The sequence below is a fragment of the Mchenga conophoros genome, linkage group LG23 (assembly GCF_057382185.1).
Source record: "Mchenga conophoros isolate Kocher_MC1m ecotype Shallow Benthic linkage group LG23, M_conophoros_male_GT1.1, whole genome shotgun sequence".
In the NCBI taxonomy this organism is placed as follows: domain Eukaryota; kingdom Metazoa; phylum Chordata; class Actinopteri; order Cichliformes; family Cichlidae; genus Mchenga; species Mchenga conophoros.
Window position 1 is genome coordinate 7,860,314 of NC_140547.1, and position 71,777 is coordinate 7,932,090.

General features: G+C 40.7%; 3 protein-coding genes across 5 annotated transcripts; 2 read left to right on the top strand and 1 right to left on the bottom strand.

The window, feature by feature from the left end:
* The first annotated feature begins 2,556 nt into the window (after positions 1-2,556).
* LOC146546597 (uncharacterized) lies at positions 2,557-14,741 on the top strand. 2 transcript variants are annotated; one of them, XM_085263735.1, is made up of 20 exons: positions 2,557-2,873; positions 3,231-4,399; positions 4,512-4,681; positions 5,537-5,725; positions 5,823-6,105; positions 6,210-6,328; positions 6,455-6,483; positions 6,598-6,632; positions 6,795-6,963; positions 8,679-8,838; positions 8,971-9,094; positions 9,197-9,231; positions 9,320-9,395; positions 9,515-9,549; positions 10,249-10,318; positions 10,400-10,459; positions 10,567-10,586; positions 10,774-10,819; positions 11,368-11,484; positions 11,560-14,741. In XM_085263735.1, exons 1-19 carry the CDS (start codon positions 2,865-2,867, stop codon positions 11,456-11,458), a joined length of 2,889 nt encoding a protein of 962 aa, XP_085119861.1. In that variant the 5' UTR covers positions 2,557-2,864; the 3' UTR covers positions 11,459-11,484; positions 11,560-14,741. The 2 variants fall into 2 exon arrangements, with proteins under 2 accessions (XP_085119861.1, XP_085119860.1); XM_085263734.1 differs by having other exon boundaries at positions 2,558-2,873; positions 11,368-11,460.
* A 695-nt stretch (positions 14,742-15,436) lies between these two features.
* Positions 15,437-26,160, bottom strand: prkaa2 (protein kinase, AMP-activated, alpha 2 catalytic subunit). The gene is made up of 10 exons (XM_085263736.1): positions 25,993-26,160; positions 24,645-24,786; positions 22,604-22,697; positions 20,288-20,432; positions 18,650-18,737; positions 18,235-18,459; positions 17,678-17,840; positions 17,181-17,519; positions 16,921-17,047; positions 15,437-15,917 (listed from the first exon to the last, which is right to left on the bottom strand). Exons 1-10 carry the CDS (start codon positions 26,090-26,092, stop codon positions 15,667-15,669), a joined length of 1,674 nt encoding a protein of 557 aa, XP_085119862.1. The 5' UTR covers positions 26,093-26,160; the 3' UTR covers positions 15,437-15,666.
* A 2,744-nt stretch (positions 26,161-28,904) lies between these two features.
* On the top strand, positions 28,905-57,106 carry plpp3 (phospholipid phosphatase 3). 2 transcript variants are annotated; one of them, XM_085263747.1, is made up of 7 exons: positions 28,905-29,448; positions 41,306-41,460; positions 44,941-45,033; positions 45,648-45,835; positions 45,934-45,991; positions 49,465-49,641; positions 55,020-57,106. In XM_085263747.1, the coding sequence occupies exons 1-7, from the start codon at positions 29,310-29,312 to the stop codon at positions 55,146-55,148; spliced, it is 939 nt and encodes a 312-aa protein (XP_085119873.1). In that variant the 5' UTR covers positions 28,905-29,309; the 3' UTR covers positions 55,149-57,106. The 2 variants fall into 2 exon arrangements, with proteins under 2 accessions (XP_085119873.1, XP_085119872.1); XM_085263746.1 differs by lacking the exon at positions 41,306-41,460 and adding an exon at positions 41,842-41,999 and having other exon boundaries at positions 28,906-29,448.
* The last annotated feature ends 14,671 nt before the right edge of the window (positions 57,107-71,777 follow it).

Consider the following 71,777-nt stretch of genomic DNA (forward strand, 5'->3'; position numbering starts at 1 on the left):
CTATTGCAAGCTGTCATAAGCTTTATTAGCAAGCAACCGCAAAACAAGAACTCTAACCTTCCTACTCTTGTTCTGTTTCTCACTTTCTACCCACAGAAAGGGTTCAGACACGAGTACACCCTTAATGCACTGTTCTGTAAATTCAATTGAACTAGAACTTTACACATTTTAAATGAACCATTTTACACACAAAATGCTGTCACTGTGCTATTTGGTTGTGGGATTAGTTAGGTATTTGAGATGCTTATCTGTAGGATTTCTGACACCTGTGCAGGTGAATGGAATTGCCTTGTTATTCCTTAAACATTAAAAAATTATATCTGACAGCTTTTGTCTTCCCTCAAACAGTGTCCTGGGTACTCCATAATCTATAAACCCGACTGTGTGCAGCTTATTTGAGAACATTTCAGCTGTGAAAGCTGTCAAAACTGACATCTGCAAATTGTCCAAGATGAGCAGCAGGCTGTGCTGGAAAGATGAGCAGCAGTTTGACCATCTTTATGTATTTTTCAAGAGAGCACCACAGCTATAGTCTTCTCCATAGAAACCAAAAAGTTGCAGACATGTTTAAAGGCAGATGCTACAGGTTAATAATAAACAAAAAACCGAACGCTATCAAGACAACCGTTTTATTATACATGATGAGCCTTATCTTTAACTATCAAATGTATCAGCTATCTAAATATCTTCTAATTTGCCTTTTGAAATTTGTACACTGGATGAAGCCAGTTTAAAGTTTGCATATCAGTGTGAAATGTTTTTACAGATCTGATTTTAAGTAGCTCATTTTTTTTACTTGAGAAAATTTTGTCAACAGATAAGATAAGATTTTCAACATGCTTCTAGGAATAGAATGCACCATGAATCACATACTCAAAGTTTTTTGAATGAAGGATGCGGTAAAAACCTTCCACATACAGATGGGAGTAAAACTTAGATCTTTCCCTGGAAAAAAAAGAAAGAAATGGCGTTAAAAGGTATCCAATGTAAAATTGCAAAAACAAAAATTGTTTTTAGTTTACAAGATTACCTACAATCATTTAATTCTTCTGTAATGCAAATTTTCTGGAATGTTTTATTTAAATATGCAAATACAATCACCTTAAACATGCACCAGTTACAATACATTTCAAAGCACAAGGCCGCAAAATAAAGACTTCATTCTGTTATTTATAGAATGAAGAATATTATTTATCCACTAGACTGAGCAAAGACATGCTATGTACACCAAACAGCTTGAAATCTACACTCATTGACCACTTCTTTAATTAAACCTGTTCAACTAATAGTTAACACACAGAGCTAATCAGGGACATTGTATAAGCTGACTCCTTTTAGACACGTAGACATGATCAAGATGACCTGAAGTTTAAAAAAAGCATCTGAAAGGAAGAAAGATGATTTAAGTGAACGTGGCAAACTGCTGCTCTACGGGGATTTTACCCCCCAAAACGATCTCTAGGGTTTATAGAGCAATGGCCCAAAAAGGAGAAAATATCCAGTAAGCGAAATGCCTTGTTGATCAGAGGAGAATGGCCAGACTGTTTTGAGCTAAAAGGAAAAGAACATAACTCCCTTTACAACCAGGGTATGCAGAGGAGCATCTCTGAACACAGTGCTCCTTGAAACACTACAGCAGTAGTGGCACCACGTGCAGGAAATTTAGGCTACATCACCAAAGTTGGACAATGGATGATTGAAAAAACATTCCCTGGACTGATGAGTCTGGATTTCTGCAACAACAAACAGCATCAAAAATAGATTTCTCCTGCCTTGCAACAACAGTTCGGGGCGGTGTTGGTATAATGGTGTGTGGGATATCTCAAGAACTTTGGGTTCTTTAGTACAAACTCAGTCAGCATTGTTTAAAAACTACAGTACAATCTGAGTACTGTTGTTGTCCATCCCTTTATGACCACAGTGTGCCCACCTTCTGATGGCTGCTCCCATTAGGAATGCACCATGTCACGAACCTCAAATCATCTCAAAGTGGTTTCTTAAATAGCCTCTAAAGTCACCACATCTCAGTCCAATAGAGCAACTGTGTGATGCGGTCATGCTGGTAAGGACCAAAATCTCTGATGAAAGTTTCCCGCACTTTTGTTGAATCTGTGAGAATTAAGACAAAAAGAGATCCTCCTTAGTACGAGTAAAGTGTACCTAATGAAGTGACCGGTGAGTGTACACAACTTGGTAGTGAGTTAAGCGTATGAGAGACTATAGTCTGCTACAGTTACAAAGCTGCCGAATAAAGAGAACGCTTACAGAATGTATTTATGTCACATTATTGACACATTTCTTCGGTCATCTCATTTTCTCTACGTTTAATTTGAATGATTCGTTTAGGCGAGAGTTAATAAATCAAAGATTAAACTTTTATACCACATCCTCTCATAACAGCAAAATACACTGTTCTTATAAGAGAGATTAGCATTCTTAAAAAAATGAGTCACTTTGAAAATAAACACAAAAAAAATCTCCATCCGCTTGGTTTCATGAGAGTGACTCACGTCGTGCCAGCCGGGCGACATTCCTGAAGAAGAGGGAGAAGAATCCAAGAGCTGTTGACAGTCATCGTGCTGTGGCGTAAAATGCTCAGCAGGACTAGTTTGACGAGCCTGGAACTCCTCCTCTGAAACCATCTCGGGTGCGCATGGGACGCAGATTTGTCTCGATCAGAGGTGAAGCACGCAGGAACCTGGAACAGTGAATACACTATTTAAAGTTTCTTTCTTCCTTTTTTATTTTAAATTAATTTCTTTGTTTTTTTCCAACGGACACAGGATGAGAAGCTGAATAAGAGAACGATCTCTATTCGTACAGGAGGTTTTTTTTGGTCGTCTCTGTGGATATTAAAACGCGCAATGGAACAGGTATGTCCCATGACGCTCGTAACATTATGATGATTGGATAATATGCTATTGATATATTTAAAGTTGTGTTAGCAGACATAAATCCTGGCAATACTGTAAACTGACATTTGAAGAAAAAAAAGATCAAAGCTTACAACAACATTAAGTAAAGTGAGACAGAGTTTTAGCTCTGTACGCTGTAACGTTGTTACTACAATGATGACATAGTTTATCTTACCGGATTAAGACCAGAACTAAACTCCTCTTAATAATAAGTGATTTGGGATTTTGTTCTTACTCCAAATATGTTAGAGAAATAAAATTTACCTTATTTAGGTCCTGTATTGAGACTATTGTACTGTGTGATACTTTCATCAGGAGGAACAGATTGACTTTCAGGCCATAAGGGCCAAGTTTCAACAAGAAGAATTCATACTGAAGAAACCCAAGATAAAACCTGTTCTCCCAGAGAAGTCAAAGGTGGTCTCTCCTCCCCAGAGCCCCAGTCATTACCTCCCTTCAGGTGCACGCCCCTCCCTGCTGACCACCATTAATGAGAACTTGGAAAGAAAGGCACTATTTGCCCCAAGAGTGGTCTTCAAAGATGATCCGAAAGAGAGCAAAAAACCTCTCATCGACGATAAAGACAAAAGTGAAGGGAAACGGAAAGGTGGTAAGCACAAAACACTCAAAGGGAGCAGGGAGAATCTTCTTAAAGATTCCGTGGATCAAAAGAAAGTTAATAAGAAAGACAAGACGCTTCCTTTGGTTGTCCCTGTAACTCAGAAAGAGAGTACTGCAGAGCTGGTGCCAGCCGCACCCCCACCTAAAGTCACAACAGAGAAAAAGAAGCCTTTCAGTCTTTTCAAAAAGTCAAAACGAGATTCAGTGTTGATCTCAGCTGATCCAATTCTGGACACCCCAAGCTCAGATATTGCTGGACTAGCTCCACTCCTCCCAGTGCCTTCTGAATCTGGTGGGGAAACAATACCTAATTCAACATCAGAGCCCCATCTACCAGACAACCCCACCTTACCAGATCACAGTGCTGATGTAGAAATGTCCCCAACCTCTACTACTCTTGAATCTTTTGCCTTCAACCTACCTCCTCCTCTCATACCTGAGAGCCCACCACCTGAAATCCCAATCTTGACCAGTGAAATCCCACCTGAAATAGAAAATCCCACTTTTCCTGTTTCTAGCCAAGATGAAGCTATTACCAGTCCACCCAGTGTCTCTCCACCTCTTCCACCCAGCTGTGTCATCTCTGGTTCTCCTTCCCTGGTTTCTTCTCCATCTCCATCACCCGCCGAGCCTGAGATTACATCTGAGATTGGGAAAGATGATATTTCTATAACTGCTGTGGAGAAACTTCCTTCTCTAGCCACAAACCCTCCATCTGTTCCACCATCTCCCAAACCAGAGCGTCCAGTCTCAGCACTCTCTGCCCTGGAGAGGGCAGAGGATATGAGTCCTGGAAAAAGAACACCACCAGGTGACCAGAGGATTTTCAATGCTCTACAGAATGCACGCAAGAAGACCAACAGGTAAAGAACACAAACAGCAGGAACACACACAGTTTCATTCCAGCAGTTACGAAGAAACATCTCTGTTTACAGCTCAGTCACTAACAAGATGTAATTTCTCACCTGCTCTTAGCCCCTTGATATGTGACATCCACTCCTATTCTGTTACCCCTCCACCTGAGGAATCTTCCCAGTGTCAGAGCCCCACTGAAAGTCTCCCAGAACTCCCACCCATTGATTATGAAGATCGAACAGGCAATGCCGTCCCATCGAAACCAGCACAAGTCAATGGCATTGACCACCGTAAGTCTAATTAACATAACCACAGTAGAGCTCCCCTCCCCCCTCTCTCTTCCCCACCTCTTACTTTTCCGTGGATTTACTTCACCTCAAAAGAAGTTGAGAAGAATTTATCTCATCATTATCAGGTATGTGCTGTAGGCCTGCAAAACATAATTTAATAGCTTAGAGTTTTAGCTGCAGAAAATACCTGGCCACAAGGTCGCCTCAGGTGGTGACATTCTTCTTTTGTGCCAGAAACAACTTAGCAGAAGGCAGGGCAGAGCTGCAGAGGTATGTTTGCTATGTCAGAGGTGCAGTGACAAACAGTTCAACGTCTGTTAAGCACAGTGCAGAAAGAGCAGGAAGTCTGCTGCTCTGTTTCATTTGCATTGCATTTTTGAAATTGTGCATACAGGTTTTTATGTCAAGCTCGTTTAATACTGTTACAAATTACAGATGAGTACCTTTGACATGGTTTCTAATCTTTTATTCTGCAACAGCAAACAGTTTTGTACAGCTTCAAAAGGCAGCTAGCGGGCAAGTTTCTAGAGATGTGTTTTTTATTTTAATTAAAGTAGCAAAATTGAATTATACTGCACATTTCTTATAAATGCATTAGCTCTGCTCTACAGAGTTATACAAGAACAACTTCCACAGTGGGTTTGACTGGTTTTGTTTCCTTACATATGCAATTCTTATTCTTTTTCTTGCCCTATCTCTATTTCTGTGTTGGAAAATTCACTTTCAGATGTAGTTTTGATGTTGAATGGTTCTTTTTGACTTAAATGAGATTAAAGTTCAAAATCTTTTAGCAATCATATCTAGTCATAACCTTCTAAACTGTTATATGTTCATATGTAATGTCATTCCTTCCAGGACAGCCCTCTCCATTGTTGCAAGAAATCACTGAGGGACCTGACCCTGTCCCTGAGGCGATTCCCCCGCCTCCACCCAAGATGACTATTTCAGATAATGGGCTTCTGAATTCTTCTGTAGAGGAACCTGCCATACCTAACTCTGCCAACTTGAGTGAATTCATTCCTCCACCTGTCATGGGAGTTAATGGTGTGGTCACCAGTGCTAGACTCACAATTTAGAGAAAAGCTAAACTTCAGTGGCCTGTTCTTGTAATGCGTCATAATCCTTTATGCTTCTTCTGCAGATATCCCTGCTCCACTTGAGTTTTCAGAGACCTACACCCCTGATGTCCCAGAGGTTGACAATGTGGCTTCAGGCATTCCTATTCCCGAGCTGCAGGGATCAGAGTTGGAGTATGAGATGTACCCAGGTGCAGATGTTCCAGACGGTTATGACCCGCCAAAGGCTCACAGTAATGTTCCGCAAACCGAGATCCACACAGAGACACCATATGGAGACATATCCCAAAATAATCCACTACCAGAATCATCTCATGCTCTCGGTCAGGACTTACAACAGGCGTCAGAGTAAGACATGCAAATTTAATCTATTTTATTTCTCATTAAAATGGTTCTTAATCCCTGACAAGTTAGTATTCATTAGTGTTTGTTCAACTTTTTGTCCCACGCAGGCCCCAACCAGAAGACGATGTTTATCAGAACACGGAAAATGCGTACGAGTATATCGCCACACCTGATGGTGACAAGAAAAAAGTCAAGACTAAAGTCAAGAAACGCAAAGAGCCAAAGAGTAAGAAACTATTTATACTAGAAAAATAGGAATTGTGCTCAAATTAATACAGTAATATTAGAAACTGCCTGGAAGGGTTGCATCTTTGGTATTGTACATAACTGTGTCCTTCTTTTTAAACCACAGATCCATATGTTGAGTCAATGCCAGTAACGGTAAGCTGCAGTGTAAAATCAAGACTTTATTTTTCTTCATTCAAAAAGATAAGCTTTCTTTATGCAATTTTAATTCAAAGTTAATTAATCCACATTCTTTATTCTTACTTATAGGTTCAAGAGAAAACCAAGACGTTGAGGTTTGGCAAGTAAGGCCTAATTTTTTTTATCCAGAGATTTTTTAATTTCTCTTATCCCCGGGGAATTAGCGATGAGAGTGTGATTTGCTTTTGTTTCACTCATATTCTCCTCTGCTATTAACCAGTAGTCCTTTTCTAACTGGATGATCCTCTTCATTCTGCCTTCCTCAGGAGTGAAAAGAAAGCAGCTGCAGAGGGGCCTGATGAGAAGGAGCTGAAAAAGAAAGAAAAGCAGCGGCTAGAAAAGGAGAAGAAGGAGCTAAAGGAGAAACAAGAACGGGAAAAGAAAGAACAGAAAGAGAGGGAAAAGAGGGAGAACGAGATGAAGAAGAAATTCAAGGTAAGTGAACACGGAAGGTTAAGAAACATCGGGGGAGGGTGGGGTATATGTTCGGGCATACAAACCTGTCTGGATTCATTCCTGGCAGTGGAAGAGTTGAAGTGAGCAACATGTGCAAGCTCAAACAGAATACGAGCAAACATTTGTTTTGTCTGTGATATTTCTGACAGAACACCTATGGGCCATTCTTTATTTCTGCATGTTCTTCTACAATATTACTGTTCTGAACATGTTCTGATTAATGTTTGTGTTGTAGCAGAAACTGTTGTAATAATTAACATAGGGATGAACCCAAAAAAGATGCAACAACTCTATAAATGCGGTTTTGTGTCTACTTTAGCTCTGTTTTTTTTTTTTTTTTTAACACAACAGGCAGCTGGCTTTACCAGAAACACAAAAAATGGAGTAAATGCCAGCAGCCCAGTTAATATCATTAAGTGTAAAACCCAAGGATTACAAGATTAATGTCACATTTGTCACACGCTGTAAGTACTGTACATGTAAGAAGCACGTCAACATTTATTATGTCATCATGTGCTGCTTCTTTGCTCTATTCCTCTATTGATAAAACACAGACAGTTTTAATAATCATATCAATTCAAAGCCTGGTGCCTCTCCTGCTGATGCTTTGACAGTCTTACAGCTTAGCTGTGGTAAATATCATACATCTGGCAACTAAATGGTTTGATATGTCAAACCTTTTTTTGTGATTAGTGCAAAATGGTTACCTTGCTGAGATTGTGTTCCTATGCAATTCTCAGTGGAACTACTTTGATTTTAAATCTTACCCATATCCCCCCTGGACTTATGTCCCTTTTGAAACAGTGCTTTTTCCTAATAAAGACAGTATTGTTGTACAGTATAAAATCTTTTAATCTACCTTTTGCAGATAGGTCCAAGTCCTATCTGCAAAAGGCAGTCTACCTCTAATTGTACTTGTATCATCAGTAATCATGATTGCTCGTTGACAATCATGACATCATCATCCTTTCATAACGAGACTGTGCACTGTGGAGAAATTGTGATGGGGTTGTTGCCTTTGCAGAAGACATAAAAATATCCTCCGATCAATGAGAGAGAAAGAGAAAGAGAGAAGTTAGAAGAAAACAACAACAACAATAACAACAATCCCCAAATCAGATGATGGAATTCAAGTAAATCATCACTCCATTTCTCATTTCTCCAATTCTTGATCAGATTATATTGGGCATCCACAGGGCAGTTAGATGGCAGTCTTGTCACTCAAATACCTTCAGATCAGCAAATGCAAGCCTGTTGGCTTTGAGAAAGATGCCTTTGTAAAAAATAATACACATTTCTTACTTATCAGGAACAAAATCACGTATCGAGAGTAAGTACTGTGAACATAACAGCAGGTTAAAGATAAACTGCTCCTCCCACTCTGACACTTAAGAAGTCTACTATAGGTCTGTAAATTCTGACTGTTAAAATGAAGAGTAACAGCATGCATCAGGCAAATGGGAGTCATCTCAGTGTTTCTGCACAACAACAAACTATTTGTCAGGAGACTGCTCTTTAATAGAATAAATTACACGATTAGCCCACCATCCAGCTAGTGAACACATGTATTTGTTTTGTGGCATAAAGCCTCTTGTAGTGTTGTTTTCAAAAGTGCTACATGAATATTGTTTATTGAGGTTATTTGAGTGCAAGTGGAGGAATATTCAGTGTTAACATGTAACTGTGTTTGTTAGATCACAGGACAGGAGGATGCCCTTTACCAGGCAAGAGTAGTTGTAACTGCAAAGGGACGAAAGACTGATCTCCCCGTCAAAGCAGGAGACACGATCAGCATTATTCGAACAGCAAACTGCCCCAAAGGAAAGTGGCTGGCCAGAGACAGCACCAACAGCTGTGAGTTAAAAAAATAAACAATCAAGATTAAAAGGATAAAAGGATGCAAGAACCTGTTTTTGAAACATAAGTGCTATAATCTGAAATGACATCTGAAATGACTGAATAACGACCATGTGAATGTGTTTTTAGATGGGTATGTCGCCGTTGACCATGTGGAACTGGACATCAAGGAGATGTTAGAGCTGGGAAGGAAAACTCATCCCGGGTCAAACAATAACTTTATCGAACCAGACGGTGCCCGCATGATTTCACAGTAAGAGTTTCATCCAATAACAAGCTATCATGTGTAACCTTCTACTACTGTTATTACCTTTAAGTTAAAAAGTTATTTACAGATGATTTTTATTTCCCCCAGTGACTCAAACCATTATCAATTACCAGGAGAAAGCTGTAAGTGTTTCCCGTTTCTACCCAAGATAACAAAATACAGTGAAATTATTCAGCAGCAGTTTAATATTTTTGATGTTGACATGCTCAGTCACAGACGACAGTGAGGAGTGGAGCGGTGATGATGATGAACCTCCCTCTGGTTCTCCAAGTACACAGGCTGTACTGTGAGTAAATGCTCAATTATGCTCTACTTTTGGTGTTTACTGCTTGTTTCTATTGAGGACAAGAGTTAAGGTGATCAATCTGCTATTAACAGTTTTTTTGGCACTCTTTTTTCCTGCAGAGGTCATACCCGGACATTCTCCATGCCAGATGTGGGTAAGACATAACAACTTAGGCAGCACCATTCCCCAGTCAGCTCTTGTGAAAAAACAAGTTTGGGAAGATCTTTAATTGTTTACTGGAAACATACATTAAACAAAGCATAATGAATCACTTACTGAATTACTCACTTAAAAGTCACCTTTCAGTACAATACAAAAATAAATGGGACACTTGTGTTTGTCATGTTGATTTCCTCAATTTGTTATCTTGATGTGGGTTAACAGATACAGTAAACAAAGATACTACAGACTTGATATTTTGCAGCAGCTGTTTCAGAGAAACACAGGAAGGCTTATGTGAGGTTGCAACACAACTGCGAGTGTGTGAGCGCCCTCAGTATAAAAAACACTCAATCTGAGTCCATAAACAAGTCCTTGAGGACTTACTGATGTTCTGGATGTTGTATCAAGTTTCTATCCAATTATAATTTCTTCACAACTACCGAAATTACAAAACTGCACCCTTCTAAACTTCTTTAATGAACAATGGACTTTTCATTACGGCATTCTTTAAACGTTAATTCCCTGCAATGTGACTCATTAGACAAGCAGGTGCTTAAACAGGAAGCTGCTAGTAAAATATGTAATGGCTAATCTTAGGTCTGGTAACTTAGGAATTATTTCCTTGGTGTAACTGTTGTATGTTTACTTGTATACAGTTATTTATCTGTCGCTTGTGTGATTTCGTCTTTAGGAAACAAAGACCTTAGCGTGAACCACCAGCACAGTCACAGTGACATGGGTCATGATAGCTCCCACAACCAGTGAGTTCACCTGTTTCACTCTTACAGAAACACATACAGACACGCGCAGACTCATATAATTCTTTTTATTTCTCCTTATAGAGCACTTCAGAGGTTGTCCACATTTTTCCATTCACAAAAAAATGTAGAGCCAGCTGCAAGGTAGGCATGGTGGAGAAAAATGTAACAATGTTGTCCATCCACGAGCGTGCATGTACACACACATCCAGAGCTTCTTTTCAATTTTTGTTTTTTCTTCTTTTTAACAGCACCGATGAACCAGTAATGAGTAAGTAATGCCCTAAAAATCACATTTAAAAAGTCACTAATGTACTACTTTTTCAAACCTAATGCTGATGCACTTTCAGGCAATACACTTATGCTGGAAGAAGCATTTTAAAAAAAAACATTCATAAAGTATTATCATAAAGTTTTTATAAACTGATTTTTAAATTGCAATATCAATACATCTTCAGGTTACACTGCAGGTTCTGTGAATGCGGCACAAGAAGCAAATCACACGTAAGTACAGAAAGAATAACGCACACAGAAAAATGTCAAACATGCTGTCCGACCTGTAGACGGAGAGGGTTCCTTCCTTTTTGCCTGGAACAGCTTGATAAACATGAAAAGAGTAAATGTCTTCCTTTTTTTTAATCTCTGAGAGAAAGAAAGCTTTTAACTCCACCTTAACGCCACCAGGAAGTTAAGCCAGGTTGACTCCTGACAGAACAATGAGTTGTTAATTCTCAAGTAGGTCCCTCCTCTGTGCTTAGTGCAACAGACAGCATTTACATAACAAGAGCACTTAAAGAGAAGAGCACAGAAGAGTATATTGCATATACTCAATATACCCAATATTTCCATGGGTAATATAAAGCTTTTACTACTTTTTACATTTGGTGTGACCTTGACCTTGACCAGAAATTCACCAAAATAAAATCATCTCGAGCTGATTGAAATAGAACCAATTACATACTCCCTCCCTTCGAGGGAAGAATGAGTTACTGGGTTAAGAATATAAGGTGATAGATGAAAGACTGAGTTTTTTTCATGTTTTTTTTCTACAGGCCTGAGGCTGTGTCAGCAGGAGATACAGATTTTGTTCCTGATACACTCATTTTACCTCCTCCTGTCATGTATGCCGATGGAGTGGAGTGAAGGTAAAGTGGCCTTCATACAACAAGGCAAGGATGAATCACTCTTCACTGTCCATCACTGTGCACATGCCATGATGACATGATGTTTTTCTGTCTTAACAGCTGAACAGAAACTCCCCCAGGTGGAACTGCATTTGTCTGCAGCATTACCTGCTGGACTATGATCTTATTTATCCAATGACTGCATTCGTGAAGTAGAATTACATTTAACAACAATGAGAATTATATCATCTGGGCAAACGGAAATCTTTCTTCTGTTCTTTCAAATGCTGCAATGTGGAACCAGCATGGGACAGTTGATCTGCTTGCTTTAAGTGATCACGGTGAACTGCGTTGCACAGACACACACAGTATTTGTGGACAATGTGATCCTGGAAACTCTCGTAGGGACAATGAACTGCTTTCTGTGCAAAAACCAGAATGGAAAATATATTTAAAGTGGAGGAAATAAGGGAAAGAACAACGGAATGGAAACAGCGGTTTTTCTTATCAGATGGAAGTGTGTGTAGCTAAGAAATACTGGAAAAAGCTTCATTTGTTTTAAGATGCATCCATTAGAAACAATTAACCAGCTGTAAGCAGCAAGTAATGTGAGCTAATACCAGTAATATTCCTGGTTTATGTTTATCTACAGTACTCCAGCATTTAAAAACATTGTTTGTATTTTTTGCACATAAGCTTTTGCTAATTTGTAATTTGTACACTCATTATTGTTTTCAGTGTCAACTGTGGTATTTGGAAGGGACTATGTGACTACTCATGCTACAATACATATGACCTTTGAGTTTGACTTCTTTTTCATTGGACCCAAATAACCAGCATGCTGTGTAATATAATAGGTATAAAATATAGCATTTGCTCTGTATTGATCATAGCTGCAACTTCTAGAGGGATATCCATCAACTGAATTTTCTTTACTTTTTATAGAGCTTTTACCTGCCTCTGACACTAACAGTTCCCTATAAACAGATGAATAAGTATTATAGATAAACAACATAATGTGATGATTACTTGAGGTCATTTGCAACCGGCATTTGTAGTGGGTGTGAGTTTGTGTGACTCTATGAAAGCACGTTAAGACGGAATTTTTTTTATGTTTATTTTTTTTCCAATAAATATTCATTAAAGTGCAAATCAATACAGCAATATCATGCAACGCATAACATGAGAAATCCAAACCTCAATCAGACAGAAAGACATATAGAGATAGTATCAACACGCACGCATACAGGCAGTCACAACAACCAGCGTGCACCCACATACCTAACACACACACGCACACACACACACACACACGGTGGTATTTAGGGTTACACTGATCATAAGAACCCCACTACAGAAAATACTCACTTTGGTACAACATGTGAAATTTGTATTTAATTAGGCCCTTTAGCATTTCTTCTGGCACTAAACACAAATTAGCTTACATGACTATCATGCCACTGGTATTTGCATACAGTTGTGATGGTAGACTACACCTGACAGTAAACACTGGTTATGTCAGAGGAGTTTTTAAATCTCACCCATGACTTCTGCTGGATAGTGCACTTCAATCATACATATTTTTGCAAGTGTTTTTTAGGAGCATCAGTACCCGGAATTAAAGCATAAAGGCCCATATATTATATATTGATGTGACTGAAGATGCTTACAATAGAGAAGTAATTTAAGACACAGCAATAGTGTAAAATAGATGGCTGACAAAGGCTGTGGACTAGTGTTTACAAAGGTGTATATGCAGCAGCATATTGGAGCAGGGAACACAATTTCTCCTTGACAAAGAACAATGAGCAGTGTATGAGCTTACAGACAGAACAAATACACAGAACATGTAAATAAAGGGTTTCAGGGTAGCAGAAAGTGGCTTTCACTGGTTCAACCAGACCTCGGTCTACTACTAAGTAGAACCAGGTGAGAAAAGCGACCCGATATTGATCTGGGAAAGCGTGGTGTTTGAATCCAATGTGAAACGAAAAGGCAGCACTTTTTAGACAAATGTGCATTTGTCTGTGCTCATCTCACAGGGTTGACGTGTTGGAGAAGAAGTTCCACAACTTTATTTTGAAAGATTTCTGCAGATTTAATATTTTTCTGTCGTTTCAGTTATTTCGTTTTTTTACTGCACATATTTATATCAGTGTATATTTCTAAGTGCTGTATTTACACTTTTGTAAATCTCTGTGACACCACTCTGCAGAACAGTAACTGCCTCAGTGCCACTGACTTCTACGTCTTACTGCAAACAGTAGAAAGGCAACGGTCCAGTATCCCCACATCAAAACAGCAGGTTTAAAACCAGAAGAACATAGTGAGAGAAAGAGAGAAAAGGGTTTATATTAGCAGCACCAGCATTCAATTTACATTCAGTCATAAATGATTTTGATATAATGTTATGCCTGACTATAGCAATACACAACATCACTATGGAAATCTGACAGGACATTACAGAACGGTGGCGTGCATCAATAGCAACCAGCAACAACAGTTACAGTAAAGTTTGCAGTGCAGTAAACAGTAAGTGTGCAAACTGTCGGCCACAGCAAATGAGTTTTACAGTGCAGACTGGACAGCAATGACTAATTGAAACAGATAACAGCTCAGACAGCTGCACCACGCCGAACCGTCATGGTTTGTCTCTCGCCACTCACTTTTCTGATTCTGTCACCTCTCTGACATCCCAGACATCACAATTATACTGAAGAGCCTTTAAACACACCAGTGTTAAGTACCATACTTATCTGAGCTCACAAACACACACTTGTATGGAAAACTTCCACAACACACTCCATAACAATTAATGCGTTGCATTGTTTAAGGCAACTGTAGAAAAGTTCATGTGGCTTATACACTTGTGCAACAGATACACACCGTCTCACATCTATTTTTTGCCCTCCTCAGTGTCATTCTGTTTTGAAATTTAATGGCTTACTTAAGTATTTTAACAAGTTAGAAAAAAAAAACTGGCCACACCAGCCAATAAAAATAGTTTTAAGATCTCACATTAAGCATCTGTCTCAATTTCTAAGGGGTATCTGCCTAATTTAAAAGCTTAATAATATAATAATAAAACAAAATGTTAGTTTTTACCTAAAAACAGCTATAATGCCTGTCTTTATTCAGCTTACTACATATGTGACTGAACTGAACACCCCTATGATAACTAAGCAAGTGTCTAAGTGTCTTCATTAGGGACTTGCATGTAAAGGGATCTGTTGGGTGTGTTGCATATAAAAGACTGCTTTAAATAGCAGGGTGATTGAATGCTTTGAAATATATCTGGATATCCCCCCGAAAAAAACCCAAACTCTTGTAAGATGGTCTGCATCTGTCTTCAACACCAATGCAACACATACTCGGCGTCATGCAGAGCATCAGTCTACTATCCCGCTGTCTCAAAGAGCTTCGCTACTCATCTACAATCAATTCAAAATCAAGTAAAACTATGTTGAAGTAGTAATTAAATTAAAAAACTATAATGCCTAAAAAACCTCTTAAAAATAAATATGGGTCTGACCGCTAAAATATAAATCTTAAAGATGTATAAAGTAATTTATTTGGTATTTCTCTGTCAAACTTTTCAGCTACATAATGATTGTAATATAAATATAATACAAGGATAACAAAATCTTCCTCATAAACAACATAAATAAAAAAAAATAGAATTTTACATTTTGCGATACTCTCTCTGACACGATTTAATGTCGAGTTTAACAACTTTGCCTCAGTGAAGATTTAAGACCAGATGCAAAACTGACCTTTGATCGGTGGTACAGTGGGTGAAGGAAATTCAGCAACTGATAATCAGCCGAAGATGTTTGTGGGAGAAGTGACAGTGAGCTTGAGCTTTGCTGAACTCTGACCACTCGCTTCTCACTTTACAGGCCTCCACTAGTTCATAGATTCCCCTCAGCTGCAGCCTGATGTGTAAGACATCAAGACTTTGACCCAATGACTGTCAAAACAAGAAATAATAACCCCCACTATTTTACCCCCTCATTCTCTCTCTCTTCATCCGAGGCGAATGCCACACCTGCCTTGCCATTTACATTTCCAATCGCTTCCCCCAATCCAGTAAAACAGAACAGATGGAGAAGAGACAGAAAGAAGAAGTCACTCCAAACATCTACACTCCCTACATCCTCGATCTGTGATTAGCTTAAAAACCCCACTGACATCCAGGTTACAGTGACCTAAGCAAGTCAGCAGGGCTCAGCGTGCTAGCGTAGTGATCAGACTGGCACACATTTCAAAGAAGTCCATGGTGTGTGATCCCTGACGTGGGGTGAGCAGATGGGAGCTACCAGACAGGGATCCCGGGAGAGAGGAGCTGAGCTGGGGCAGATCAATCGCTGGGGTTGCCGAGTCAATGCTCAGTCTGGGCCTGTGGAGACCGGCTGTGGAACCTGACCTCTGAGGAGTGGATGAGCCCGATTTAAAGCCCACTGCCTCGATGATGTCATCTAGAAGCACAGCAACAGCAAATATTAGTAGTCATTCATAAAGTAACTACTACGTTAACTTTTGTTTTATTAAACTTTGTGAGAAATATCTGTGAGACAGTACACAAATCAGTCCAGCTATTTCGAACCAGTGCTAAATGCTAAAAGAGGTCATTTAAAACAAAAGACACAAAGCTAATGGTACATTTTGTCTTAAAAACGATGTCAATGCATTTTTTAATAAGTAGTGGTCCTCTCTTCCTGAAGTGCAATTCTGTGCTAAAGCAAGTACAAGATGACTCATTCACCTGATTTGCATAACCATAAAAATATATATCTGTCATCTAAATAATAATGTCATCTATTGGATGTATGAAGTTTCTTATAGCCTTTTAAAATATTTTAGGCTTCAAATGACGTGATATTAAATCTGTTAAATTTTTTTAAATATAGTTACGTATCCTCAGAAGAAGATTTAATCTCATTATTGACAAAAAGAGTTAATATTATATGCACAATCCAAGACCAGAAATCTCTGCAGTGGATGATTTAAATGGTCTAAATGTAAATAATAGATCACAGACACCCATCTACTGAGCATCAAAGGCACCGGTGAGGTGAGGTGTCTACGCAGAAAGGATACTAAAAGACATCTTGCAAGTAATACATTAGTACCAACACACTTCAAAACGGTTTCTTTCCTCAGGCTGTAGGATTGCTGAACCCACTCTCAACGCTTTAACATGAAAAAGGAGCTTTTTCATAAAACAACTTTTTTCTTTTTTTATGTTTTGTGACTACAGCTGCAATTTTCTTAGACAACCTTGTGAAGTGCAGTTCACGCCTTTATTCATTTCAGCTCAACTTTAGAATGACAAAATTAAGGACAAACATCAGCAGCTTTACACCTGCACAAAGGCCACGCATGTTTTATGATTTGGAAAATGTGTATTTTATTTTGGTTTTAAATTAGTCATGTATTGATTGTGACTAGATTGTGAAACCTGCTTAATGTGTTACTAACCATCAATGCTCTTGAAGTCAAGGAGGTAGGATCTGTTGTCCACTTGATAGAGCTGCAGGCTCATTTTCACCAAGTTGCCTGTCACTGGATTCTTCCTTCGAACTCGCAAATGGTATGGGTTCACCACCTGACACACACACACACACACACACACAAAAGAGTCAATAAATATATAAATAAATATTTTAAAAACAGCCAAAACAGAGACTCTGTTTGTGTGGGGTTCTTTGCAGTGATGTGCTTTATGTATGTATAAGCACCTTCCAGTCAAAGTTTAGCTGCTTCATAGCTCTGTACACCTCAGCCATGATATCATAGGGTCTGCTCTGACTCCTGATACCCAGGTGCCACTTAGCCTTCTTCACTGCCAGTGGTTTAGGCCGAGTGGTGTTGAGAGCATCCAGAGGACAACGCGACTTTGGGCTGTCAGCCAAGAGCGGAGGCATCCTCTCTGGGTGAGGTTTAACTCCAGGGGGCAACGGCATTCCCTCCTCTATAAAGGAGCCCTGTGGAGGACTGGACGCCAAATAGAATTCACTGGCCTGGGTCATGATGCGCCTGTTATCTATGATGAGGTGATAGGCTACGGATAACTGATCCTGCGTAAACAGAAGGATGACGAAAAATAAAGTGAAGACCAATAAGATAATTCACTCCCAACAGACCATTATACTACTGAAACCTACAAACGTTGTTTACAGCTTTCATGATTTCATCAAACATAGAAAACATGTACTAGAACAAAGTCAATGAGCACCTGTGGGTCTCCACTGTACAGGCTGGTCACAACCTCAGATTCAGTGCATTCAAACTTTTCGCACACTTCCCTGACAGCCTCTTCATCAAGAACAGTCGCATCATATGATGGATCCTCTGGGAAAAGGTAGCCTGGTAGGTCCTGCTTAAACCATTCATGTTCCCTATCAAAAAACATTGATCAACTCAAACGCTTCATCCCAAACTCAATACTGACATTATCAGACACGCAAGGTATGACTTTTAGCTTGCTTCAAGCTGGATTATCAAACAGAGGAGTCTGTAATAAAATAATCCTGTGCCACATTACAGAGCTAACAGTTATAAAAGAGTGGACAGGGAACTAAATATTTGACATATTGAGGAAAGAAAATAAAGCTATAACTTGAGTTATAAAGCTATGGCATTTTCTTTTGTGGCAACATTAGTTAAAGAACTCTTTTTTTTTTTAAAGAAAAAAATGATATATGAAGAGAAACATACAGTATAATATTAATAAAAAAGTGTTAACAATATAGCTAAAGGAGGCCTCTGGATTCAAGACAGTGGGGTCAGTACCTGATGTCTTTGATGGTGGCTCTCTTCAAAGGATCCACCTGCAGCATGAGCATCAGCAACGAGGCCACAGAGCGGGTCAGATACTCTGGGATGTAAAAGACACCTCCTCTGATCTTCTTAAACAGTGTGGGGACATGCTCATCATCAAAGGGCAGGGTGCCACACAGCAGGGCATACAGAATCACACCACAGCTCCAGATGTCAACTTCTGGGCCTGCATAGAGTCTAACAGAGAGATGAAAGGATGTGACAGTTAAAAAAAAAAAAAAAAGCCAGATGCTTAACCACCAGAAACGCTTTTTTTCCACAGTGATTTATAGGTTAATGGTTAAACGGTTTGTTTATGACTTATCCCATGAGGCAGTTAAAAAAATAGTTGGTTGTATGATCACACACAAAAAATAGACGTACAAACCTTCCTGAGATGACCTCTGGAGCTGCATAATTGGGTGAGCCACAGCTAGTTCGTAGGAATTCTCCATCTGACATCATGTTTGACAGTCCTGTCGGACAATCCCAGTTAAATGGCAAGAGAACATTAATATCTCTCCGTCTTTATTCTTACAGTAACAAGCATAACAACAACAAAGCATCTTAGTATGGAGATGAGCGACCAGCTGCCACCAGAACAGCTTCAGCTTTAGAACTCTTTTAAGGTGTTCAAGTACCCTCAAAAGATATTTCATCATTTGGTGGAGATGGGGGGTGGAGAGCAGTGAACCTATATCATTCTATCAATTTTCTTAATTTCTAATAATGGACAGATATATTTTCTTCTTTCCATTCAACTTAGGGTTTCAAGGGAGTGAAACCTATCACTGTCTATCTGTCATGTCTGTGACAGAGTGCCAGTCCAGCACAGAGCTGGCACAACGAGAAAGACTAGTCATACTCACCCCTATTGCCAATTTAGAATCACAAATTAACCGACAATCATGTCTCTGGAGGCAAAACTTCACACAGAAAGACCCAAAACAGCACAGTATATGACTATGTTTTCCATCCTCATGAATCCAGTCAGTGACCACTAATGGCCTATAAACAGGGTACTGTAATCCTTAAAGCGACCACTCTAGGAGTCAGGATAGAAATGTTTCATCCCAGGATGAAGTAATAAGGCATTGATTTCTAGTGACCCTTTCCTCTAAAAGGTCAGAACAGAAGGGCTAGTCAAACCCTGCCAGCAAAAAGATCCCAACAACACAACAGATCTCCAGCACCCCTCCTCGCACGGGTCAAGGGTTCAGGTTTTTCCCCTAATCTGTCACCTGTCTGCAGGTTAAATTTGAACATAGCCCAACAGGGAGTTACACACTGCGGACACTACTGAGACCTTTATCCTTCTTTACTCTCCAAGACACTAAGCTCTAAACACACAGCTCGTTTAATTGGATGAGCCTCTCTCTGCCTACCAGGGTCTCTGCCAAACATTAAACGTCAGACCCTTTGTGTTGTGCTGACCTTCCCTTTATCTTTTATCCCTGGTCCCTTAACACTCCCTTGCTCTGCTTGCCAGTATTTTTTGCTCTCAGCCAAAACACTTCTCCTGCTGTACTCCACTGCCACACCCCGCCTTGATTCCTTCCCTATCAGATGACACTGGGCCTCAAGGCTTCCTGCCAGACTTGATATGAAACCTTGCCGTTGCTAAGGGATGTCTCTCCACCCCACACGCCCTGCTGCGCATAAGGGCCCTTGTGTGTTTTTGAAATATTTCTCTTTCATGGTCATATTACATCAGGATTTTTAACTTAAATTGCAAAAATTAAGGCCTTAACTGATAAGAGGCATTCTCAAGTGAAATTTTCCTTATCATTTAATAAAGCTAAAAGGTGCACAATTAGATTTCACATTTTTCTTCAAGTTAACAAAGTTACTGCATGTGTTGAATCATAAACAGCTGTCACTTGGCTTTATTTAAACTATGTAATTTTACTCTGTCACCCTAAACAAACCTCAGTATTTTATCTGTCCTCTTATCATGAATTTACAAAAGATTCTATTGTCAAGCTTGTTTTTATGTCTCCCCCTCTAGCTATAACTGTTTTCTTACCAAAGTCTGCTATCTTGGCATTCTTATTGGCATCCAATAGGACATTCTCAGGTTTGAGGTCTCTGTGAACCACCATGTGCCGGTGACAGTAGTCTACAGCTGAGATAATCTGCTGGAAAAGGCGGCGTGCTTCAGTGTCCTCCACCTGAAAGACACAAAATGAATGGACTTGACTGATCTGAGTGATGATGTTCCCTCTGATCTACAAGTATGCAACTGGGTCAGTTGCAACAGGACCCAACTTTAAAAACATTTCTAGCAGATTTTGTTGAGCCAGTGCAAAAAAAAAAAGCACTAACATTTAGAGTTATTATGGAAAACATTCATTTACTGATTTATTAGAAATGGAAAACATTTCAGACTGTGTTTTCTATGCATGTAATTAATTTAAGATCAATAATAATTAGCCCATTTATCTCTTTTAAGTGCCCTTAATGACCTGAGGGAATAGCTAGCTTTGTGGATGCTAAATGTAAAAAGCTAGTGATTTTAAATAGTCTGGTTTTCTAAACTGTAGAACGCTGCCTACGGACTAGTGGATAATGGGCTTTAACACAAAAGGTAGTGACAACAGAGTTCATGAAAAGAGAAAGAAGCACAAAAAAGATCAAAAGATTAAAAAAAACAGCAATAAAAGCAAAGACAGTGGACAGTTTCATTGCTTTTAACACTAGTTTCACTTCACTATAATGAGTGACTTTGGCTCGCTCTCCTTGGCAGAAGCAGGACTAAAGGACCAACAATAGCACAAACATGTACAAGAGTAGAAGTAGTGCACATTCTGGATGTTTCTGACCCTGGCGACATAACCAGGTAAGACATGCAACGTTCTGCAAAGCTGTGTGTAGGTGCTGTGTAGGACTAATGCATAACCATGCAGTCCATTAAGAGTCACGCTACTTCAATTTCAAAAGGTGAAGTTCATAAACATCAATAGAAAACTATGAATGGCTTTACTAGACTTTACTAGGGCAGCTTTTCGTGACTCGCAGTTCAAAATAAACCATATTTATGTCATACTAGGCCTGTGGAACCTATCAGTTAATATGATGTCTGAAACAAGCCATTTTAGCCATCTTTACCCTCATTTTAAACCAACTTTCTTCTGATTGGTTGCCCCTCAATCAATCAGAAGAAAGTTGCCCCTCGGGCAGCACGGTGGCACGGTGGTTAGCACTGTTGCCGCACAGCAAGAAGGTCCTGAGTTCAATTCCAACACCAGGCCGGGGTCTTTCTGTGTGGAGTTTGCATGTTCTCCCCGTGTTTGCATGGGTTCCCTCCGGGTACTCCGGCTTCCTCCCACCGTCCAAAGACATGCAGCTTGTGGGGATAGGTTAACTGGAAAATCCAAATTGTCACTAGGTGTGAATGTGCGAATGAATGTGAGTGCGAATGGTTGTCTGTCCCTGTGTGTTGGCCCTGCGACAGACTGGCGACCTGTCCAGGGTGTACCCTGCCTCTCGCCCTGTGACAGCTGGGATAGGCTCCCGTGACCCTGGAAAGGATAAGCGGAAGCGAATGGATGGATGGATGGATGGATGGATGGTTGCCCCTCGTAAACAGAAAATCTAAGAAATGTTTTTTATGCTCACAGGTAGAGCTTTGTGCTCTAGAGACATCTGCTTTCATTGACACCCACAGAGCTAAGGGCAGAAAAAACTGCCTGAAATTAAATGTTTAGACGAATCTAAAGCATGAAACTTTGGCTCAAAGGAATTACTTTCACATAAATTGACTTCATCTAAGTTTTTTAAAGTTTGCCCATGTTTAACATGAGCATCCACTATTACAGTGTAATACGATGTAATGTATACATGACAAAACAAGGAGAGACGTTGTAAGTTGCACTTGAAAACAGTGCACATGTTTAGGAACATAGTTTAAATGTACATTATAAGTTAATTAAAATATAGATACCTACTCAAAATGACAGTAGTAAGAAGATATATTTAAAGCTAAAGCAAGACCATACAGTTTATAATATATATAATGTGAAGGATGTGGATTTAAATAATGTGAAAAAATACAGTCAACACAAAGTTAAGTATAAATACACTCAGCTATTTTTAACAGCAAGTCTACTTGGATTACTGCACAACCCCAGGAAACAAACCATCATCAGATTTTTGCTTGATATGTTTACCAAATATATGCAACAATTGCTTTTAAACTGTCAGAACTGTTTAACCAGTCAGGCTTCTGTTTAGTCAGCTAACCATGCCACTGGATAATAAAAGAATTTCTGATGATTCATTGACCACTGTACTCAGCCAGGCTGAAATCTACCAGCAAGATAATAGAAGAATGTCATCTTACCCGTCCATTCTTGCAGATGTAATCAAACAGCTCACCTCCCGACACATACTCCATAACCATGAAAAAATCTGTCGGGGTGCTTATGACCTGGTACCTGACAACAACAACAACAACAAAAACAACAACAAAAAAAAAATGTTGTATTACAATGAACTTTTAATACATTTATTAGTTGATTTCACCTTCTATCTTCTATTTTCACCTTTTATTCTCAAAAATTAAAAAGTGAGATCACTTAGACATGTCCCTTTTTTATAGGTAGATAAATTTTTAATCAAAATAACATTAAAATAATTAAAACTCTTGTACCTGACATAGTCAGTAATGGAATCGTTAATTAGAAATTACATGTTTTTAATTGAATTGCTTGTCCAGTTTTTTGAGTATATCAGGAAAAGATTATGATGGGCAAAAGACATTAGCAGAAGGATATATGGCTTTTTCTTTGCAACTCTGCCTACAAGGGAGGTCTCCGGGAGCTGCTTCTTCACTGCTGATCCCAGAAATAGTATTTTGTGGTTACCAATTAGTGAAGCTGCCAGTTTAGGACCCATGGGGTGTCTGTTTCTCAAAATAGAGTATCTGATGCATTTGTTTCCTTGCTCTGTGTTGCAGGCCTCTGTTACGGCTGTGGCCATAAGAACACTGTGTGGGCTGTTTGTTCTGTGTCTCTTTACTGTGTTTAAGACTCTTTACAGGTCCCTCCCCTAATGAAGAGTAGTGAGCAGCTGATTGGACCATGGAACAGGTGACCACATTCCACTTTCTATTTAGGTTCAAGTTTTTGTGGTTTTATGTAGGGGGTAGGACACACCTTCCTGTGGCATCTTCAGTTATCGAGCAGGCAAGAGTTGATGTTCCAGTAACTCAGCTAACCAAATGAACTGTTTCTTTAATCAACACAGCAGTTATCAGATGTGCTATCATATTTGGAGAGGTTTCTTCTCATGATCATTTTTGTAACTTGTGCAACAGGACACAGGAGTCATTGTTGCTATTAAAAAATCACCAGTCAGTCATATTTGTCATTCATGACATTTCTGATTAATTTACTGGAAATAAGAACAAATGTGCTTTTCTTTCAAAACAAAGACACAGATGGGTGAACCGGAATGTCTAAACCTATATCGTCTACATAAACAATACACAGCATTAGTACACAGAAACAAAGGCACAGCAAGGCTGTGATATTGGGTTGCTTTCATAAAGGTCAGGTATGTTAAATTGCAGGCACAATTTCATGAATGGTTGCCGGTGGTAGAATATAAACTTTATCACAATCTATTTCAATACTGTCAAGCTGGGTGAAGCCTAACACCACAGGGACTATGGGAGGAGAAACATTAAGACAAATAACTTTTTTCTTCTAACAGTTGAGAGTGTGGCAGCTTTTATAGTCATGGTCAGTATGTTAAACTGCTTCCACGTCTGTACAAGAAGTGTACACAGTGTGCATGTGTTTATTACTGTATACGTCTCTGACACTGACTTCCACAGCACTCCAGCTTATGACCTGACAACTCGCATATCTGCCATTGCTTAGAGTTTTACAGTGGACTAACCATAACCCTAGACTAAAAATATCACAAACAATGTTGAGAGGGACGGACAGACATGGACTAACAAGGGGAAAGAGGCCAGGGAGATAGAAGGAAAGAGAAAGAAGGACAACAAAGTCACAGAAAAATCCATGAGGAGAGAGGGATTTAGACATGCTCCTTCATTACAACAATATCCAGCATATTAACTGGAGATTTGTCCTAGCCAGAGCACATTTCTTTATCTAGCTCCAAGCTTGTGTGCATGCACTGGTATGTTTGTGTGTTTTACCTCCTGTGACCCTTGTGGGTATGCTCAGTAGAGTACAGCTCTAGGAAACACATGTAAACAAGCAAAGCATGCCACAACACACAGCAAAGAACCCACGTTACAACAAGCAATAATAAAAGAGAGCCCAGTTATCTCTCTGCAAAGCTTGTCAGTCTTCACTGAGTCTGAGTCTTAAATCTGACAGACGGATGTGTCGTCTGTCTGTACTTACAGCTTGATGATGTGTGGGTGTCTGAACAGCTTAAGATTCTGGATCTCTCGTTTGATCTTCCCCACAACATCGAGACTACGGATCTTCTGTCTGTTCAGGATCTTCACAGCCACTTTATGGCCTGTCAACTGATGCTCGCCAACTAAAAACAACAGAATACAGACATGAAAGAGACAGACCACAGAGGCTAAAAAAATTAATAAAAAATAAATAAATCACATAACCTACTACATAAGCAGCTTGGTGTGGATTAAAAGGGTTACACTTTGATTTGGAGTCCTGTTGCGTAGGAAGCTTGCACAAAGTAGTGAATGAACTGCGTTTGTTATATTGAGCTTTTGCTCTCTTTTGTAACCCCTATTTTCTTTCCATGCGTTTGTTTATAGTGTTGGAGCTATCTGCCTGCTGGAGGCTCTGAAACCAAGCTGTTATTGCAGCTGCCAAACACAGCACACGAAACTCAGAGTCAGATACGAACTGGGGCATGAACTGCTCCACAACTAACACACAAGCAGTAACCTGAAACGAGCAAGCATTACATACACACACACACAGTCATTTTTTATTCTTTCACACATGACTTTACACAGATTTTCTCCTAGTGGTTTGGGAGTGTGAGCAAAATCATTTTCCTTGATGATGATGTTCAGAAATAGCCATGGTAGCAAATGTTTTTAGCAGCACACGCAAGAAACAGGCGGGGTGAGCATAGAGTTAAAGCTCACAAGGTCATGCTGAGTGTCAGAGAACTAGCGAAGGCTACCCTAATAATAATCTGTTATACGCATCCTATTGAAGCTTTAAGATTGTTTAGGGTTTGCTCGACTTGACAAGCACTTAACAAGCTACCACCGGCTAGCAGAGAATAACACATCGGACTAGCTTGCAAAATTAATGTCAGTTCAACGTTAGGTTCCCACGGTGGGTCAAACGGTAAGCTTCAATCGTCCTTTGTCGCCAGACAGGGCAAAGGACAGCCACCACCGCACAGTCCTTATTACTTAACGATATACCATAATAATGCGAGTGTGACTGTGCATCTCTATGCATCCAGGTTTTATCACCTGCCATAGCTGATAACAGCAGCTACTGAAGGGGGCTTCGGTGAAAGAATTTGACTTTGAAGCGGTCAGATTCTCAGACTACAGTACGTTTAAAATCCAGTCTGTTGCCGTGGTTAAACCGCTCAACTACGCCAACTGCTTCACTGACCACCAGCAAGTTGAACACGAAGCGTTAAAGGGGTGGTAGGGGAGTGGGGGCACAGCGACTACTTGGCATTAACTACTCCAACTGAAGGCACAAACGTACACATGAAGCCTGGCATGACACAGAAACAGGACTTAACTCTTCACTTTGCCGAATGTCCCCACTCCGAGCGTGTCGCCGAGGATGTAATGGCCGATCTTTACCCTGCCTTCGTGTTTCTGTTGTTGCCTCTCTGCCATCTTCTCCGTTACCGACGGCTTGGCTCGCTCGGTGAGGTGGGAGAACTGCCTGCCTGGCCTGTGCAGCGCACGGGGGGCGGGGAAGAGGGGGGGGCGGGGCACTTCAGAGTGAAGAACCACCAACGGCGGAAAACGCGCGCACGCACGCACGCGAATTATCCCTCCAAGAACCAGGCGCACTCTCCCACCTACCCTGCACGGAGCAACCAACAGGGTGTTATGTTGAGTTTAGTAGCCCAGTCAAATACTAACCCTCACGGTCTAAATATATAGATGTGTGTATATATATATACAGTGGGGCAAAAAAGTATTTAGTCAGCCACCGATTGTGCAAGTTCCCCCACTTAAAATGATGACAGAGGTCAGTAATTTGCACCAGAGGTACACTTCAACCGTGAGAGACAGAATGTGAAAAAAAATCCATGAATTCACATGGTAGGATTTGTAAAGAATTTATTCGTAAATTAGGGTGGAAAATAAGTATTTGGTCACATCAAACAAGGAAAATCTCTGGCTCTCACAGACCTGTAACGTCTTCTGTAAGAAGCTTTTCTGTCCCCCACTTGTTACCTGTATGAATAGCACCTGTTTGAACTCATCATCTGTATAAAAGACACCTGTCCACAGCCTCAAACAGTCAGACTCCAAACTCCGCCATGGCCAAGACCAAAGAGCTTTCGAAGGACACCAGGAAAAGTATTGTAGACCTGCAGCAGACTGGGAAGAGTGAATCTACAATAGGCAAGCAGCTTGGTGTGAAAAAATCAACTGTGGGAGCAATCATCAGAAAATGGAAGACATACAAGACCACTGATAATCTCCCTCGATCTGGGGCTCCACGCAAGATCTCATCCCGTGGGGTCAAAATGATCATGAGAACGGTGAGCAAAGATCCCAGAACCACACGGGGGGACCTGGTGAATGACCTGCAGAGAGCTGGGACCAAAGTAACAAAGGTCACCATCAGTAACACACTACAACGGCAGGGAATCAAATCCCGCAGTGCCAGACGTGTTCCGCTGCTGAAGCCAGTGCATGTCCAGGCCCGTCTGAAGTTTGCCAGAGAGCACATGGATGATACAGCAGAGGATTGGGAGAATGTCATGTGGTCAGATGAAACCAAAGTAGAACTTTTTGGTATAAACTCAACTCGTCGTGTTTGGAGGAAGAAGAATACTGAGTTGCATCCCAAGAACACCATACCTACTGTGAAGCATGGGGGTGGAAACATCATGCTATGGGGCTGTTTTTCTGCCAAGGGGACAGGACGACTGATCCGTGTTAAGGACAGAATGAATGGGGCCATGTATCGTGAGATTTTGAGCCAAAACCTCCTTCCATCAGTGAGAACTTTGAAGATGAAACGAGGCTGGGTCTTCCAACATGACAATGATCCAAAACACACCGCCCGGGCAACAAAGGAGTGGCTCCGTAAGAAGCATTTGAAAGTCCTGGAGTGGCCTAGCCAGTCTCCAGACCTCAACCCCATAGAAAATCTGTGGCGGGAGTTGAAAGTCTGTGTTGCTCAGTGACAGCCCCAAAACATCACTGCTCTCGAGAAGATCTGCATGGAGGAATGGGCCAAAATACCAGCTACTGTGTGTGCAAACCTGGTAAAGACCTATAGTAAACGTTTGACCTCTGTTATTGCCAACAAAGGTTATGTTACAAAGTATTGAGTTGTATTTTTGTTATTGACCAAATACTTATTTTCCACCCTGATTTACGAATAAATTCTTTACAAATCCTACCATGTGGATTCATGGATTTTTTTTTTTCACATTCTGTCTCTCACAGTTCGAGTGTACCTCTGGTGCAAATTACTGACCTCTGTCATCATTTTAAGTGGGGGAACTTGCACAGTCGGTGGCTGACTAAATACTTTTTTGCCCCACGTGTGTGTATATATATATATATATATATATATATATATATATATATATATATATATTACTCATATTTCGTGAGTAATTACTAGTATGGGTTTTTCTTCTTTATTCCTAAATGCAAAATGTGGAGTTCACCACTAGATGGCAGCATACGTATGATTCATCAATACTCAATACCTGGTATGAGTTTCGGATTTCTTTCTACTCCTATTGTTAAACATACGCAACAAGCAAGCAATATTTATTTATATAGCCATTTGCCCGGACAAGAACGGCATCGAAAGGAATCTAGGACAAAACAACAATGTGAAAAAAGAGGAAACGGGAATACGATGAAAATACACAAAAAAACACAAGGCTCGAGCTTCTCAAATTGGACAACAAATAGTGTTCGCTCACCAACATATTATATTACATTATGTTATATTATAAGATTTTTTTTGTATTAAACATAAAATCGTCTGGAAACAGAAATTTCCTGAAGTTAAAAAGGATTAAAATCACGAATTACAGACTTCCCGTCTTTGTCTCTGTATGGAGACTGGACAAATATATATAAGGTTTCGACACATTTTTCACATGAAAAACAAATATCAATATTTTAATTAACATTTGAACTTTAATTGTTGCAATATTATATTTTTGTTCATCTTTTAAAATAAACACTTTATTGAAAATTAAAAAAAAACTCTAGCACTATATACTGGAACATATTCTCTTTATTTTGTCTGTCCAAGAACAAAGATTTTTAATAGTCTCAACTCAAAAGCGCTTCGGTTGTTTTGCGCCTGTTACCGTGAGTAACCGCTAGGAGCAGTTTATCCGCAACGGTGGTCAGTCCACTGCTGGTCTCCACTCTTCCAAGTTTTTCAAGCAGGGATGGAGACGATTACTCGTTAGCAGAGAGAGGAGGAGGGCTGCTGTGGGAACTAAGAGAGCGGGGGGAGGAGGAGGAGAAGAAGGATTGATATAACAAGAGCGGCTGTCGATGCGCAACGCAAGTCTCACTCCAAGTCTTTGAAACAAGACAGATAAAGGGGAGCGGGCTTTCCATTCAGTACCAGTGCAGGCAATTTTTTAAAACTAAGTTCGTGCCGCGGGTCAGTTCTCCATTTAGCCTACTACTCATCTGACTTTTAATTATTTTGTAAAACTGAAATACGAGAGAGCGAGTCATAAACAGATCAGAAACTCCGAGAGAGCTGCGAGTTGGGAAGTTTGTTTCCCGTTGCTTTGCATGACATTTCTTCCAAGGACTTGAGAGCCTGACACAGTTTCTTCATAGACCGTGCGGTGTGGGATTTTGATCTGAAACGGGGACTCATCAAATGCAAAATTACATGTATGAGAAAGCAATGGCTCAAGAAACAAGGAACGGAGGAACCTCTACGTTAAATAACAACAATGGTGTTGACAACAGTAAGAAGAAGGTGCTAATAGTGCTCGATGTCTTCTGCCTTCTACTTGGTAAGTTCACACAGATATGTTTACACGATGCTTTCCTCTCTGTTACCATTTAAACTGCGTATCTCACATCAGCTTTTGTAGAGTACATGCAAAAAAAAGTGAAGACAGAAACTTCTGCACATTGCACTCACAATAAAAGTCATCTTTAGAATAGATAAACGGTGCCCGCCTTTTCTCAAGTCTGCCAATAAGAGTATTATCATTTTAAAAGTATTGCCCGTTATCTGTAACTGCAAAACAACTTCAGCTGCTACATCCCCTTATCATCCAGTACCAACGCAACACCCCCGGGCAGTGGAAGTGCCGAATAAAAAAAAAATCAAACAACATTTCAGGAGTTCGCACTTTTAATTTTCTTTAATTCACCCCAGAATCACAATCAGTTTGTAAACTGAGAAGAAGAGAAAACTTCTTTTCTTTGTTGTTGTCAAGACAGGTGACTAGCTTCTCTCATCGGAGATAACTGTCACCGGGTAATATACTGATCATTTCAAAGTCCATGGAGTGTCACTGTAATTGATCAGTTGTCAACATGCCTTGGGCATAAATATTTTCAAGTGTTCTAACCTGCCCTTAAAAATAGCCAGACAACACCCACCACTTCCCCCAGTCTGTTCTCTGATAACGATGATCATCTGACCCCAAATCAGATGAACATGTTTATCAGTCCAGCTAAAGCTGGCCATAGGCTGAGTTGCAAGGTGACTGAAGTAAAAATCAAAGTGTAATTAAAATACTGACTAACAGCTCACAAAACATTCCCCAAAGCTAATGTCACATCAGGGTTTTTTTTGCATTAGCTCTCATTTGCTCCCACAGAAATTTTAATGTGTGTTAGTTCTAAGTTCAGTGGGCATCCCATACAGATTCAGTGTGCTGCCTTTGTGTATGTGTGTCTGGTGTCTGTGTGTGTGTTGTTTTGCTGGTTTGTTTTTGGCTGTTGTCACTGTAGCCCAGTCCTTTTAGTGTTGAGCGCCAGTTAACCCCCCCCCCCCCCCCCTTCTTTTCACACTATTTTCATTCCCCCCATCTCCCCTTTCTCTTTTTTGGAAAAGGATTACGGGAGTTCTGCTTAACTTCTACACATTCACTCCTAGAATCTTGCCAATCCCTGGCCAGCTGCCCCTGATCTCTTCACTTCAAATTACTTTCTTTCTTTCTTTCTGGCTCTCTTTCTCCCTCTCTGTCCAGGGGAATGCGTGGAATAATTGCTTAAGCATGTGTTGTGGTAGGGGAAGGCCTCTCCAATTTGAGTGAGGGATCGAAAAGTGGGACCAGTGGCTGACCGGGCTTTAGAGGAGCAGGTGGGAGACACACCAATAGCGCAATATAAAGGAACCAGTAAAGTACCGATGAAGTATGCAACACTACCACACAGGAGCTGGATTGTATCATCCAGTATGTTACAAATGGTGCATATTAACTCCACATAAGTGCTGTGAGGTAGAAGCAAAGCTCGCTGACAGACAAAGTTTTCCATTGGGTTTATACTAGTTTTCTTATTAAAGAACCCCAGACAGAGATACACTGTTTCATCTGCACTCATATAACTGTAGATGAGCTTTGATCACATGTGGACTGAATTTCCTGCACAAACCAACTTCCTTTATTGGTTAAAGCTCTACAGACAGTTCTCCATTGCCTTGTTAGGACACACACACGCACTCACAGACACGCATGTATGCCTGTAAACTCACACAATGCATGTAAGAACACAGTAACAAATGGTTACAAAGATTCTCCTTTGTTATGCTAAACACAATCTGGCTGCTCAGTGATGATTGGTTGGCCCACTTCAGGGGTTTGGGGGGAGTTGCGGGTTTGGTGCGAGGGGGTGACTGGGGAGGGGGTTAAAAGAGAGGGAGAAGAGATCAGTAGAAAGGGAGGGTTATCAGGGCATCCTGAATGAGGAAGGAGGAATGCGGGTGTGTTGTCGAAGAGCTCAGCGGAATGCTTAATGGTTGATAGCTTTTGTTCTGAGCCTGTTTATGGCTAAAAAGTAGTGTACACTACTAAAACTGGGAAATAGATAAGTATCTCATTACCTTTAATTAGTTCCTATTCTGCCAGCTGGGCTCTACACGCAGAGTCTCTGCAGTTACATCTTCCTATAGGATGTTAATGTGCCCAACTGACACACCCTTAGGCGCAGATAATGAGTGTCTGCATAAAAGACATCTGAGACCATCTATAGCTGCACACAAGGACAAAAGAAAACATCTTTAAATGTTTAATGAAGAAGCCATCCCAGTTGGTTTTGCTGAAGAAAACTGATAATGCAAAAGTACAGCAAGATTAGAAAGGCATTGAAAAAGCATACTCACATTCTCTCCAGCACTCAACTACCAAGACCAGGGTTACGGCATATAGTTTTGGCAGCTGAGCGCAACCGTCATCTGCTGATTTCACTCTGGATCAGGTTCCACTCCTACAGAGCAGTCGAGTTGATTTAGCAATGCTATAAGGAGCGTGCACACAAACAGTATACACTCACTATAAATACACAAACTCGACCGCAGAATTTCGTATTCCCTTTTGGCGACTCACTGCCCAATAGTCTTCTCTTGGCTGTTTGAAAAAAAAAAAATGTTTATTGTGAGAACACTTTGCAACGAGACGCAGACTAGAGCCCTCTGGAACCCAAGCATCCAAAAGTAGTCTCACTTAAACCATGATTAAGTTTTACACAATGCACAGGGGATTATACTTTATGTGTTTGCTTCTGCAGAACTGGTTTGGGATGGAGCGGTCTTTTTGTAAAACATAAACATGGATTCATTGACTCTATATATGCTTCTTTTAAAGGATCACGATCTGTCTCCTTATGATGATCTGTGAGGCAAAAAACTATATATATAATGTTTTAAAACGTTTAATTATGTGTTTATTGCAAAATTTGGAGCTCTGATACAGTCAGGTGTTCAGCGGTCTGCTTTTCCACAAATCACAGACAGGTAGCCAAGAAGAGCGTAACCTTTTGGCCTCGAGGAATCAGCTTCATAACTGGCCCCGGAGCGTTAACCCTTCTGTATTCGACTCCTGCGTTCCCATCAGCTGCTATAACATTACAGCAGTCAGTCACACAGCCTCTCATTAAAGTCAGAGAGGTTTAACCTCCACCTCTCCAGGCCTCAGCCACTTCAATCCTGAGCCGCTCTACAAATATTTTTGAGAATTTCACAAATTCTTCATCTGGCTGTAGCTCTGTGCCCAAAGACTCTGGATGGGACATCTGGTGCAATTTTGGGAGTAAGTGAACCAGGGGGCATATAGAGTGTGTGTGTATAGTGGAGCTCAGGAAAGGGTGGGAAACGGAAAGGTAGTGTCGGTCGGAGGTGGGTGTGGTTGTGAAATGAAATCCTGTCTCTTTTTTTTGCCTCCTAGTCCATTTCCACATCTATCTCCATTCCTTCCCCGTGTTCCTTCTCTACCGGAGCCAGTCTTCTGTCTTCATAATAGTCTCAGAATAACAAGGGAAAGAGCAATAATGAACAAAATAATATTAGAAGAATATTGATATGCATGGATTATACAGTCTGTGTCTGTTAGAAAACTACATTGAAGCAGCATGTGAGTCTATCACAGAGAAATTGAAACACAGGCTCCAATCCAAAGATGCTGACCTTAATCCAAGGGTAAATATTCTCAGGGATTCTGCACAAGTCTTTCAGAGGTGGGAGCCATGAACATGTTCTTAGAAATATATTTGGCTGGGATTTATTGGGATCTGTTTAAGACATTAGGTGAAAGGTCAGAAAGAAAAGAGACTCACATATGATCAATATCTGCAATGCTCTTTGTGTGACATTAGTTACACTCATGTGTCACCCACAGCAGACACTTAATAGACATGCACAGAAGAATATGTCTCGGGATTTAGTTTTGACAGTAATCAGATTGAGTGTTTATTGTGAGAACACTTTGCACATCATAACACAACATAGCTTGATTACTCGACTATACTTTTGTCGTTATGATATCTAAATGTTATCTGTGCCCAGCCTGTGATGAGTGTTTGTTGGCGGCTTCAGGACAAGGTGAGGTTATGGCTCTTAAGAAGGTGACGAGGTGACGAGTGTCCTCTGGCAGAAGATAAAGATCAGCAGATGTCCCTGACAACAGAAGCCTAGGGCTACTATCTCTCCTAGATAAGATGCTAATATAAGTGCACATTTTTGGGAAGATCTATGTTTTTCGTGCATGTTGAGATGAAGAGCACCAGTGGCATCAATGCCAGACAGGTCTGCAACATTTTCCGACTGTCATTGTGACATGCGGTGGGTTTCTGTTGGTGCAAGAGTTAACCACCAAACCCCTGGGGTATGTGCCTTAGCAGGGCTGTGATTAGAGGTGCGTGGGTGTGAGCGTGTGCATGTGTGTCCTTTGGGATTCGGGAATAAGAGAGAGGGCACCCAGAGCTGTCATTAAATGGACCATATAGCCTGAAGGGTGAAGCATTTTGTATTCACTCTGTGGGTAGCATGTGTGAGGCATGTGTGGCTCGATTTATAGACCTGTGTCCCATGTGGCTCCCGTGGGCAAGCTGAAGGCATAAGCTTGACCAATTTGCCTGTAGCTGTTCACACTGCTATACAAACCAGACACATTCATCTCCTTTACCTTTTTTTATACTGTCGCCATCCTGGCACACAAATTGCACAATAAAACAAAGACACCAGCTTGTAGTTTACGCTTTGACAACAATAGTGTAGTAATGCCTCTCATTCTCATGTCTCATCTATGATTATATCCCTCTCATATAAACACTTTTCAAACTGCTTATTTAAGTCATTTTGGATTACTGGGCAGGACCTTACAATAAGCTTTTGTTAGCAGTCAATTTTGAATGTGTTTAAACTTGTGTTTTAGCCTTCACCAAGAAATGTAAATGTATATTTCACAGAATTCTGCATGTGGGCAACAAACATCTACTTGCCCATTACACCCATGGAAATATTAACTCTTAGACTTTCTACTTTTTCCACAGTTACTTTTTTGATTTAACCCAGTGTTTTTCTAGACCCTATTTCTACTTCTATTAGTCAACATGTGATGAACAACAATGGCACTAGCCCTTTAATGTAAATTAGAGCGCAAGCGGCAGATGATCTGAAGTTATGGGCCTCATTAAATCTCTTTCCCCCCCCACAATATCCTTTCTTGGGCCTGCTTCCTGCTGTTACACAGGCCCCTCTGTCTGTCACTTTCTCTTACTGCATATACAGTCTTCTGTATTTGTGTGTGTGCTGTGTGCATCCAGGGATGGGGGTCAGGGCGATTTCTCTGTTTCGGAGAGAACAATACCCCTTTTGATGCATCTCAGCGCTCTTTGTTTCGTTAACAGGGACCAACAGACCAGTGGCAGACTGAAGGAGGATGAAATAGAAGGGAGGGGTAATAAGTGAATGAGGGAGAGATGAGAGGGCGTAAGAAGCTTCTTACTGGGTACTCAAGGTCGCTTTATTATCTATCAGTGGTTTATGGCTGTTGCTGCTTCTAGCTTTATTGTTGACTGGATTGTGGGCTGTAGTGCTTATCTGCTCAGAGCTGTGTAGTAATCAGCTCAGCATCTTTAATGGCACAGGCCTTATCTAAGCTGCAGCCACTGAGCTCTATCCTGTTTACATACAGAGCAGCCCCCTGGCTGAAGAGGATCCATGTAACACTAGAAAACATCATGCTTTACATTTGTACTGTAGCAGCAGTTTAACATCTTGTGTACACAGTTATTAAAAAATGGTCTGGGGTATAAGCTGAGGTGAGCTGGAATGAGAAGACAGTCTTGTGTTAAGTTCAGGGGAGCATTACCCAGAGATAGAAGCATCAGGTTTCAGAGAATCCATAGCCCTCCTCTGCACAGCCAGGCTTTTGTCCCAAGGGGTAATAATGCCATTATGGCAATCGTTGAGAAACGCCTAGCCAGCCATCTAACCAACCAGCCAGATAACGTGATCTGGCCCTGGACGGTGCTCATGTTTCTCTTCATTGGAGCAGCTGTGCATTTGTCTTTTTTGCTGACAGTGCAGCCAAGCATTAAATAAGTCTCCATGACTTTTAACTGATCTTTTTAAAACAAATTATGAATATCCTCTCGCATTCCCTAGTTTCTGATGTGGACCAAAGGTGAATTTCTCTTCATCTCTACAAATGCACTTACAAGCCAAAAGCAACACAGGGCCAGCAGCAGCACTCAGAAGTTGCCCACACAGGTGCCTGCTGGTAAAAGACCCTAGAGTGTGTCCCAACAGATGCCTGTGTGTAAAAAGGCATTTATTCCTGTGAATAAAATCTCTCTGAGTAAGCACATGCTTCAGCCAGCGGCCCCCCGGTCGCTACAGCATTCACACAGGGGGGGAAAAAGGGATTCACTCTGCGCACCACTCTGCTGACCTCAGCCACTCCTGTGTATCTATGTGTGCGTCTGTGTTTGTGTAATTGTGAGCTTTGTACATGCGTGAGACACATCAGCAACCTGTGGAAACAAAGAAACTAATATCTCGAGCCAAACATCTGTATCGGTGCATGTTTGTGCACGCGTTTATAAACGTATGTTTCCTAAACAGTGATTATGTGTATGGTAAAAGCACGGGTGGTTTATATGGAGCCGAGTTTGTTTATTTGGATTGCGAGGACATTTTTAAAGCCCTTTGTGGTCGACGGCTTAAAATTTTTTCAGAAAGAAGTTGGCTGAAGTCGCCAGTGAAACCACAGTAATCCACTTTCACACCCACATAGCCACACACACAACCGCACACTCTCGAAGATACAATACACAGCGTCACAGTGACATTTGGATCCTGTAGGCTATAGTATAATCCTAGAGTTATGTCACATCTCTCACCTATGACCTTTTGCTCTTCCGGGATCTGTCTTGAATGTATGCACACTATCTCTAAATATGTGGAAGGCCTCACATAGTCTTGCTCATGGCTTTAGTGACCTTAAGATAGGGCTAACTGGGTGGGCTTGCCTAACTGTAAAGTGTTTGATGTGTGACAAATTTCAAAACATCCGAGGCATCTGCTTGGCATGCCATTTTTAAAACCTCAGGGGTGACAGTACAAATGATAATGAATATGTGTCCTCTGTAAACACTTAGCTTAAGATTGAGACTGGGATTACTATTAAATAAATTAATAGAAACAGTTAAAAATACACTATGTACCACTGTTTTAATAGAAAATTTGCCACTATGACAAACTGTGTGCGTTACAAACACAGTCTCACTACTGACACACACAATTCCCATTTATAGTGCACATGCACACTGTGTAATTGCAATGTCACTTGCAGCTGGATGAGAGCATTCATTCATCAACAATCCCGGACTAAAGGACGCTCATAAAGAAAGACACTCCTTCTCATTCACACACATATCAAATAACCGCAAGATAATATCTCTCCACACTTCTCTTTAGCAATGTAGGGCACTTTAAAACGTCATTTTACAAATGCAGATTATGTCGTTTGGTATTTACAAATCAGAATTATAAAAGTATTAAGAGTTTCTTCAGTAGCCTGAAAAATATAAATGCTTTGACATGTCCACACAGGCAAAGATCATGTTGTTTATAGGTTTTTAAAAAGTTCCACTTAGTTTAACAGAAAAGAAAACATTTTAACCTGTTACTAATTCGCTCAAAATGTCACAGATTGCTTAAATTGTCCAAAATTTGTTATCGCAGAATCCATGTAAATCTAACCACATATTTAGAGACTGCATTTTGCACTTGGCATGTTGCAATAATTGGTGCGACATGCAGATTTCAGCTACGGAAGTGAGCGGAGCTGCTATCTGATCTGCTAAAATAGAGGTGAGAAAAATCAGAGAAGAAGCGACTAAACAGTTTGATTGATTGACTGTTCAGTCTATAGAGTCACAACCCACTATAGACACTATAGACACTATAGACCCGGCCCTCTCTAACCCTCCTCTGAATTGTCCTTGTTCCCACTCCTTCTTAGAACGAGTCACATATTGCTTATTGAGAGACAGGAGGAGGAAATCCTCCATTAGTGCAGACTACAATACCTTTTCCTCTGCCCTGCTCCGCCTCCCATTTACCTCTCACACTCACTGCTGACAATCAGCATCACTCACTAAAATAACGATATCATTCTAATTTTGCTTCTGAAAGCCATGAAAACCTATTACAATATCAATAGAAACCCAGAACGGTGAGAAAGTCATGAGAACCAAAGTGCGGGAACCTCGCTACCATGGACTCGACATACACGCTGGTGTTCTACAGGGATATTAGTGCAATGTCAAAGGGTATTAACCTTTTAAGCAATGTAGAGCTTTAGCTGGCACTGGAATAACAATTGTTTCCTGTTGTGCCAAGTATAGCCAGGCTTAAGGTAAGAAAAGAAAGTGATAGCAAATTCATGATCATTGCCTTGCAGTCTCAAGGAACTTTGAACTGTATAGTAAAGAAGACTGTTTAAAAACCCTAAATTCTTCATTTTAGCTATGTAACATTTTGATAAAGTAAATCCTTTTTTTTCTTACTAAAAAAATCAGTCTTAGCCCTGCTAATCGAAGCTCTCGCTGACTACGCCAAATTTAGCTCCAAAGCCAATCAAACGGACGCCTGAAGGATAATCTCAGTCACATAAACAAATGCGCACACATACACACTCGATCGCATACAAAGAAAACTACATACATACATTTAAAAACCCCAACCCAACCAAAACGCACGTGGACATATTTTTATCATGTGTTTGTCATTTCCAGCAGGCAGCAGAGCGTGAGCATGTGAGTGGATTTACGAATGGAAAATAAGTCCAGTGCCCTTACTCGCTCTCTCACTCACACACACACACACACACACACACACACACACACACACACACACACACACACACACACACACACACAGGCCCTGCCATGACCTCTGCATATAAACACAGATTCAACCAGCCAAAGGAATTCCTCTCTCTCTCTCTCTCTGACCTGCGGTAAGTCTTTAGTGGTCTGCAGCGGTTCTCTGAAGAGAGAAGTGCATGACAGGATCTGATAAGACAAATAGAACTGTTCCCAAACTCACTAAGCCACCCACTTTGGTTATGTGTGTGTGAGTGCATTTATGTTTTTTTCCCCTGTTGAATTCTTCATACTTTCAGACCCTCCCTGTCTTTCTCTAGCTCGCCATTGAGGAAATTTTTAGACCCCAATTATTCTTTACATGCCAGTTTGTGTGCTAAAAACAGCTCCTTGGCTTAATAGTGTGTAAGGCTCATTTCCTATCAAAGCACACACACAACTTCTTCAAATGAATGTTTCCTCTGTTTCGGTAGTTGAAGTATGAACTGCATCGTCGCGTAAAAGCGACCTCTTGACAGAACTTGTAAAGCAGTTGTTTTTTTTAATTCAGTGATGCACCACAGGTCTTTGCTAAAGCCCATCCCACTTCTTTCTGTTTCCTTCCCTTCTGTCTTGGTTTTTCCCTCCTCTGACACTCCTCCACCACTTTTCCTCTCTCTGTGGGTCAGCAGGTCTCCCGAAGGTCATTTGCTCTTGGGGAAAAGGGGTCATATATCTTCACGCCACTGTTTGTAGAGGAGGTTCAGATGTGACATATAGGGTTAACACTGGTGCGCCTTTGAATTTGTGCTGAGAGTTTCATGGACTGACTGTGGTATGAGGAGAATGCCAACATACAGGGTGCTTTAAGGGCGACAGCATGGAGGGGTGGGTGGGCAGCGCAAAAGAGCCTGGCATCTCAAGGCTGTGCAGCGGGCAGACAGAGAGGCTTTCATGACTTCTCAATAGGTAGTGTCGAGGTGTTCAATTGCTCAATCTCGCTTTACTTTTTCAGTCATTCAGCTGGTCAACTCCCGAGTTTCCCATGGTATTCTCCCATCGGTTTAGCCTTTAAGCACTGGTTAGCTTGTGTGTTTTTGTCTGAGTGTGTCTGTTAAGCCCATGAACTTCTTTCATGCCTCCTCATTAGCATGTGAATCCTCCCTCCACAAGCAGGCCAGCATGGAAGGATGGAGAAAGACAGGAAAGAAGGGGGAAGAAAAACGCAAAACCCCAGGAAAAACAGGGAATGCTGTGAGAGAAACCAGAAACTGATTTTTGGAAATGTTTTATTTTCTAGGCTGACTGTTTACCCAACACACCCCAGTTTATGCCTAGAGTTAACATGTGACGGTTCTCACTTTGTTTAAAGTATCTGTAGCCAAGTTCCCAGGCAGATTATGCTGAAAGTCTTGTATGAACAGAAACACGCTGGAATCTCCTCATCTTAAGTTGTGTTGATCGTCCCGCCCTGCCTTGCCTGGGCAATTCTGTGCTCACCCACATCTCCTTCTTCCTGTTTTATGCACAACATGGTTCTCAGACACCACTGTAGCCTGGGCTAGCCTTGTGTGGGCCCACCAGTGCCCTGATGAATTCTGCATGCTGTTTGTGCAGGTGTCTGCTTCAGTGACCATTACATCTGCTGACCTATGTTGACCAGTGGAAAGAGAGTCAATGAGAAAAAGAGCTTAATTCACACTAAAATCAGCTATAATAATACAAAAACGCTTTAAACTCTGCTGGCAAAATTTGTCTTCAGAGGAAGCAAAACAGCATAAAATCAAGAAAAAATGTTTTTTTCTTGACTGTAGCTATATTACATGGCTTAAACATATACACATTGATCTGGCGAGCACCTGAGACAACACTGTCTTCTTTTAGTTTCATTATGCAAGTCTGAAAGCTGAGTGTGCTTCTCTCGGAGGCATGCACAAGAATGTGTGTTTTGAGGTTTGCGTGAAGTTCATCTGAGTGCTGTGCTCCTCAGTACAGACCGGTAACATGATCTTCATCACCCATCACTGGCGAGAAGACAGCTGTGGCTCTCAGCAGCATTCATGAGTAGACCTGGATCTTAAACCAAAACATCAAAGGAAACCATGATGTGAGCTAACCACATGAACCACATGTGGGACTACTTTCTGAGCAGTCTGACATTGAATGTATATGTTGGTGTGTCTGGATGTGGGTCTTCAGGACACCTTCTTGTCTTGACTTCTCTCTATTTATGAGCAACTGTGAACACATAGCTCACATTTTGCATGAGAACATGTTCTTATGCAAAAAATGTTCCAGATTTGGGTGGGCTTTCTTTTGTTTTTCTTGGTATTCACACATTTTTAAATCCCTCAAAGAAGAATTTGAAAGTCCCAGCCAGCGTTTACACGCCTATATTTGTATTGCTTTGATTTGGAGATGTGTATTTCTTTTCCCCCTTGTCAGGAGTATATTAGTCCATGTGTGTGAGACTGGTTAGGAAAGCAGACATCAAAATGAATTTTTACTAATGGCTAATCATGGCCCTGCATTGTTATTAGTTGTGAAATTCTTTAGATTGTTATGGAGTGTTAAAGGAGTAGTACAAGAGGGATGTCCCAGAAATGTTTCTTTTTCTTTACTAGATATTTTGAAACTCTTTTCCCTAAAACTATGCAAACTTTATTGACAATATCCCCCTGTTGATTGGTTTCTTTCTTCTTTAATAATGAACCAATAGCCTTGAGTGTGAGTGTGTGTTTGCTCTGTGAGGAATGAGTGAAGCTACAGGATAAAGCTCAGTTCTCAATGGCCTGTTGTCGCACTGTCAACTAGAGCAGCAGGAGACAGTTTGTCGAGTAAACAGACTGTTTACTGTGAGCACACACACCTGTGAAAGGTTTTTGTCTTCTAATTTGTTTTCTAATGATACTTTCTCTTCAGCTTACAGGTAAGTAAACTGAGCTATGTGACAGTATGATTCCCCGTATTAGATGTGACTGTGAGTCAGCTCATGTATTTGCATAGGTTCATGCAGCTATCCATGTGTTTGTGTATGTCTGTGTGTAGCTATGCTGCCAGCCCTGGTACTCCATCGTACCGCTATTCGTCCTTACCACAGGGGGTTTTACTGCAGCGACTCCAGCCTGTACTACCCCTACAAGAGAAGCACCGTACCTTCCTCAGTCCTCATTTCTGTTGGCTTGACACTGCCTGCGGTGTCCGTAAGTCCATCCGACATAAAAAGCACTTGGCGATGGGAAACTCTGAAGGCGGAAATAGGAAGGGCTCGAGGTTTATGAAGGTGGCTGTGAAGGAGTGACTCTGCTACATAAGCTCTACCAAAGTTTAGATAGGCTTATATAACTTTTTTCTGAAGCTGCAAGTGCATCTGATTTTGGAAAACAGTCACTCCTTTGCTCTAAGCTGTCCATCTGACTTCCTTAAGCCCCAACCACTTCTGCTATCCCATGATCCCCAGTGCCGGCATGCTCCTTGTGCTCCCGCCGTTCTCTCCTGTTTGTGTCTGTGTAACTGACCTGGTGCTTTTATTATTTCTTTCTTCTCTCCCTCTTCCTGTCCTTCTCTCTTTGTGTCTTTTGTAGCTAGCCTGCCTTTCCTGATCATTGAGACTAGCACCATACAGCCGTACCAGCGCGGGTTTTACTGTTCGGACGAGTCCATCCGGTACCCGCGAAAAGAGGGAGAGACCATTAGTGATGCTGTGCTTTGTGGTGTTGGCATTCTTATTGGCATCTTCTCCGTAAGTCGATCTTTACACCTCCCTTGGTTTAATCCTTGTAAAACTCTTAGATACGTCATAGTAGGGTTACTCAATTGTGACAAAAATCATCATTATGGCTATTTTGGTTAACGTCGAGGTCTAAATTATTTAACTTTGGCTCTGGAAACATCATACATTTATTGACATTCCAAAAAGCAAAAGGTCTTATAGCTCAGTGGATTTTTAATCTATGAATATAGTTTAACTGAACTAAGATCTTCACTAAAGATCTTTGAAAGTAAAGAAAAATCAGATCGTCTGGACCGGATTAGCACCTTGGCCCTGTCACAAGTGGCTCTTCACATAGAGCCATAGGCAGCTATCAGAGACCAACGGAAGTTTCGCGCTGCTTCAGTATTGTAAATAGTAAATAGGCGGTATTCTCTTGTTAAGTCATAATCGTGCAGATTGTAGCTTCACAATGTCAACTGGAGAGCTAAGAACATACACCAGATGTCTCAAGGTGTGGATTCCTTCCTATGGAGCAAAATTGATATCCGGTTAATATCCCCAGTAAGTACAGAGATCGGTGGGGCTGCTTATTTATTGCAACAAATAATGCATTTTGGTCAATATTGGAATGAAGATTATATAAAGATGACTCATCAAAATATCTACATCTTTTAACACGGGATCTTCTTGAACTTGGTGGGGAGTGAGTCAGTGTTTTAGGTAGAGCAGACAGAAGCTGGATTTAAAGCATAAGACAAAAGAAAACGATCATTAAGAAACCAAAACGCATAGTCCCAAACCTAACATAGAGCCTTCATCAAATTTTTGTTTTTATCATGCAGTGTTATCTAAAATTCTCCAGTTTTTTCCTTTAAATGTGCTTTTTTGTTTCCCCCTCCATTCTATAATGCTTTCTTCTTAATACTTCATTCTTCAGGAGCTTTTTCCAAGCCATTTATAATGGCCTGCATTTTATTACTTTACTAAGTGAGTGAGTCAGTCGGTAGTGAGAGGCCCCCCAAGCGATATTAGGAAGTGTATGTTGGTGTATATGTGTGTTGATGCCTGCATGCCAAATACCAAAGAGATTTTATGAGCTCTTACTCCATTCTCATGGCTGACTCCGTGCCCTCTGTGCCCTGTACATTACTACTGGTAAATATGTCAGCGCTCTGTTCGCTACCACACTGGTAGCCTCGAGCGTCTCACTAGTTAGCAACAGCATGAAATTCCCATGACTGGAACCGTGCTCCAGAAAACGGGAATGGTTCTGGTGTTGTGCCAGCAGATTAGAGGGGGTCAAGTTTAGTGGAAACATGTTATAATGACTTGTGGTGGGGTGCATGACAATTACTGCCACGTGGTCAAGCTAAATGATCTTTACAGCCCCCAGACTCCTATGTGGCACAGCCCCCTCACAAGTTCCCAGACTGAAACATTGCTTCACTGTCGCCTCGGTGCCATCAACTTAGTGGGCGCCCACGCACGTACACGCTGGACCAGCTCAGCTCTTCTGCTTATTGGATCCAGGACCCTGTTCTTGTGTTAGTTAGCTCCCTCACATGTTCACGTGTGGGCAAAGCTGGCGTGTCTTACACAGCTGTATTCCATTAGTGGCGTCTACTGCCATGCCGACACCATTCCTGTAACACACGCGCTGTCTCCCATGCTGGCACAGGCACATGGATACGCATATATGCACATATATACATGCAGTGGTAGCAGATTCCACTTGGGTCTCTTGTTTATCTCTGTTGAAAGCAAAATCCCAATAGCCCTGCTGGTCAGACAGATTCATGTCTGGCAGACTCTGTTTCCACAGTTAGAAGTTATGAGTTACCATGCATAACGATGATCTAAAAAAAAAAAGATTAGATTCTCTGGGATACTCAGAGATGCTCTATACAAGCAGATATATAAACTAAGACAGGGGGTAGAAACAAGAGAAGAGATTTGAATGCTGGCAACAAAAATAAACAATTGTGGTCTGTATTAGCCTCCTGTGGTTTTAATCTCCACCTCTGATCTGAGTAATTCAATGACAATAGCACAGACAAACATACAGTACACCACCACGTTTATTTTGCCTGGCTGTGAGCTGAGCTGAGCACCTAATACCCAGAATAGATGTGTTTGTCAAGATTAACAGCACACACAAAGAGTACATGTACACAGTAAAAGAAGCTAATAATACGAGGGTACATTGTGTGGAAAGACTGCCATAGGCAGTGTGAATGTGTGCACATTCATCTGTGCACATAGTGCTGTTTACATTCACAATGTCTGCAGGCATAACGATGTGCAGGTAAATACTTTTTAAAGAAATTAATCAGAAGACTAAAGCCTTTTGTGGGAAGAAGAAGGAAAGAGCAACTGGTTTATTAGTCCAGGAACCCAGGTGGTACAGACTTATTGACATCTTTGTGCCTCAAGGCATGACTTGGCGCGCAAGCCCCTTCAGTATAGATGAGGTCTTTTCAATGGGCCTTACCTCTACTCAGCATTTCCTGGTTAGACTACCACAGGACTCACAATTAGCTCACTGGACTAAAGCTCCATAAAAAATTAAATAGATACCTGTTTTCCTTTTTCATTGACGTTCACTTTCTTTTTTTATTCTTTACATCCGACGTGGAAGACCGGATCATATCATTGAACCTTTGCTCACATTCACATCATATTCAAACTGCCTGAGGGAAAGGCAGGCCATGCTCATCTTTTATGTTTGTTTATGTGTGACTTTGCACCATTTATTGTCCTGTCTTTCCTGTCTGTTACATCCTTCATAATCTCTCTGTTACTTCAACCTGGAATTGAGTTAGATTTCCTGCATGATAACTCAAAAGTTACAATTTTATTGCATGGTTTTATGTGTCTGAAACTAATGTAGTGCTGTTTGATTCGGCAACGTCTTAAAAAAATTGTAATGAGTGTTGTGTGCTGTATCTGAAAAAAATGTTCCTTTTAGATTGTGATTGGAGAATGCTACAGGATTCACCAGCTGCACCAAGGAACAAAGTCATTTGTGGGGAATCCCTACGTTGCAGCTCTCTACAAGCAGGTCAGCTCTGCATCTGACTGGCATCATACGTGTTCTAATAATTTCTTACATAGTAAAGCATTTTTTTAAACATCTCAATTTTATTGCCAAACCTAACATTGTATGTATGTAATTTTTATGTAAGGCACATAGTCGACTGTAAATTCTAATAACAGCTATTGAATGTTTTGAAGGAACTAAAACATTATCTCAAAAGTGGGATAGGAAACATGTTTTTTGCATCAACACAAAAAAATATTATAAACCTTCAGTGCAATATAACTGAAGTGATATGAGACCTTTCTGTGGTCTCTGGACCAGCCTCTTGAGGAAGTCAAAAACAGTACTGAGTGTAGTGAATTACTCAGAAGACATAATTAGTAACAGCTGTTAAAATCTGTTAGCGATACAACGTTTACATCAGCCACAAAATTTTTGGTCTTAGAATAGCATGCTACATTTTAAAAACTCATATCCTGTGTACGATAAATCTGCCAGCATTATTGTTTTAGGTACTTGTGCTGTGTAAGTGTAGAAGTCTTAAAACCATAGCAACAGTAATGGAGACAGTTCTTATCTAACAATCAGTTACAGTCATCTGCTTTATCTAATCACTGTTGTGTGTCATCTTGCAGATAGGTGTGTTTCTCTTTGGCTGCGCCATCAGCCAGTCATTCACAGACATTGCCAAGGTGTCTGTAGGTCGGATGAGACCCCACTTCTTAGATGTTTGCAGACCAAATTTCTCCACTATTAACTGTTCATTGGGGTACATCACCAACTATACCTGCACTGGGGAAGAGAGTGAAGTACAGGAAGCTAGGTTTGTGTAAACAACGATGCACACACAGTATGAACAGAATATAATATGTTTATTAATGTACTCCTTCAGAGTTTAAAAGTTACGGTTTCTCTCCACAGGAAATCCTTCTTCTCAGGACATGCCTCGTTTTCGTTATTCACCATGCTCTACCTGTGTGTAAGTAACCATCAAGCTCTGATATTCTAACATTCATGCAGGCACACATATGCTGACAATCAGAGAAACAATGATTTGCACATAGATGGAGTTATGGAAACAAGGCTGGGCTCTGATTAGGGGATTTACTGCTTGAAGAAAGAGAAAAACATTGTTCTTATCCACTGCTCCACCTCCTCTTCTTCATCTCCTCACTCATTTTTATACTCTTTTTTTTAATTCCTTGGGGAGAAGGATGGATGCACTCCACCTGTTTTCTTCAAAACAGTTGCATGCATACTTCCTGTTCTCACTCATCCCTTTCCACATCTTTCTCTCAGTCCACCTGTTGTGGGTGTCTGGTAGGGTTTAGCACCCCAGAGGCATTTCAAGCTACACACACACACGAACACACATCCCAATCATCTCCCTTTCTTCCTTTGTTTACAGACCACAAATTTTAATGTCCCTTGTATGCTACAGGGATTTAAGAATAGAGTCAGTGTTTTGGATTTGGCTGGCCTGGTTACCAGGTGGTCTTGGTTCTCAGAGTGAAGACACTTGAATATCCCATGTATTATAGTGGATTGCAGTGCAGTGCAGTGAGAGGTTGCTGTGGGTATTTCCCAGCCTCTGGGTGAACCTACAGCTGCACTCTGGTCAGACGAAGGAAAAGAACTGCATAAAACGCAGGGGGAAAGTAGCAAGGGAATGGAGATGTGCTGCATCCAGACCACACAGTGACACACTAGTCAAAGACCAATGTTCCAGCTGTGGTAAACTCAGGACTGCCAGCATCAGTCCAAATATGAATGGAGTTGAAAAGAGGCAGAACAGCTTGTAGTTGATGTTTTTGAATACAAAACCGTCCTGAAACAAAGACCACAAAGTAGGCCCACGCAGTGGTAAAAGGAAACTGCTGCTTTTCCACTCAAAGAAGTCCCCTCTTGAAGTCTGCCTAAATATGCATTCTTGTAGACGTCACTAAGAGCCAAACTCTAAATTAAAACCAAAGGAATATGAAGAATATAGAAGTTTGACAGTTGAGGACACGTGGTAGCTAATAAGAATTAATGTCAGGGATTAATACTCAATACTTAAAACAATTAAATAAATAGAATATAAATAGAAGATGGAACAGCTTCATATGCAAATGTTGCTTTTTGCACAACCGTTCTAGTGAAAATAGGTTATCAAGGCTGCCTTTTTCCTCATCAAAGCCTCTAGTGGCATACATATTTCTTTTTTTTGGTGCTTTCGCTCACTCATCGCTTTCCACTTTGAAAGTGTCATTTCCACATTGGGGCTGCCACCTCGTCCTCTTTCTCACAACCTCAATTCATCTGCTAATTGGCATTTAGTGAAGTTGAAGCACTTAATTTCCTGACAAGCATGCCTCAGTGCTGCATCTCTGACTGATGTGGTTTGAGCTGTGCCTTAACAGCATCATAGGCTTCAGAGACAGCACACCCATAACTGGCGCAGACCACATGGCATGCTGTTCAGCAACACCACAGCCACAGAAAACAAGCATATGCGTGCATTTGTGTGTGCCACTGAACTATCTTTTGTTTTGGCTAATGCACACTCAACATCTGCGTATTCTCAGAATGAGAAAACGAAGTGTTTGCGTGAGTTAGTTGTGACTATACGATATCTCACTGTTTCTGGGCCAGAATGCATGTTGGTGGTTAAATAAAAGACAATATTTGTATTCAAGTTAAAAATGGCTCTAACCACAGCTGTGTTAATGTGCCACAACATGGTGTGAACCAAAAGAAAAGAGGAGAATGGGGCACGCATGTAAAGCGAGACCTTGCTTTCTAATTCTTTCTCACTTTGTTGTGTTTGTTCATGTTTTTTTTAATTTAACATTCACTCTGAATTGGTGCAAGAGGGACAAGGCGAGAAGATCTTACTGGATTCCTTTAGAAACCACCAGACTTTGTGTCGCTTTTGGCTCCATCTGTCATGGGAATTTATTCCTTTTGTTGTGTTTTGTTGGTATTTTCCTCATATCTAACTAGTCAAGACAAATTCTGGGAACAAGACTCGGTTAAAAAGGCAGAGGTCATGTTGGATTTAAAGAGGAGACACTGAACTTTATTTTAGATGATCATGAATGCTCTGACATGCTTTGTGTGACTTAGTGTGTTGAACCAGGCTTGGACTGGCTTATTTGGGTTACCTCAGTGTGTTCGAATTAGATATGGGCACACTGACTGGTAGGTTGTAATATCTCATGTTTTGACTAAGTTCAAGTTTTCATTATTGTTCCCACATCCTTCATTAAAACTTTGTTAAACTGAAAAGGTTCACAGGCTGTGCAAAGTTGTTTTTTTTTTTTAGCTAGGTTTCATTCATAGGTGCATTACGTCAGTCAAAAGCTCTTATCAGTAGTTCTAACTCACTACCTGACAACCATTGTATAGGAAGCCTGAAGTCTAAACATCCCTGCCAGCGAGGAGGAGAACAAGAACAGAAGGGATGGGAGGGATCGTTTCCTCAGCTATCGTAAGGATAAGAACAATGATAGGGTGTCGTAGAGGAAATGTGAGAGAGCTTTATGTCCACACCTACCAGGGCTAGTGGTTGGGGGTTGCAGGCCGGCACTGTCTGCAGGAATTGTTAGACTGACTGATTATAGGACACAAGTATGGAGGTCTAGGCTGGGTAGACCTTGGCTGAGGCTCGCCCTCCCAGGCCCTCTGTCTCTGGTTGTGAGAGACAGGAAGTCAGGGGTATGAGTGGTGGAGAAACACAGGATGTCTGAGGAACCTGGGCTGACCTCACCGCTGTGCATGTTAAGTGGATAAAAAAAGAGCAAGAGCGTGTATGACTTTGCTCTTGTGTAAGTGACTGAAAGTGGCCTTGGATTTCGTTTTTCCTGTTTTGGTTCTCCCCTGTCTTCATCATGACCCAGAAAATGGGCTGCAGGCGGAGTGTAAGGGGGTGCATCCGTTTTGTCTTCTGTTTGCACTATAAGAGGGTAAAGAGTTCATCCCAAGTGTTGAAGCATGCATGGCATGGTATGTATATATATATGCGTGTGTGTGTGTGTGTGTATTTGTGTGTGTGTGTGTTCAGTGGCATACTGTGGTTGTATTGTTTTTACAGCTGGGATCTTGAACCATGAATCAGTCATGTCCGGGTCTCATGCAGTCAAGTGTGTGTGTTTCAGAAGACAGTATGTATTTCTCTACGGATCTGGCAAGCGCCTGCCCACTTTGAGTCAGTCTAGACCTCTCAGACAGTAATAATATACACACACAGACACCACAGGTGCAGGGTTATAAAGGCAGCGTTTAGTGTCTTTTATGAAAACTAGTCAGGTGTGTGTGAGGGTTTATTACTGCCTTCTGATAATTTAGGTTATATGTTTTACACCAAATACACAGAACATTTTCTATTTGTCGAAGGGAATTTATGTCAGAGCATGTGCACAGTTTTGCATATTAAATTTGGTTCTTCTCTTCTCTCCTCCTTGCTTCCAGTTCTACATACAGTCCAGGTTTACATGGCGTGGCGCTCGTCTCCTCCGCCCATTGCTCCAGTTCACTTTGCTGATGATGGCTTTCTACACTGGCCTATCACGCGTGTCCGACCACAAGCACCACCCGACCGATGTCCTGGCAGGATTTGTGCAGGGAGCCCTGGTGGCCTACTGCATAGTGAGTTCACACAACACCACACAATACATTCAAACGATTTGAGACATACGAGAAATGCAACATAATTAGAAACAGGGAGAGTGTCTGACATTTACACCTTTTCTATAACTGATCATTGTGGATCCTACAACCAAAGCAGTCTTCAAATAAAGTTTGCCTCAACTTATCTTCCTTATTCCACTTTTTCTTCTCTCTGCTTTTGGTAAAAGGAGAAACGGAGCAGGCAATGAAGTGAGGACAATCTGATTCCCTTTAATGAATAACACATTGCTTGGAGCCAAGCCCTAGTTAAGAAGTGTGTTCGTGAGTGTGTGTGTTGGAGTGAATCTTTGCCTCTTGGTGGTATTCCATACTCTACAGCCATTCTTGCTACTTTAGTGACATATTGTCACAGGAGTTGCCAGATGATTTTCATAACCCTCGTCATTACACTAAGCTAGATGGAGCCAAGGAAAATGGAATTTGGGTCAAGAAGAAAAAAAAAAGGGGGGGGGGGTGTGTAAAAAGAAAAAGAGAGAGAGGGGAGGGGAGAGAGGATTAGCCTTTGAAACAGGAATGAGGCTGTTAATTATTTGGGTTTTTTATTTGGTGGCTCTGGTTCTATCAGCACAGCAGGACTCAGCTAAACTCTGCTGCCTGTGGCAAAAATACAGACGTGAACACACACGCGCACGCACACACTTACCTTTCGACAGGATCCAAATCATCAAAGTGGAAAGTTAGGTTCATAAGATTGAGCAAGACCTCAGTAGTGGCGCCTAGCAGACCTTGGCAGAGCTAAAATGTACAAAGACACTCACACAAACACACACAGAGAATAACACACAGTCCTTCAATACCTGGATTAGAATTCATGAGCAGAAACCAGCAAGTAAAACAATAACTGTAATGGCCTGGTGAAACCAGTTCTCCTCCAGCTGGGAGCAGCCTTCTGACGACATCAGCCTTGACAAGTAAAGAAATTATGTTTTTTAGAAATATACGCATTGAACTCTGAATTGGCAAATTTGGGGGAGGAGTGAAGGGAGGAAAGTGACTAGAGAAGAGCCTTGTCTGACATCTTGGCTTGGGATGAGCATGGGTTTAATCCAACTCAACTATCCTACAAACTTTCTGCTTTTGCATGAAGAGAGACAGCTTAATCCAGACGTACAGACACATTATTCATGTCCATATACTTACAACACATATAATGTACACACACACACACACACACACACATGCGCACACAGTCAAACCCCTGCCGATTAAGGCAGTGAGGTTACTTTTACAATCCGTGACGCCTCTTCTGATTTGCCAGGTTTTAGTAGAAACACACATCTGTGAGTACTTTACTTCAGCGCTTTCTGCCTCTCAGTAAGCAGTGGAGCAGAAAGCGCCTGATAGGAGATGAGTGGAGGCAGGACAGAGAAGATGTAAAGCCTGTGTGGCTTTCAGATGCCAGCAGAAAGTTTTAAGATCTTTAGATTCTAAGTAAGAAACTACACAAGTTTAATCATTTTTTGTAAATGTAAAATGAAGAATAATCATGATGAAGAAGGTAAAAGAATTTAGGAGTTTCATGGTATGCAGTCCATTAATCCAGTCTGAACCTTTCAACATGAAAATGTGATTTTCCAGTCACTTCATGATACGCAAAGGTCTGACTTGATGAAGTGAAGAAAAAATGAGACGAATTAGTGGATTTTCTTGCTAGTCTGTTATACTGTTATACTGTGAAACAGCATCTTCCTTTCCAAATAAATTTAGCTGACTCACTGCAAAGATGTGTGTTGTGCCGGGACGTTATTGTTATGGGCTACAGTTAATTCTTTCATCGCTGTGCACCCCCACTGATTGCCGGTAAATGAACAATTCAAATGTTTATGGACACATTCAGATGTAGTGATGTGTTATACTGTGGCTTTGTAGACTTTACTTTGTGCTTTACTGTAAGTAAAGTGCTGCTTTAAACCCTGTTGTCTGTGCACACAGATAAAGTCTCTGAGTTAAATACACCCATAGTTTTTAAAAATACCACAACAGGAAGTATTACTGTCTCACCTGGTACTTACTATAAGACACAGTGACCCAGTTTTCAATATGAATTGTAATAAAGGTCAAGGTGACTGAATCCAACAAGAACCAGCTGTGATGAGGAAGGAAGAAGGGGGCAGCGTTTATTTGTTTTTCTAAGTTCGTTGTCATTTGCGAAAAGGCGTCAGGTCAGGCATAAAACTCCCCCCGAAAAAACAAACCAAGGCGCTCAGAGAGCGAAGCAGTCTTTGTGTGGTCCCGATGAACTCATATAGAAACAGGAAGTAAACAGATATAACCTAAATGTAAATTTGGAATTCTATTTGTGCCACCAGATAGCCTACACTGTAATTTTTATCTGTTCAGGGACATTTACAGTAAGATACGTGCTTGAAGTGTGAGACGATGCCATTGACTGATAACATTCTTAGAATTATGCAGTTGTATAATAGCTGTAGCTGCTCCTCCGAACTCTTCTGGTGTAAATGGAAAATGTGTGGTTATAATATAATTAAAGTTGATTTCATGTGCATGCAAACTAATAAAAAACATTTTATATATGTCAGGTTCTTCTAAGTAATAGAAGACACTGACTTAGCTAACTTCCTGTGTGACTCTGCTTTTAACTGTGTGTAAAGATATGCGATTAAAAGTACAAAAGTTTTTTTTTTATGCAGTTGTCACGAAAAAACACCAAACTGCTGTGTATGCACTATACAGCACAATGGGGCTAGATGCTTTAGGTGCATTAGTGTATATTATGCAAAGGAAGTGGTGTGGTCATGATAAGCCTTCCAACAGGGTAGGTCAAGGTCAAGTGTGATTGGTCTTGAATCATGTAGCAACAGGGCCTGATGTAGCTGGCCATGAGAAATCCCCATGATAAGTATGGAAAGTTTCCCATATCTCTGAGTCACCTCAGCTGTATGGCCGCATATCCATTAACACTCTATGAGTCATAGCATTTATAATATGGCATTTAAGACACAGTGCCCAAACCAACTGTTGTATACACCAAGGGCCATTTAAAGTCCATGAAAGCACCCATCTGTTATGAAGGTGTCATTCTACATATCGCCCTTCTATCAAATGTCGCTAAGTGTCCTTATAGTCTGGAAATATCAAGCTTAAATAGCGGAGAATGGGACACTTTTTGTTTTATAAATAGATCAGTGACTGCATGTCAAGTATTTTGGGCAGAAAACCCAGATGAACACTAAACTGGCTACTGTTTGTCCCTTGAGACAATTTCCATATGACAGCATCATTTCCAATCCATGTAAAATCCCTGAGGGAAATATTCATTTTATTTCCTTGTACTGCTGGTTCCCAGTAAAGGTTCCCTTTTACATAGTTTAGTGTTGATGGGAGCTTCTCCCCCCTGGACTCCATCGCACAGGCCATTCACTCGGCCCGGACTGGCATCATGGAAGGAAAAGCTGCTGTACCTGCCAATTATGTGTGTGTGCTTTCATGTATTTGTGTGTGTTAGTCCACAGCTGAAGCCAGTTTTGCTCATGACTGACCTCTGCTCCGTGTAAGTGGAAACGGTAATCCACTGATACAGTGGGCTAGAGTTTCCATGGGCCCACTTCCTGTCCACTCTTGCCCCATTTTCCTGTTTGGCATATGATGTCATTGTGATCTTATGTAAAGCTTTTTTTCTTATTTTTTTTCTCCTTTCCTTTATTCACCACCAAATTAGTTTTTTGTTTTTTTGTTTTTTTTTAAATCCCTCCTATATTAGAGTGAGCAATACTAAGATCACTTCCTTCAGTCAGATTACTCAGTGTTGCCAGTCTGGGACTGAACATGGTGGAGGAAATGCAGAAGGGAGTTCCTTGTCACTAAAAAGTATCAAGATTACAGATGCTTTTTAACCACAAAGGGCATTCCTCATCCAACAAAAAAGAAAAAACCTGGGTTTAGGAGCAGATCATCTTCTAGCCGATGCCCACATTGCATTCTGCAGATACCCCTGACTTCTCATTGGGACATCAAGATATAATGCAAAATTCACTTTAACATTTCTCAAGAACATCCCGCCCATAAGAAAATACATGTGCATGTTAATATTCTTGTATCGAGCATAGATTGTATGTAGTCACTGGTTCGAGAACACCTCTTTTGAAGACTTGATTTCAAGAATGAAAGGATGTAGTTCTAAGGTGCATACATAGACTGTATGCGTGCACTGCACAGACATAGATACCTGCTAATTCAGCTAAGTTACATGCAAACTAAATACTAGAATTTCAGTCTCCAAAACTGGAGCCTTGAACTCAAATGAAAATAGAAAGCACCAGAATAACAAACACAGTCAAGAGGTTCAGTTTGGAGGCTTGAATTAGCTGTGATAAAGCTTAAAGACAGCTAGGGACCTGGATAGCACCCTACCTGTCACTCAAATGTCTCAGCACTAGTGGTACACAACTTTAGCACTTAAAATTTTTAAGCTAGTGGGTTATAAAAGCAATTTTTCCTTGTAAAGTTTTGAAAAGCTACAGGTACTTTTTTTGGTAAAAATCTGTCTTTTACCCTGTGGCTGGTTGTTTGACAGTAGCATGATGATGTGTGCGGGGATTGATATGCTTTATTTTTCTACTTGGGATGATGCCACTTGTCACAGAACTAGAACTAGAAGTAACCAGTCCCCACTGAAGCAATTGTTTATGACCAGAATAAACATTTATATTTATATCCAGCTTCCGGTCAGCATGTGATCAGAGTAGATGTAGGAATGAGCTGCTCGCGTGAATTTTAACAGCCTTTTCCTTAATTTCACCCCTCCAACTGCCACTTTAAAGTCGCCCATCTCCACATCTCCATGACTTTTCCCCTCTTAGCCTGTTTGTGTCCATGTCTTTAAACCTTCTATCAGGATAATATATTTATGGAGTGTCACAAAAGTGGAATAGTCAGCCAAACTAGAATAATTTGAACAGCTTTGTAATAAATACAGTCTACCAGCATCACACTTTTTCAGATATCTACAAGCCAGACCGTTTATTCATTCCCATATTTCAAGCTCAGGTCCTGTACCAGAATCTACACTTTTAGAAACTATTCTACAACTTAATCCGACCAATAGAGGGCTGACTTCTCTGCTGTACAATAAAATGTAATACTTCACACATATCTTGGAATCAGACATCCTTGAAATGCCTCTGTAAGACTGACTAAAGCATAGTCAAATCAAATGAGATAAGTTAAACACGGTATATGTAAATTAAAACAGTAACTTGGCTGTCCTTCACTGTGTGCCATTTGCATTAAACCAGCACTGCGAAACTTTTTTTTGCACACAATCCAATCTTTGTTTAGTTCTCTTTTCACATCTTATCTCACTTTGTGTCCACCAGGTGTTCTATGTGTCAGACCTGTTCAAGCCAAGGGTGAAGCCGGCCACACCCCCGCCCTCCCCGATTAAGAAGGAGCTGCTCCCTTCATCTGACATCATTGAGAGAAACAACCACCACAACATGGTGTGAGGGAGCCCACATCGTCTTGTGACTGAGGAGCCAATCGCAGCACTGCTCACCTCCCATCGGACAGTAGAATGTAGCGACAAGAGACAATTGCTGCTTGTTGAATGGCATCCTCCGCCCTTTTGCAGTGCCCCAGCTGGAGGCACTTTGTGGACTAGGGTATCAGATTTGAGATTTGCACTTCAGAGTCCACTCTCACTATCCAGACTTATTATTTACTATAACTACTAATCAGCATTTGAGCCCATCCTTTTGAGCACAAAAAAAAAAAAAGAATTGGAAGCTGAAAGACAAAATTAATTAAGAAGATGATAACTTGATAGACAGAGCTAAGGGTGGAAAAAAAGGCAAACCCCCTGCCTAGGGAGAGAGGGATTTCCAGTGAAGCTTCCTCCCCAAACTCTCTGTGGCCTTGGAACAGCAAAGGAAAACAACTTCCTTACCTAAGGGAAGGAAATTACTGCAATAATTAGCAGCGTAGAAATGATAACAATATAGAAAAATATAACTTATAGCACTGTTTTAACTCCATTGTCCATTATCACCACTTGCTGCCTGAGATGTCTGTCTGAAAAGATCTTGATCATGCTGACATAATGAGACAGAAATATTGACTCCGAGAAGCAAAACAAACCCAGGTTGGTAGTTTCATACTAGACTTCATATGTGGGGGAAACATAGTTTTCATAATAGAAACTCTGTATCTACAGTCCACTGTATGGATCACACACTGATCTTAGTAGGCCTTTATAACAGGCTACAGAGGAGTCCTTTTATTTCAAATCTTAGGCCCTGGAAAGTCAGGCCCTCTGACCTCATTGACCTCTGTCTCCAGATCAGCACATCAAGCTTTTTTTAGTGGATTTCAGAGTGGCCCAAGCCCGGGATGTTGCATTTTTGAGAGTTAGATGAAGTAAAGGGGGTTAAATTCTATGGAAGGATGGGGGCAGACCTCACAGCACCCGCCTGCCTGTACAAAAGGCGTGGCTGTGCCACCACTTCTTGGTGATGGGGCTATTCTCTGTAGCTTCCTAAACCAGAAGGTGATAGGTGGGTGGAATGAAAGGGTGTGGTCTGTTACCATGCACAGAGGGTGATTTACAGCAAAGCTGGCACATTATTTTGGGATGATTTGGGCTCTTTCCGCTGGCAGGGAGGGGCTCTCACCCACTCAATCACTCATTGGCAGTGGATGTCTGTCTCTCAAAGTGTGTGTGCGAGTGTTTGCATGTGCGTGTGCATTCTTATCTTGGTATGCTCGTGCTTGTTGTCAGTGTGATTGCGTGTGTTCGTTTGAATGTGCCCTGTGAAAAGGAGCCCCCTCTTGATAAACTGTGTCAAATGACAAGCGTGAATGTGTTCCACTGTATGTCTGAGAGCAGGTGAGTTATAAAAACTGTGGATCTAATATTTTTATTCTCTGCTAAGAAGCATCTTTAACCTTGTATGTTTATAGCCTGTCCTGTGTAATCACTAACAGTTGTACAGTACAGCATACAGAAGTCCTTTTTATTTACAGCCAACTCAGATATCCTCCAACAACACACTCCGCCATGTTGCACATCTTTCTCATTGTATAGTCCGTCCTATCATTTTACTCTCTCTTTTTTATAAATATATAAATAATGTATAGATCACTAAAATTAACCCTGTAAGATATTGTTTCTTAACATGTTTAGATATATCCACTATACAGACCTGTGTTCTTTACAAAATGCTGCTTAAAAGCATCGATTGACAGATTTTTGTATTTAGATAAATAAACTATTGTAGATTGTAATAGTTACATTTGTAATATGCTAAAAAATACACCCCCTACTTGTATTAAAATTCATAGTATTTTTGTATTGTCTTGTCCTCTTTTGTACAAAATAAATAGCAGTAATGGTGTTTTTTCTGCTATATGTACTTTGCTTTATTACATGTGCTTTTCAATAAAAAAAACAGCTCATATGAACACACTTTTGGAGTTTGGTATGTTTTCCCTGACAGATGGATTTGATGTTTTTTTTTTTTTAATTTGAAATTGGCAGTTCACAAGGCTTGCCATTTAGGATCTGCCCAGACTGAGTCATCTGGCCATCCTCAAGTTCTTACACCTGCCAATTTCTCCTGCATCCATCATAGGCAACTATGTGAGTCAGCTGTTCCATTATTTCCTGATGTATCCCAGAACTGGACATTCACTAGACTATAAACTAAAATTATGTAAAGATTTGGGTCACCATGTGCATTTCAGAGAGGCCAGCCATGAGAAAAGAAGCTGTTGAAGTGTTAATTTGTCAGTGAAAACACATTTAGAGGAAGACTCGTCTCAGGGGGTAGAACAGATTATCTACTAATCAGAAGATTGGTGGTTCGATCCCTGGCCCTCCACTCCATGTACTTAAGTGTACAAGATGCTGAACCCCAAATTACTTCCAAGACATCTATGGGAGTATGAGGCTTGTAGTAGTGGCTGCTTGGTTACAGTATAAAGGTGCTATATAAGTACAAGTCAGGAGCAATTCATGTAATATATAATAATAGTGAATGACACTGATAATGAGTAGTTTAACCAAGAATTAGTTTATTGATTTTGATATGAATTGCCTTAAACTGCAGTCCTGCTACATGAATTATAGCTGATCTCAATGCCAGCACACATAAGCTGATACCCATCTGTCCCTATAATTGGAAAATCTGATATTTAATTGCTTGAATTGCCTCACAATGCTGTGATTGCAGCCATCCCCCAACTCTCTGTGACTTCATAATGTCACTTTTATTTACTGCAAATAGTATTTCACCACCAATTTAGGTATTGCTCATCAATGCTGGTGCACAGTAAGACAGTGACTCACCTTTAAGGTTATACTCAGTATCTTCCATTGGCCCACTTTCTTTTGCCAATAACTCTGCATGAATGCAGGCACAACATAAAAATGCACGCTGAGAAAAGGCCGAAGAAGTGCTTGTGAGTTCATGACCTCAGAGGCTGGCGTCATCAAGTGCGTGTGCGTGTCTGTGTTTATTCCAAAGCAAAAAGAGAAAAGAGTAGAGCAGAACACTGTGTGCTTTTGACAGAAGAAATATGTGTTTAATGCAAAGGCTACAGATTTCTTCATGCACAACATGGCCAACAAACAAAACAAGAAAGAAAGAAAGTGCATAACTGGTGCTTAAATGAGACCAAAGTGTTGAAAAGCAATTATTCAGAGCCATCACTTGACTGATGTCATCATTATTGTGGCATGCATTTCCCCCCCTCAGTGTCTTGTAAAGTATTGTCTTACAGCTGGTCTGAGGTCAGTTGTAAAGAATATAGCACCAAATGGATACTGCTGGTGAACAGCTGGTAGACCTGGGGTCAGCCATGCATGGCTGTAATAGTAGAGCGCCTGCTGCTGAGGCGAAGAGGCCCATGTTGTGGTCGTGTTTGGCAGCAGCAGAGCAGAACTGCAGAACTGGCAGAGGGCTGTCACAGGGAGGCCAAGGCATTACACAGATCTGTACCTCTCTCTCAGTGTGCTGGGTGTGTGTCACCATGGCAAGCTGTAGTACATCCTTCTTGCTCTGTTTACTTTTACTTATTACTCATGTTTTACTCATGTTTTACATGAACAATAAGTAAGTGCTTTTTACTCTTGTTTTACTTGAGTAAGTAATCACTGATACGCCCACTCTCCTCTAAAACGCGAACAATTCTGTATCACTGTTGGAACGTCAAACCCTTTTGGTAATGTTGACATTGTAACTCTTGTTAAATGGATTACGTCTTCCTCTGTGGGCTGAGAAATATCTCCACCCAATGTCTTATAAAAGCTTTTCACAACCTAATTTGGATAAACTCAATAATGTGTGGTGGCTGTATTAAAAACAAGGCTTTTTCCCCCTCCACCGTTTCCAAAAGGTTTATACTTCAATGATGCACAGATTTCAGCATCGATACAGGGAATTATGAAAAATGATGGAATATGAAACCTGTTTGAGTTATAAAGCTAATTAGACTATATTTGGATACACTTGGATGTGGAGAATAAGAGTTATTTGCTTGCCAGGAGCAAGTTAGCTTTGTTCTGCACTGCTGGACCTTGTTAGAAATTCCAGCGTAATTGAAGTGGAGAACCTTTCCTTTATAACAGATTGGTAACATATGCAAGCACATGCAGTATACTGAATGACTAAAAGAAGACATCACGCACTGAAAGCAGTTTACTGGTAGGTAAAGTAAGGCAGCAATGTGAGAGAAATCATTTTCAATTTATAATTGTGAACCAGAATGTGTAAAAGTGGTTATAGTGGCTTTCTACTGGTTATCCAAAGCAGGGCTTACTAACAGACTTCTTTTCTTGCAATCAAGTGGTCACAGTCAAAATGCCCTGAGCAAAATGGCCACTGACACACATGATATAAAAAGCATCACATCACAACAAGAGCGCTACTGTAGGTGGCTTTGGTTTGGTTTGAATGTTTCAAGAGAGTGTGTGAGGGCGATGGAGCAGAGCTGCGGTGAGGGTGGTACCTCCAGGAGTGCCTTGAGCAAGCTTGGAGCTCAGAGGGTCTTTTCTCTGCAGGGAACTGAGTCCGGGGAAACACACGAGCTGACCGGCCAAAGAAGAGCGACCTGGGCAACACTTCCCTGAGGTAAATGTAAAGGACTCCCCGCAGCCAAATGTTTACACTGAGGCAGTGTCTGTTTTGCAGGTTTTAAGCACACGTGAGGCGTGTAGACATAATATAACACACCCATAGGGGAAACTATAAGAAAGAATAAAAAAGAGAAAGGGCTAAGAGTTTTTACTGCACTGAGTTGAAAATGATTATTGGAATACTTACCTGCCTCCAAAAATTCTGAAACATAAGAAAATGAATGACAGTACATTAGCAACAACATTCTTTTTTACCTGCCAGTCCTGCGCTTCAGTGCCAGAGACAGCTTCTCATAACAAATATCTCCTAACCCCCCCCCCCCCCCCCCCCAAAACACTGATAATGGGCAAAATGGAGCAGCCTCTAAATAAATGACAAGAAGAAGCATTAACCCAGTTTTTCATAAATCTACAATATTACATGCATATCACTGATTAAAATAAGGCCACAGTGGAGTGAAGGATGAAGCTATCATTCAATAGGCACATGTGGAGCCAGCATGAGGATTAATATCTAGGATTAATACCCTGTTTTTATGATGATGATCCTAGACTAGAACACTGTGTCTTTGTCTCAGCTGGGGAGATAATTTAACACTTTTTTGATGAAACCTCAATCCAGTGAGTGTTAAATGGAGCTCGATGTGATTCTGGCATTAATTGACACAGACCGGAAGAATGGATTAACCTATTTATTGTGCTCCAGTTTTTAAGGTTTTAGATAAGTGTGCAATATATGGGCAATCAGTGCATAACTCTGCTGAGAAATATTCAGTTTGTTTGTGTTTGACAGGGTTTTAGCCTTGATGAAAACATCCATCTGCCAGTAAAGCCACAACTTTGGTCCAGACTGATAGATCTCAACAGTGATTGAGTTTCCATATTATGTACAGACTGCACACTACTTTGAGACTGTCTGACCTTTATCTCAAATACCTCACTGACACTCAGGCATTCAGACAATGAATCCTAGTGACTTTGGGAGTATTTTCCTCTGAACCCATATTTGTGAGTTTAAGTGTAATATGTCATCACCCTGGTACATTCGGTTTCCTTCAGAATTTTTTTGCTGTACTTTCTCTTAATTGCTAATATTAATGAAAACAGCTATACTTAAGAAAGGGTTTTGGTTTTTCCAGCAGTGTACAGTGGGTGTCACAGCTCTGTTCTGGGACTTCCCCACCCTTTCTCGTGCATACATTCAGGAGGCGGAGAGTCACGACATTATGACGGAAACAGGAAAGCAGAAGCGGGTCTTGAAGGGGGTTGCAAAACCAGTCACAAATGCACAGCTACAGCAGGCAGGCTAAGGTCTCATGGTATGGTTTTTGTTGCTACTACTGTCATTACAGTGATGGGTTTCAGTTTTGCAATCCTGTGTTTTGTGGTTTATACCTTGATTTAGTTTTACTTAAATCGACATCCCTTATCTCATTTTTCTGTTAGTGCCCGTTCCCCCACGTGAGTCATTTTGTCTTTGTGGTTAGTGTTTGTCTTTTGGTTAATTCCTGTTTAATTTCAAGGCTGGTTTTCATTCATGTCTTGCATTAGTGCGACTTCTTCCTCTGTGACTGCCCGCCCTACCCTAATTGTTCTCAGTAGCTTCCACCTGTGTCTCCTTCACCTTCTGTTTGTTAGTATTTAATCAGCCTTTAGCGTGTAGGTCCCTCTTTGTGCTCACGAGATTGTTTCTTCTTGCTTCTCATGTTTTCTGTTTATGTTCCTTGTATTATATTTAATAGTCTCAGGGTGTTAAACATCACCAAGGCTGCTGCTGATGGAACAATCCACTAGATTCTCCTGTATCTAAATGAAATAATAATAAAATAATCCTGATGACTTTTCTAGTCTTACTGACCTAAACACTTACAGCACACACTTTTAGCAGTGCTTTTCCTATAAAACACATTCATAATGCTGAGCGAATCCAGATTAAATACTGTGGGCATGTTTAACTCACTTCACAATACAGTCCTCAGGTATGCTGTGAAGGTGTTAAACATGCTTTAAATGCATGTGGCATTTCAGTCCTAATGGCATTTGGACTGAAAACATGTTAGCCTCCAGGTCTATGGCTGTCAGCTGCAACTGTCAACACACTTGACTATAATAGATTCTAAAACACACATTTGTAATTTTCTGTCTTACTTCTAAAATGTCACTTTTTCATGGACATGAAAGTATCTGCTCTTTTCACGCACACAATAGAATTACCCTTATGTGAGATAGCGTCTGTGCCCGGTTAGGGAGCTGGATGGAAAAAGAGCGTGAGGAGAGGGTAGGATAGAAAGTTAATAAATTTCGCAGATGTCAGCTGTACATGGAGGCAACAGGTGATTATGTCATCTTCACATAAAAGGCCTCTGTGTCTTCCTCCCCCTGTTGCTCCTTGTTTCTCATCCAAAATTCTTCTCAGCATGCGTTAGAAAGCCACATTTCTCATCGTCCTTACAAATCCCAATTTCTAGGTTTGCGCTTAAAAATGTGGCCTTATTTCCTAACCTAAATGCCACTGTCTTAGTACTCTTACTTCCACTTGTGACACACTGTATGGAAAACACATCTTCCCCCTCCCATCTGCCCCCTTTCTTGGCCCATGTGGACAAATAGACAGGTCAAAAAAGGAGCAGCGGGATTTGGTTGCTCTGAACTTTTTTACAAGACATGATCTTTACAGCTGAAAAAGTTTTATTGATCGTTACTTTCATTTTTTTCTCAGTGAGACAGAAATTATTGTACCAAACACTGGTGGAGAAACTTTAAATGGAAAAACATACTGACATCTTGGCCTTTTAAAATGAGCGTGCACGCACACACAAACACGCACACAGGCAAACACTCTCTGATGCAGTCAGACAGCTAGTGTATGCAGAGGCAGGGTTTCTACCAAGAATCAGCTTTCACCTGTCAAGTGTCTTTAGAAGAGAAGAAGGATTGAAGAAATGGAGAAGAATGGAGAGGAGGAAGGCAGACGAGTGAATACTGAGAAGGAAATGGGGTTGGATGACTAAGATGCATGCCTTTATAATCCTTTAAATGCACAAAATAGAATTAGGCTAACAGCCTTTTTCTCTCTTCAAGGTTGCCAGAAAAACAATTTTGTCATACAGCCAAACTTGCTTAAACCCTTACAGTTCACCTGCTCACGCAACACTCTGCTGAAACCCATAAACGCTTCATTGTATGTGTGTGTGCTGCCACATGCACACACAAAAACAGAACCCACAGAGGAATTCTCCTGCGGTGTGGAGCCACGGGGTGCTTATTAGGAATCAGAACATAGCTCAGTACCTCTGGCTGTGATCCAGAGGCTGCTGCCTGATTTACTGGTCATCCGTGTTAGTGTGCGTCTGTGCAGCATTTTTGTATCTGTTGTGTCATCCTGCTAGGAGCCAACTGTGAGGTCAGCGCCCAGGGACCATGCATCTTGCTGACAAAGAGCTGAGTACCTGCTCCAGACATTTGGTCCATCCATCATACTCATAAAGCTGTGATATTCTCTTGCAGGAATTTACAGGAATATGTGTGTCTTTAGGGTGAAATCTGTAATTGACCATTTACCGTAAAGTAGCTTGTGACCCAGTTATAGTATCAATATGTCTTTCTCTGCTACAGACAGAGGGCAACAAAGATGAGTTAAGATTTGGAATGCACTAGACTGGGACAGAATTGGGAAAGCTCCCACAGGTCCTCTAACACTGATGAATATCTGGTCTCACACATGCATGAGTATGTTTGCTTGTATGTATTGTTATTCATAGCTTGGCTAAACAGTCATTTTTGAATTTCTCTGAAAATTGGTGAAGTTTTTTGAGATGACTCTCCCAACATATGTGATTAAGACTGTTTGCTCAAAGGGGTTCCAAATGTTTTTGATGTAAAGTGTTTTTGTTTTTTCATATACACGTATGCCTCGTAGTGACTGCCAGGGTAAAAAATTGCAGGATTGCGGTGGCCAATTGACAGTTTCTTAAATCTTATCAAAATATGCAGATCAAGTGAGGAGTATGGAAGTAGAGAGGAGATTAGGTAGACGTCAGCTTGCATATGTCTCTGCTTGGTTTTTTTCCCCCCGTAACTACTAAACCACAGCTTACGTATCTGAGTTACAAGAAATAGTTCAACCACAAGGACAGGACACTTGCATATGCCCCCTGACGTGTGCAGATGCTACACGTAATAAAACAGAGTGAGTCAAACTGAAAGATAAAAGAGACACCATTTTCACTGCACATTCCCCATCCCTGCTGAAGACTTTAATTGAACACAGCTACAGAAATCCTGAGGTGTGGTACAGGGTTGTAAACTGTCCACAGCCAAATGGGGGTTTGTTGTCTTTCTGAGGCCTCCAGAGCAACAAGATAATGTCTCCTCTGAGAGCCTGAACAATAACTGTCAATGAGTGTTTTATGGCCTCTCTGAGAGACAATGTCATTGATGTCTTTATTGCCTTCACATGTTGAACGACTCGATTTCTAAGTGAGAAAAATAGTCTACTCCTCCGATGCCATGACTGCTGACAGGCTGACATATTATTAAGTAGACATACTTTCCAAATGTGAATTTTATTACCTTCTGTGTTTTGCTGTTAATGCTTACACTGCAACATGTCAGGAGCAGTAGCATGATTGCTGTCAAATTGATAGGCATAATTAAATAGTGGTAATTATTGTAAACAAATGAGAATGTACTTCGAGATAATTGTTATTTCAATTGTTTTCTTTCCCCCTCAAAGTTAAACCGCACTATTTCTTCCTGACACAAACAGAATGTTGTTAATTGCTCTGTTTGTGGCTGGAACAATAGCATGTCTCGTCTCTCTCATGCATTCTTCACACATTCTTCTCTCTGTGTATTTATGTGTGTTTTGTTCTTTTGCAACCAAACCCAGCTACATTTTAAAGCAAAACACGCATGTCTACACGAGACATTTCAGTTGGTTTTAGGAAAAATAAAAAACGGATAGCTCACTGCCTCAATTGGTCATGTGCCATTTAAAAAAATTATTACTTAAAGCAGCGGTCACCAACCTTTCGTGCGCCACGGACCGGTTTATGTCCGCCAATATTGGATTGGCCTCCAAGGTGTCGCGGATAAATACAACAAAATAAAACCAGTACCGGCACCCAAAAAAGACTTATTCATAACGCACGGGAAAAGACCGAAACCGAGTTTACGATAAAAACGATTAAAAAAAATAACGATGAAAACCGATAAAAACCCTGAAGACCATATATTTCACACCCGAGCCTCAACTCTCGCGGCCCGGTACAAAACGACTGAAAAATTTCTCTTCTGTTTTTTTCTTCTCTCAACAGGTGATCCAGGTGATTTTTTTTAAGTGCCCTTTCTAACTGTCCATCCCCTCTGTTTTTCTATTTATTTATTTATTTATTTTCTTTCTTTCTTTCTTTCTTTCTTTCTTTCTTTCTTTCTTTCTTTCTTATCCCCCAGTCATGTCTGTCCCGTCTGAAACAACTGAAAATAAAATAAAAATAAATACATAATAATAATAATAAAGGTCAATCAATTAAATTAAATCAAGAATTTAAGCAACTGGTCAGATTCCATATTATTATTACTCTGAATGTTTCACGAATCTAAAAATCACTGTTCATCGCTTTAAGAAATTCTTACAAATCCAAACTGCCCATGGTTTTAAAAATAAACATTTCTATAGACAGAGTAAAACCCAGCTGTTGCTGACGTCCCTTTACAGATGTGTCTTATCTTTGTTGTTGATGGGAAAATGATTTTTGGCTGTTTAAAAAAAAATACAGAGCTTCAACTTGCTTGCCTATTACCAACTGTGTAATAGGCAAGTAATTTTATGGTAAGCAAGCCTGCAAAATGTTTGATTAATCTTGTCGCTCATCACATAGATAATGAGCAAGTCTGATGTTATTTTATATACACAATGTGTCTTTAGGGACACCAGTAAATAAATTGGTTCTTATATAGCACTGTTCTACTCTACCAGAGCACTCAAAGCATTCGGTACAGCTTGCCTCATTCACTCATTCATACAAGCATTTTTTTTCTATGCTTTTTCTACACAAATGTTTGGTTTTTTTTGTAACATTCACACACATTGAGGCTCCCGTACATGCACTGGAGAGCAACTTGGGCTTAGTATTATTGGCATTTGGCATGCAGATTGGAGCAGCCAGGGATCAAACCACCAACCTTGGGATTAGTAGATGACCTGCTCTGTAGAGAGCTACATCCCACCACTGATGGTTATAAATGTATTGTTCTTGTCTAGAGAAACAGTTGTCATTACTTTAAACAAGGGGATTTAGGCATCAGAACTAAATGACAACTAGCTGATTAAGTTTAGGAAATTATCATGACTTGTAGGGTTATCATGACTAACCCTACATGTTCAAAAATGACACCAAAAGGTATCCAGCATGTCTGAATGTGACCAAACATCCATATTTTGGTAGGCTGAACTGTACTGAGATGATTACTTATCATTCTGTGTTGTATTAGTTATTCACTCGTGTGGATGCCACTTTACTGTGGCATGTCACTTTACTTTTTCAACTAGGAGGGTGGAAACTTTGTTGTCGAGAGACTTATCTTCTTGTTGGACTCACTGAGCATTCTTTGAGGAGGTTCATTTCTTAACACGTATGTTTTTATTTGGGAAAAGGGGAAAAAAAAGGGATTTTCCTGTCATCTTAAGCAGATTAAAAAGCATTCTATTTGAAAAGCAGCTTATCCCACAGGCAGTCTTTTTTACTGGAAGGTCAGTAGTTTGTATGTTTCCATGTAAAACTGTAGTAGTATCCAAAGCCTGACTACCTTATTTATGTCATCATCTAAAAGATTTAGCCATCATTAGGTGGCTTGTTTTCTACAGAAAAAAAATTTAATTCCCAAGAAAATATTCTAGTCCACAGAAGCCAGGAATCACATCTGCAGTGTGTTGTTGTGCTGAACGAGTTACATGAACATCAGCTCTCTTACATGCACGCAGTTGTCTTTGCAGCGAAAAGAAAATAGAAACCAAGCCAAATCAACAAAGTAAAGAAGAGATGGTGTAAACAAGAGGAAGAAGAGCAAAACTAAGGGAGATAATTTGTTAAAACGATGGGATGTGTGGTAACAACTGTTCAAAGGATCTGAAGTTTCATGTTATGAAACTAGAAAATTATTAAAACCTGGAAAATGTGCAGATTTATGAAGTGTGGCAGATTTCTCTCCTTTGATCTCCCGCCCTTGCTTTCTTCAAGGATGCAGATGGTATTCGAGACTGAAAACAGGCCACTCACGGGTTACACATTGTTATTTCTTCCTCCTGCCCTTCATCTACCTTCAGCGCTGGTCCTTTAACTCCTCCTCCTCCTCCTCCTTACTCCCACTTGTCTTCCTGACATCTGGTTTCAATCTCTGTTGAGATTGCGAACGTAAGTGGTGCATCAACAGCAATCCCCTCCGTCTCCCTGTGACGTTGTGTTGCTCATTTCCCAGCAACCTTTAATGAAAGATTTGGTTAAGCAAGAATCTTGGGATGGATTGGGGGTTACAAACGTTTGTATCAGAATGTCATAAATAAAATGATGTTTTATATGAGTCCCCGCGGAGCGTGAAGAAAAGTTAAAGAAATAAAAACAAAATGAGTGGAGACAAACGGCAGGACACTGACCATGACCTTTAAAGAGAAAAGGTCAGAGATCACGATGGAAGACTATATGTTAGAGCTCATGGGTTAACAGGTAGAGCAGAGAGCAGTGGGATAAAAGGTAAAGAGTTGTTTATGGCTGTTGCTGCTGAAGAGGGCAGAGAAAGGGCAGACCTACATTATCTGGTCGAAGTAGTCTGTCTGTCTGTCTTGGCTTCCTGCTGTGACCCAACTCCTCCCCTCAGGTCTCTGTCTATTATCTATTGTCTGTCACTTTGTCTGTCTCTGTCTGTGGCTGCCCTCCACTGTTTGGGTCCTCAACACCCATAAATATTTTTTTTAGCTTAGCATTCATTGTTGCTATGTCAGCAAAATATTCAACAAAACATATAACACAATACAGACGGTGTCTCATCCGGTGATAGAACCTTCTAGTGCTGCCCTTCCCTAAAGTGTTTTTGCAAGCAAGAGGCAGATTCAGAAAAGTAAAAGCAGCAGAGGACAACATAACATAATGAAGTGCCACCAACCTTGGGATTAGTAGATGACCTGCTGCGTCCTGAGCTACATCTCACCACTGATGGTTATAAATGTATTATTCTTGGCTGGAGAAACAGTTGTCATTACTTTAAACAAGGGGATTTAGGCATCAGAACTAAATGACAACTAGCTGATTAAGTTTAGGAAATTATCATGACTTGTAGGGTTAACATGACTAACCCTACATGTTCAAAAATGACACCAAAAGGTATCCAGCATGTCTGAATGTGACTAAACATCCATATTTTGGTAGGCTGAACTGTACTGAGATGATTACTTATCATTCTGTGTTGTCTTTGTTATTCACTCGTGTGGATGCTGCATGGACTTGGCACCCAATTCTTTGTAAGCTATGTCACTTTACTTTTTCAACTTGGATGTCGAGAGACTTATCTTGGTAAATGGCCTGCATTTGTATAGCGCTTTTCTAGTCCATAGGACCCCAAAGCGCTTTACACTACATTCAGTCATTCACCCATTCACACACTGGCGATAGCAAGCTACATTGTAGCCACAGCTGCCCTGGGGCGCGCTGACAGAGGCGAGGCTGCCGGACACAGGCGCCACCGGGCCCTCTGACCACCACCAGTAGGCAAACATGGGGTTAGTATCTTGCCCAAGGATATTTGGCATGCAGCCAGGATGCAGCCTGGGATCGAACCACCGACCTTCTGATTAGTGGCTGACCTGCTCTGCCACCTGAGCTACAGCCACCCCACTTATCTTCTTGTTGGACACAATGAGCATTCTTTGAGGAGGTTCATTTCTGAAAACGTATGTTTTTATTTGGGAAAGGGGGGAAAAGTGATTTTCCTGTCATCTTAAGCACATTAAAACGCATTCTGTTTGAAACGCAGCGGAGCAGCAGCAGGACAATATAACTTAATGAAGCAGCTTTCAAGTTTTGAACAGGCGCCAATGTGTTGAATTTAATTTATTACAATAAATAATCCTCCTTTTAATATGTAGTAATATTCAGGGACACTAAAATTAGGCTAACACAAGTTTATGTCAGACAAAGATTAACATTTTAATTAAGGCAATATATCAGTAAAATCCAATAAAATTATATTTCTCAACTAGCTACATTGCTGTATGTGTCAAGTGGTCCTAATCTGGAGTTTTGTGTTTCATGACACTAGCACAACTTTGAGTAAAGGCCAATTTTTACCAACCATCAGTGTCTGGTGCGAGCTGACATGGCTGGGATGCAAGGCATTATTGTTATTCAAACACTACATCAATGATACTGTATATCAGTATAGGTTCTCAGAGAAGCCCAGATTATACAAACAGAGATGTTGCATTAGCTTGAAAAGATGAGACATTCGGGAAAAAACTTTCAAAAAACCTTGTTTCGATTTCTTTGCTTGACTTCTAGTTTGATACAAACCGTGTCTGAGTGGAGATACCCATTGTTCTGATGTTGTTGTTTCTATACCTGTTGGAGAATGCTGCATCGTTCCCTTGGTGCCAGTGTTAAAATGGTGACTGTGCAGTTGGAGGGTGAGACGACGTATGAGTGACCACAAACGGGGCTGAACTTGTGTCTGAAAAAAACTGAACAGCAGCATTGTTCAGATGAACTTCCTTTGTAAGTCAAAAGTTGGAACTCATTCAGGGACCACAGCATAGAGAAAAAGTTTGAAGCCAAATAAATTGTCTGCGTCTCTCATTTCAACTCAAACTTTGACATGACCAAGCAGATGACTCGTTGAAATGCTGGAGACAAGAAAAACCCTCATTTTTTAACCTCTTATTGTGAACACATGTCTAGCATTTGTCACAAACCAAATCTCTTGAAAATCAGTTGAAAATTTCAACAGTACTGTGTAAAACTCTTGACCCACCTTTCATTTCTTTATATATTTCTTCTAAGCAGCAAGATTTTCTTGGAATATTTTTCTAAGTGGTCTTGAGCAACAGTTCTCCAGGCTTTCTGGAGGTCTTTCAAAGTTTTCTTTGGACATTTTCTGCTTCTTGAAAAAAAAAATTCCAGTGAAGTCCTTGTACCTAACCATTTTCAGATTTTTATTTTTCATTTTTTAGTGGTTAAGGCACTTAACACAGGCGGTTCTTCCCATTTATCTAACATAAATCTTCATTAAATAGAAAAGATTAAACAGTGTAACAGGCATAAAACAGTACTTTTGCACCATCAAGATGATTACCAACGAGATTTAAGCTGAAAGCTTGACATACTTTAGCATGACTTGCAATGTGTCCTTGAAAGTTTTGAGAAAACTTAATGAGTGGAAGAAAAAATAAATAGTTGCAGGCCAAACAAAAAAGAGAAGAAAGTCATGTCCTTAAAAAAGAGTGACTAATCTACCTGACACAGGACCTGACATATGCATCTGGCTCTTCAGCTGATCCATCCATTGCTGAAGTCTCATCATCTCCTTTGAAGGATGGCTGTCAGGAAGCCATTCCTAATGAAGAGAAATGGGAAGAAATGACTGAGGTTGTCAGATTACACAAGAACTGTACTAAAAATTTGAGACAACAGGTCTGATGGAGTGATGAATCTAAACATGAATTTTTTGTCATCAGTATTTACAGAGATTTTTAGAAGAGAGGTACAACAGTGAGCGTCTATCTGCAAAACATAGCCGAGGTTCTGTAATCGTTCAGGGTTTGTGTTTCAGCCAGTGGTGTTGATGGAATTATGAACACAGAAATGTACTGTCAGATTTTTATCCATAGTGTAATACAATATGGAAAGCATCTGATTGATGGAAATAAGAAATTTAGGAAATAAGATGTGGACCCGAAAGTTAGAGAGAAAGAAGGGTGGATGCTTTTGCTAAGGATTGACACAGAACAGCATGTGTCCATTTTGAGGAATCTGAAGGTTTATGCTGAGTGTGTGTCCAGGTTAGGGCCCAGATCCAGCTGGGTAAAGTCCTGTTTCCTTTACCCCGTTTTGCAGCAGCATTGGTCACCAACCCACAATCCTTCATTCACATACGGACATGCAGTTTCTATATGCAGGACTCAGTCGGAGCTCTCGTGGCTCTTACCTAAAGGAAGAGAAGCAAACGCAGAAGCACAGAGACACACAGAGAGACAGAAGCAGGGGCCTTCGAGCTGGGAAACGTAGCTCTGACAAGGAGAGCAGCTAAACTCAAGCAGAATGTGGGCCAAGTTCCCAGGAGAGAGTGTGTGTTTGATTTTTTTTTTATATTTATTCACAGAAGCACCATTTATACAGCTTGACCGGCGAGGTGAAATATGAATGCGATCTGCAGTAAGTCTGTTGAATCTCATGGCTCAGAGTGATTTAAACACATCTGAATGTCACTGCCTTTTTCTTGCAGCTGCCATAAAACAAGATAGCAACAAACTGTCTGAGCAAAATGCCTCTCCAGACAAACTGTCTATTTAAATTGTGTAAAACATTTCGACATTTGTTTGTCTGACTGCCTGATGACAATTGTATTGTGAGAAGCGCCATTTAACCGTACTGCAAATCATGTACTTACTGTCCCTGTCAACTGAAGTATAACATATGGCAAACACATACTCCAGCAAAAGTATTTTTTAAGATAAAACATCTGTGATATTTCTCAACAGTTATCTCCTGTGATGTGAAAAAAATATGTTCAAACAGAAGAGGATAACTTTTTTCATATCTGAGGACATTTTTAAATGTTGAAACAGTGCTTGTAACATTTTTCATAATTTATTTTTATATATATTAAAAATACATGGACTACACCCCTACATTTATCAAACCTTGAAATCTTGAAAATTATAATCAAGGTTTCCACATTAAGTTGTGCTGTGGTGGTTAGCACTGTCACTTCACGACAAGGAGTTCCTGGGTTC

What these genes read in the sequence shown, in the direction of transcription:
- LOC146546597 (XM_085263735.1), top strand. An exon ending in TTGAGTCAATGCCAGTAACG is followed by an intron (nt 6,484 to 6,597) that starts GTAAGCTGCAGT and finishes TCTTACTTATAG; the next exon opens with GTTCAAGAGAAAACCAAGAC. An exon ending in AAGACGTTGAGGTTTGGCAA is followed by an intron (nt 6,633 to 6,794) that starts GTAAGGCCTAAT and finishes TGCCTTCCTCAG; the next exon opens with GAGTGAAAAGAAAGCAGCTG.
- prkaa2 (XM_085263736.1), bottom strand. Translation starts at nt 26,092, where the DNA reads ATGGCAGAGAGGCAACAACAGAAACACGAAGGCAGGGTAAAGATCGGC. An exon ending in CACCCACACATCATCAAGCT is followed by an intron (nt 22,698 to 24,644) that starts GTAAGTACAGAC and finishes TGTTGTTGTCAG; the next exon opens with GTACCAGGTCATAAGCACCC. An exon ending in CCAGAGGTCATCTCAGGAAG is followed by an intron (nt 18,460 to 18,649) that starts GTTTGTACGTCT and finishes TCTCTCTGTTAG; the next exon opens with ACTCTATGCAGGCCCAGAAG.
- plpp3 (XM_085263746.1), top strand. Translation starts at nt 29,310, where the DNA reads ATGCAAAATTACATGTATGAGAAAGCAATGGCTCAAGAAACAAGGAAC. An exon ending in TGTCTTCTGCCTTCTACTTG is followed by an intron (nt 29,449 to 41,841) that starts GTAAGTTCACAC and finishes TGTCTTTTGTAG; the next exon opens with CTAGCCTGCCTTTCCTGATC. An exon ending in TTCTTATTGGCATCTTCTCC is followed by an intron (nt 42,000 to 44,940) that starts GTAAGTCGATCT and finishes TGTTCCTTTTAG; the next exon opens with ATTGTGATTGGAGAATGCTA.